Source organism: Chelon labrosus, assembly GCF_963514085.1.
Source record: "Chelon labrosus genome assembly, chromosome: 21".
Taxonomy (NCBI): domain Eukaryota; kingdom Metazoa; phylum Chordata; class Actinopteri; order Mugiliformes; family Mugilidae; genus Chelon; species Chelon labrosus.
Genome location: NC_140354.1, coordinates 14,198,679 through 14,258,867, shown reverse-complemented (window position 1 = coordinate 14,258,867; position 60,189 = coordinate 14,198,679). Strand labels below are relative to the sequence as shown.

General features: G+C 42.0%; 2 protein-coding genes across 3 annotated transcripts; both read right to left on the bottom strand.

Annotated features, from left to right (window-relative positions):
- Positions 1-1,103: 1,103 nt before the first annotated feature.
- Positions 1,104-15,257, bottom strand: glyr1 (glyoxylate reductase 1 homolog (Arabidopsis)). 2 transcript variants are annotated; one of them, XM_084570575.1, is made up of 16 exons: positions 14,955-15,255; positions 12,809-12,845; positions 12,639-12,718; positions 12,408-12,546; positions 11,451-11,561; positions 10,580-10,663; positions 8,768-8,821; positions 8,111-8,161; positions 7,942-8,015; positions 7,660-7,759; positions 7,164-7,274; positions 5,988-6,089; positions 5,724-5,886; positions 5,358-5,537; positions 5,125-5,249; positions 1,104-3,907 (listed from the first exon to the last, which is right to left on the bottom strand). In XM_084570575.1, exons 1-16 carry the CDS (start codon positions 14,990-14,992, stop codon positions 3,833-3,835), a joined length of 1,524 nt encoding a protein of 507 aa, XP_084426701.1. In that variant the 5' UTR covers positions 14,993-15,255; the 3' UTR covers positions 1,104-3,832. The 2 variants fall into 2 exon arrangements, with proteins under 2 accessions (XP_084426701.1, XP_084426702.1); XM_084570576.1 differs by lacking the exon at positions 10,580-10,663 and having other exon boundaries at positions 14,955-15,257.
- A 1,263-nt stretch (positions 15,258-16,520) lies between these two features.
- ppl (periplakin) lies at positions 16,521-33,031 on the bottom strand. The gene is made up of 22 exons (XM_084570726.1): positions 32,772-33,031; positions 27,838-27,937; positions 26,188-26,342; positions 25,756-25,876; positions 25,426-25,551; positions 25,200-25,241; positions 24,935-25,096; positions 24,724-24,831; positions 24,183-24,278; positions 23,970-24,092; positions 23,726-23,872; positions 22,443-22,594; positions 22,241-22,350; positions 21,629-21,786; positions 21,358-21,536; positions 21,098-21,236; positions 20,613-20,806; positions 20,372-20,522; positions 20,196-20,279; positions 19,998-20,114; positions 19,672-19,764; positions 16,521-19,583 (listed from the first exon to the last, which is right to left on the bottom strand). Exons 1-22 carry the CDS (start codon positions 32,816-32,818, stop codon positions 16,902-16,904), a joined length of 5,286 nt encoding a protein of 1,761 aa, XP_084426852.1. The 5' UTR covers positions 32,819-33,031; the 3' UTR covers positions 16,521-16,901.
- Positions 33,032-60,189: the final 27,158 nt, after the last annotated feature.

The following is a 60,189-nucleotide window of genomic DNA, read 5'->3' as shown; positions in this document are numbered from 1 at the left end:
CTTTTAAATTGGAAAAACATAATTATGTGCGATTTATGGCACAAAAATAAAATACCAAACAATCTGATTAACAAAAAAAAAATCAAAAAAAATCACAGCTTGTCATTGCTTTTGTTTATTTAGCCAGCAATACTCTAATAGTATAAGTATAATCTATCAGGGGCACACCCTGTGGTATTAAAGTACACAAGGAAGTCATTTTTTTGACATTTAATCATAGTAAACATTCACAACATTTAATAAAGAACGGCAGAATAATAGTAGACACACATTTCTTTCAACTCAGCCCACAAGTCTTTTATTGGATTGTGACGGCCACACTCCAGCACTTGAGCTTTATCACCCTTAAACCTTTATGCCACAGCTCTGGAAGCATGCCTGGGGTCATCAGAGGGCCCGTTCGTCTCCCAAGCTTTGACTGCTTTCTTCATGATCTCATCTATTTTCTCGTGTCCTGCATCAAAGCACCCTCACAACATGATGCTGCCACGCCCGTGCTTCCCCATGTATCCCCTCCTTTTCTCCCAGACCTAATGGCGGTCCATGTGGCCAGACAGTTAAAAGGCCAAAGGACATTTTTTCCAAACAGTAAGATCTTTGTCCCCATGTGCAGCTGCAAACCATAGCCCTCCTTTTTTTTTTTTTAGCAGTTTTGGAGCAGTGGCGTCTTCCTTGTTGAGTAGCCTTGGAGATTATGTCGGTGTAGGACTTGTTTTGTTGCATTATAAATATTTTGAAGGAAGGTCTTTAACTGTCCCTCTCTACAGCCCCCCTGGTTATGATCAACAATGTTTAAGCTGTTGTAGACTCTTTTTTTTTCAATGTCAACATGCACAGGAACATTTGTGGTTATTTCCTCCACTGTACCCACACTTGCTGACTGCACACTTTTGAAAAAGCACAATTACGCGTTTCGGCGTCAAGTCTACAGACCAGACCTGAAGGGCCATTGTTTGTCTAACCTAGCAACCGTGACATAGGAAGTCTGGACTTGACAAAGAGGAGAAGCCGACTGGTTGGTGGCCAAGAAATACATAAGAGGGAAGCAGCTGTATATTGAGAGACTGCTAATAAAGTAAGTCAAGACACTGAAGATGCATAAATGTCAGTAATCAGGAAAGGATTTATTAAACAGCACAAAAGTCTTGGTATTTCCACATGTACACAAAATCATAAATATCCCCCAAAACCAAGGTTCCACTCTTCTTCCATCAACGGGATCCAAGTCATTGTCATTTCAACGCAATAAGCCAGATTATATAAGCCACGTATGTATAAACCATTTACATGTGAACTGAACAACCTACAGTATTAATGACACGGATGTGAGACAGTCGCTCTTCTTTAAAGAGTCCAAACCAAAAGTAGTCGTTTTCGGCAATCCTCGTAGATACCGCAGATACAAAAGGAATCCTACCTACTCGGCCTAATGTGCTATTTACATCTGTCTTCTAAAAACAGGTCTTTACACTAGAATGTGTTTGGGGGAAATTAAAAACCTCAACTGATCGGAAAAATCTGGATACTGGTGTGGATTCTGTTTTAATGAGAAACTAATTTATGGTTTCAACTGATAAGAATAAGAAAAAAAACATCCCGACTCTATCCTGCAGTCATGAAGCGATTACAGTTTGGGGTTTTCAGATGGTCATCCTTAATGTTCTGGTTCCTTCTCGCCATACTGGTTGATTTACAGCTTTATGCTTCAGAGCGTCTGCACTCCTTCTTACGAAGTGGTTTCATTTGAAAAAACATGGGAGTTGCCATCTTAACAGACCAGTTTCTGCACTGTCTGCCACCATATAGGACAGATCAGAACCCCCAAAACACTTCCCACAACATTGGTTTTTACATTTCCACCATGAAAGCGAGGCTAAAATGGCCACATCTGGTAAAACGAACATGGCACAAAACCCTTGACTTTTGGAACAGCTAATGCGTTCTTAATTTAACTGTGTTAATATTTGCGCAGGGCAAGTTTTAGGCAGCGTAGTAGAGGTCGACACGGGTTCAAAAGCTTGGACCCGAGTCACAATGGGTTCAGAGAACTTGACATAAATAAACGGTTAAAGGGAAACAAAAACACCTGTTCAGACTCAGGATATGGTGATCAATCACTTTTAGAGCATTTTACTTTAAAAACAAACATGTTTTTCCATTCCACACGCATTGACACACAGACTTGAAGTAACAAAACACATCCCGACACGCATTTAATCGGGCATGTGACACTGAGAGGAGCCCCCTTAGCATCTGCCCCAAAAATTCAGTAGCCGGCACAAACAAAACGTCTGCTTCAGAATATATATATATATATAATTTTTTTAATAATAAACATCTATGAAATTAGTTTATTGAAGCCTTTGAGACCAAGAGTGGACATTTAAGGTGTACAATGATCTTGTCAGAGCTTTCTGGTGGACAATCTGCATAACCGAGTTATTTTACAATTCTTTGGTTCATCTCTGACATTTCTTCTTAATTAACCGCCAACGAGTTAAAAGAGTTAAAAATGTTGCTCAGACAATTTATCCGTCGGGCTCCAGGCTTCGGTCAAGTCTTGATCTATGAGGACCTCTACTACGCAGTCAAGATCAACCATTTATTAGACCCGAAATAATAAATAAATAGGGCTGTGTGTTAATATTTAGTCTAAGGGTTCAGACTGATTGATTATGGACAGGGTGACGTATGTGGGTTAAATGAAGTGAGTTGACTGATGTAACAGTTCGTCAGCGAAGCTCCAACTTTGGAAGTGAGGAGGTTGTTAAACAGCTTTGAGAGTCAGTGTTTAAAACCCACATAAAACTTTAATTAGTTAGATTTTTATAATATCTGTGTCCCCCGAGGGTCTTTTTTTTTTTTTTTTGCAACTACTGGACAATAAAAGGAAACAATGACAATCGTTGGGGTTCAATGATGAACTTTTCAGTTAAAATACAACTCAGAAAGAGGATTCATCTAGATTCAGAGTAATATATTAAAAAAGAAAGAACAGAAATGAGAACTCTTCCAAACAAAATAATAAAAAGGTTTCAAATTTGGAAAACTCTTGATGAGAAATGTCAATTATTACTGCATTTTTAAGGCCTCAACACGCTCCGTCCTTAACCTGTTCAAAGAGAGATCACCAACACAGAAGCATAAATCATCTCGTCAAACACAGAAAGAAGCCATGACCAAGCTGCACCAAGAAAGACCTAGAGAGAGAGAAACATAAATAAATACATCTATTACTGAAAGAGGGGTTGCAATATTAAGGCAATGCAGTGGCATGTTCTTGGTGTTTTCCTCTCATCGACATCTGGACATTTTAAAAGAAAAGCAAAAGAGAAAAATCACACTCAATTAAATTAACTCATCATTTGCACGAAAAGAAAGAGGAGAAAAGAAAAAAAAAAAAAATCTGTAGGGTGTCTGCTTCCACAAAACTTGACAGAAATTTCTCTGGCTCTACAGCGGCGCTTGCACATCACATACTTGCCAGACACCCTGCTTTACTTCTACCCCTCCTAACAAAACTGCAGCAGTCCAGTCCAGTAGTACAACCTCGTACGGAGCATTCTTACAGCTTATTCCCCCAGTACAGTCAGTGCAATGCTCAAGGTTGCCTCTTTTATTAAAAAAAAACAAAAAAAACAAACAAAAAGGAATTATAATCCCAGGAGGAGTTGTGGGCAGGTAACATGGCTGGCACTGGGGCAGAATGAAATTAAAACAAGATTTTTAAAAAAAAAAAAAAAAAACAAACAAAAAAACTCATTAGATGATGAGGGGGGAAATAAGAAGGGATTAAAGACTGAGTCGTCCTGAGGATAGATCACACCTCGCTCTAGTGAATGTAGGCTCTGTAGACTGCAGAGATATCGTTGTCCGACTGATCCAGTGCCTTAGCCCTCTTATAAACCTGCACGGGAAACAGGAAAGAAACAATACTCTGGTCAGTATTAATGCAGGAGCAGGTTAAAAACAAGAACAACAGTATATCCAGAAAAGGTTCAAAAAAAGGCAACTGGACTTGTAGAGTTTTTTGAGAAGACGTTTCACCACTCATCCGAGGTCCAGCTAATTTCCTGCACCGGTTTCTGGTTGTTAACATAACATGCAAGTTTCAGGAGGAGTTCCTATTTAAACCTCAGACTTCCCACCAGTCCCCTAGAACTGAAGAAGCTACTCGGATGAGTGGTGAAACGTCCTCTCAAGAAACTCTACAAGTCCAGTTGCTTTTTATGAACCTTTTTTGGATATACCATGACCTGGATGACTGAGAACCTTCACAGGCTTAAGAACAACAGTAAAGGAGTATTTGCACACACTCGCTAAAACACACCATGACCTGTATCCAGGCTGGTTTAGTCAAGTGCCAACCAGTCGAGGTTTAACTTTAGACTGAATTTTAGGACTGATGGAGAGCTTTGATCGATAGGCAACAATCACCTGGAGCTTACTATCAGCAAAACTAATGCGGTTGTGTTGCAGAGGAACATCTATGTGAAATTACGTCATAATTACTGTATGAATTCTTAAATTTGGCCAAAAACGTGAGGTCAAACTGACTCCAACCTTTGGCACAGACATGACTTTAAACCTGATAACCTAACAACATCAAGTCAAAGTCAATGTTTGGGCCAAATATGCGGAAATTCCCTCAAGTTGTTCCTGAGATATCACATCCATAGAATGGGACAAACTGTCAATACAAAAACTAAAAGCTTCCGGCCACAGCTGACAACTCCTTTAACATATTTAACTGAACATTCATTCATCTTCTGTAACTGCTTGTTCCTGTGAAGGGTCACGGGGTCTGCTGGAGCCTATCCCAGCTGTCATCGGGCGAGAGGCGGGGTACACCCTGGACAGGTCTCCAGTCTATCTCAGGGCTAACACAGAGAGACTCACACACTCAGACTCACACCTACGGCCAATTTAGAATCACCAATGAACCTAACGAGCATGTCTTTGGACGGTGGGAACCCACGCAGACACAGGGAGAACATGCAAACTCCACACAGAAAGGCCCAGTCGGCCCACAGATTCAAACCCGGGACCTTCTCGCTGTGAGGCATCATCCTAACTGAACACTAGTTTTCTTTTAAGAATCCACTGTAGCACAACAAACAATACCTCATTGGCAGCTGCGGCCATTGGGGTTGGATGGTTGGCCATGTCCCCCATGGAGATGGCTAGCCTCAGGTCCTTCTGAATATGTTTCAAATAGTAGTCTGGTTTAAAGTTGCCCTGTAAGATATCTGGAAGAGGCAGAAGGAGCTGTTATTATGAGCCTAACTCGTTATCAGCAGTTTTTAAGGTAGGAAATAAACAAACTGACATAATGCAAGGTGCATGTGTTGACCTACTTTGGCATTTCTGGTCCACAAAGGTGCTTGCCATCTGGCCCTGGCACAGGATGTCCAGGAAGGTTTGCTGTGATTGGCCGGTGGCCTGCGCAAGAGTTAGTCCCTCTGCAATAGTGGCCATGAAGCTGCCCTGGACCATATTCAGGATCAGCATCATTCTTGCTGCGTTGCCTGCTTCGCCTTGAAACACACACGCAGACGGGTTTAGACTAAGGTAAGTACATCCACACATGATTATTATTATTATTGGTGCACCCATGGCAAAATTTCACAATTAACCTACACAAAATACAATATCTGGCTAAAAATACGCAGAAACCAGAGGTGAGACTTGGATTAGACATCATATCATCATACCCTACATACCCAGGAAGAACGATGTCTTGCCCATGGCCTGGAAGCAGCTGCTGCAGTCCTCGTAGACCGTTCTGTCACCAGCCGCCAGGATGACCAGCATCCCGTCATTGGAGAGCTGCTGGCTTCCTGCCACCGGAGCCTCCAGGAAACGGCCGCCCCGCGACGTGATCACCTGGCGTTCAAACAATGAAGAACCGTTCATCGTCTACTGCTCCGGTAATGACACGTGCTCCCCGGTGTAAATATTCTCCTGTTGGTTGGTGTGCACCTTACCTGTGAGAGTTCTGTGATGGTCTCTGGATCTACAGTGGACATCTCCACGTAGCATTTGCCTGGCCTGATCCCCTGGAGCACTCCGCTGGGTCCCAACACCAACTACAGAGAAACAAACAAAAGAAAAGCAAGCTCTCGTCAGACTGGTAAACGTTCAGTCATACGGTGAGTCTTCAGATCCAGTTGCTGTCGTTTTTGTCTTTTAAAACCTTGCAGCCAACATCTATACTGCTGACATCCAGTGTGTGTCACATCCAGTGTGTGTCACAGAGGATCACATAGAGGTAAGAAAACAAATCTTGACGTTGATTTACAACATTCACCCTGGCCCAGTTTCCCATGTAGCCTTTAAGGTGCTTTTAGAGTCCTGTGGGACCAAGATGCTGCGATGGTGTGAATCATTTATACTTGTGTACTCGTCAGTCTGGCTCACTCTGCAACACCGCCACCCAAACACTAGTGGGTGCTGTGTCTTTGTTGCCAGTCGGGAAGAAGTTTTGTTTCTACTTCCTGCTTCACTTTCAACAACGGCGACTGAAACTTTTGCCGCAATTTCATCAAAGACTAGTCCTACAAATGTTTGTATCTCTGAACATCCTCAGTTAACATCTCCTCTATGTGTTCCATCTTTACTGATCCAAAACAATCAATGAGAAGATTGTGGAGATGGAGAAGCAGCCGGAAATACTAAAGCAGAAACACACTACTACCAAGCGGACCAATCACGGCTCTTACGGTCTGCATCGCTACAGTTTCTGGGGAGGTGCACGTCAGTTACGGCGCGAGGGATCTAAGCTGTCGCCGTAGCCTCGAAGTTTTAACCACCTTTAATTCTCCACTAGCTAGTTTTTTTCCCAGGCTTTGTAGTCTTCAGATGTGACAATACAGAAAATTGGTAGTTACATGAGACCCTTTGTTCCTGTTAAGCTTCTTGATTCTCTTGCCCTTGGAGGCTCTCTGATCTCAGCTTCTGACTGATTAAGAGCCACCTTTAAAACCATGTATTGCTGGCACCGTCTCAAAGTACGTCATGAGTTGTTGATCCATACACAGCTTCTGAAAGTTGTCTCTTTTTAAAGAATGGACAGCTTACTGAACGGGATTTGTGTCTGACCAGCTACTTGCTAGAGCCGGGGGATTCACGCTTCCATTTACTGTAGTCGAGGTCGTACTCACATCCCTGGCGGCCTTTGGATCGGACACGCAGGAGAAAGTTATGTCACACATGGAAGCCACTTCTGCAGGAGTCCGACCTAACCTGGCTCCCTCCTGGATGAACAGGTCACACTGAAACACAGCAGGGTCAGAGTCATTAGGTCCAAGCTCCCACACGTGTGTTTGATCAGTTTGTGACAACATTTACAATAATAAACCGCCTCGTGGAGGTTTTTCTTTTGTTTATTTAAACAAATGTAATTAGCTATACACTACTCTTCAAAAGACACGCCATGTGTCTCTGGGGCATAGCTTCATTATGTACATATACAATAACAATGAAAGTCTACAATAATTACATGGATGTTGACAGAAAGGTCAATGTGCTGTGAGCAGAAACCAAGATGTTTCAGATTTAACATGAAACGTTAATGAGGTTCAGACTCAATTATAGTAATAACTGCAATAATGTAATAAAGCGTGGAGAAGCAGTCACACCGCGCGTTTCCTACTCTACCTTTTCCGCTGTGCGATTCCACACCGTGACAACGTGACCCATTTTCAACAGGTTGGAAACTATGCCGCTACCCATCAGGCCCAGACCCAGGAAGCCTATCCTGCAGGGCAAGAAATCCACAAAGAACAAACGCATTAAGACACAAGACGAAAGCGTCCCTAAATAACCACAAAATAATCCTCCGTGTTAAACTTGTGATCTGCTTTCAGCTAAATTTAGAAAATCATTTTGGTAATGGGTGTTCAGTGATGCCACCCGCAGCAAGGATGCAAGGATTAGTACCTTTTGTCTGTGGGTGTGATGCTGCCATTGATGGCTGTGCTGTCTGCTGCTTGGATAGATGTCGACCCTGTGTCCTGCGCAACCAACCAACAAGCAACTCGGTCAATGTCACCAATCGAGGAAACAATAAAAGGCTCAAATTTAAAATGCGTAGACAAAGAAACTTCACCTCTTCGACGATCTTCAGGCGCTTGCTTATGGGTTCCATTGATGACGCTGGCTGTGGGCACATAATAGTAATAATCACACACCCACAATGTGACGACAATATACAGCCTAATAGCGAAATATTGTGTTTATGCTTGTAAGACAGTAACTATTCCATCATAAGGACTTCTTTATTTGAGAGATATAACTCTGTGAGAGGTTTAGACCATATAATACTCAGCTCTAGTCAGTTGTAGAGCCTAAATGCCATGATTAATGCCAGGATGCATGAATTAATTCATTTAAATTGACAAATCCTGGGAAATCTGACTGAAAAAAAAAAAGTATTACAAATATAGGCTTAAACTTAGGTTTGTGTTCAGGTACATTCAGTTTTGAATATATCAGTCAGCAAATCCCTGGCAGGTTGACAAAGACATAAGATTTATGAGTATAGCCACGGGGTAATTCAGTGTTAAAGGTACACATTAGAAGATTAGGAGGTGAAATATCGCCTCTGGATAACTCAGCTTGAATGGGTCAAGTTAAATAAAGTCAACACGAGGGTTATTTATATGCTAGTCAAGTCATAGACTAGTTGAAAAACTACTTGAATCATAAATTAGATATCAAATGAGACGTGACGTGACACGTTGTTGAGCAGCACGCTTCCTCTTACCTTCTCCGACTGGCTGAGGAGGAAGTGATGAAAGTGGGGGTCGTCCTTCACCGGCTGCAACAGAAGAAGCGTTAAATGGGGAAGTGTTTCATATGGATATGTGCCGAGCAGCACGGAGGAAGCCCTGAATCTACACCGTGCAGCGCCGACACGTCAGTGCTCTCGTGTTATCCTAAATATTAGTTTAAATCTACCCTGAAGTGCTACTGGTTCACAAATATTTTAAAATTCTCTCTTCAAACTCTTCATTATCCACTCCGTAACCAGCGTTACAGCTGCTTTTACAAATCCTTCACGGTAAACCAAGCACACAAACAAACCAGCCAAGAAGCCGACCGATAAATTTTACTTTCCGAACGACACAAGCGCTGTATGCTTCTTATTCTGTGTCGCAGAGTCCTGTGCAACTCTTGCAGCCAACCAGAGAGTTGAATTGTGTCCTCAGCGGTATTTAGACGACATTAGGATTTCATTAAGGGGTTTGTTTAACTGATACAGAGAAAAAATACCTGCAACCAATCACAGCGACAGATTAAGTGACATATGCCGAGTGACGAACGCCTCAATTGCTGTGAACAGTTCAGGTATTTCACCATGACTACATCTTCTCTCCATGCCCTCAGATCTCCAACAACATATCAACATTACGCCAACGTAATGACTTCCAAACTGAAATACGCCCCCCTCCACTAAACTTCTGTGGGCGGGGGAACTTGAGGCCGGCTTCCCAACTAATCGAACACCCCTCTCAAAATGAGTTCAGTCCAAAAAGAGAGCCAGCATCTGCTTCTCACTAGTGGAAACTTGGGTTTGTTTTTATGACTTCCAAGATATTAAACATAAATTGCATTAACCAGGTTGCCAAAGCAGTCAAATGTGACCACAATATAACAACTGAAACTAAGATTTGGTTAGCAGCCCAACGGGGGCCATGAGGAAAGCCGAAACCAGCGGTGTCTCGCAGCAACGCTATGGAAATGAGAGGGTTGGAAATGCACTGCTTCCTCTATGAAGAGCAGCGACTTTTTAGATTATGTAAATTCAAACGTTTGCAGCAAACTCACCAACTGCAATGGTATGGTGGTGGTTCCACTGACAGAAAAGACAAGCAGATACTGGCTCAACTTCTTTTTTTTTTTTTTTTGTGGACGTGCATCGTTTCATTACACACAGACACACACACACCAAACCAAACCCTGTGTCAAACCAGTTGAAGAGCATTTCATTCATAGTGGTCATCAACCCTGGTCCTGAGGAAAAAGGTTGGCTCACTCGAAAATAAAAACAAAGATAACCGGACTTTTTGGGTTTTCTTGAGGACGTTTTGCGACAAAATCCAAGTAGCTTCTTCGCTTCACACGAACGTCTCCGACAGATATGAAGAAGCAACTTTGATGAGTGGTAAAACGTCTTCTACAAAACCCAACAAGTCCACTTGCTTTTGTTTAAGCTCTGTTTTTGGATATACCAAGACCTGAACGACTGAGAAGCTTCACAGGTGAACAGGTTCTCTCTTATTAGCTCCACATACTCATAGGAAGCAGGAAGCTGATCGGCCAATTATATTTCCAGGTCAAAAGAACCAAACCTCAGCCTCCTCCTTTTTTTCTTTTTGTGCCTCTGCATACAGAGCTGCTGACCATCTCTAGAGCGCACACCAAACAAACAGTTCCAACAGACAAGAGTGAGCACCAAACAGGTCGGAAGGGGAAAGGTCTGCAGTTGTCGGTGTATTAAAGCCAAAGGTTAAAGGTCAGGTAGAAGAACAGCAAGGCAAGGCAGGCTTGGTGGGAAGGGGTGGGTTTCACCTACACTGCATTCCCATTTGAATCCTGAGCCAGGTCCGGCCCCCAGCCTCTCAAGAGTGGACGGCTCGGGGTCAGAGTCAGTTAAGTCCTTAAGGAGGAGAAAGACACATGTTCACCTTTAAATCAAAGGGTGAATTTGTAGAGTTCCCTGTCTGGTGTGGTGGTGGTGGAGGGTAAACACCGAACTGATCTGTGTAGATACTGTGGGTAAAACTAGTTCTACCAGTTTCCTGCAGGTATTATCAAAGTTGTCAAGCAACAATCTCGGTTGATTTTGAATGAAACTCAACAATAAAGTGTTTTCAAGTCCTTTTTCCACTGCAGGAACTTAGAAACTCATCATGTGGGTTCTTCTAAGACTCTGTGGGCCAAGGTCCACTTTGATTCTGACATATTTTAAGTGGTTTTCCTGCAGGATCATCAAGTACAGGGACAAATTGGCCTCCAATTATTATATTTTCAGTGAGTCCTAGGAGTAAAGATATGGCTTATTTAACGTGCCTTTATTTTTGTAAATTGAGTTTAATATTTTTTAATTAGTTGATGGATTCAAAGACCTGCACATGCGTCCTTATTTTTGCAAACTGGTCCAGTTCTTGGACTCAACAGGAAAAGAGGTTGTAACAATGGTGATGATTTTCTTGTGAACAAGTTTGAAAACCAAAAGGAAATTGAGGGCAGTGCTGGGATAAACATTTCAGATTCCTTGGGGGAAAGTGTTTTTAAATTGTCACGAAGCCCCAAATATGAAGTGAAAAGGGCTGCGATCGTTTCAGCTTTTGTAAACGGTCTTTTTGTCTGTTCTAGATTGCGTATTTTCTTTTAGTAAAACACAATGTTTTCACGGTTTTCAACTTGTCAAGTGTCCTACTGACCTTCTCAGAGGGGTCCTTCAGGGCACTGAGATCCTCGTCATCCTCCTCCAGTATTTTCAGTGGCTTGCTGGGTGTCTTCTTTCCTTTTGAGTCTCCTTTGCCATCTGAGTTCTGTCCAGAAACACAAGACTGTCAGCGTGTGGCACCAAAAACAAATTGTACTTCGGGTAAAGCAATGAGGGGGTCACTGAACTAATGTTGTAACTTTGCAGAAACTATGTTTTACTGTAATTTGTAATGCAATCGCAGGCTTTCAGGATCACGTCCATCAAACAACGCAAGAAGTTCTGCTGCTGATGGCACCAAAGCTAGTCCTGGTCAGAGCACCAGTGGATCTCGTACCGATAAAGACGCAGCTCGTGTTTCTTCCTTCCTTGTCCCTTTGTGTAGACAGCTTTGGCTCCAGAGCTGCATGTTTCTGCACCGCAGTTATTGTCCCACCGAAAACTGCACAATGGTTTTTGTTTGTTGTTTCTAAAATTCTCATGTTTTCTCCCCCTCCTCGCTATGATCACAGAAACCGGCCAAAGGTGAAGGCCAACCTCTCCGAGCCTGCTACTGTCAGATATTTCCTGTTCAAAGGGATGTTTACCCTTTCTCCACTCTGTTAGGGTTTACTTTACTATGCAACACGCTCTCAGATGATTCATGTTTTGATTTGGTGCTCTTTAAATAAAATTGAGCTGAATTTCAAATTGTTTAGAAGATCCTAATGTCAGTTTCTCTGCCAAAGTTACCTCTCCTCAGAGTGGGATGTGCAGAGTCTTCCAGGGGCTATTTTAGATGGTTCCCTTTTGTTAAAAATAATGCACTTCAACCTATTACTTCCTCTAGTCAGTATGCTTCTCAGCATCTCCCCTACCTAAAATCTGTGTCTTTGGTGAATATGAATCCAGACTTTCCGGAGAAGCCAGATCCATCCCAAACGCATGCATCCACGGAGAACAACCCCATCACCTGTTCTTTCCCCTTTGCTTTCTTCAGGAAGTCTTCCACCGCATCAACCGCCTGCTGAAACCGCTTTCCTTTGTTTATCTTGATCATCTCCTCTTTGTGGGCGTGGTAGGGCTTCAGTTGTTCTACTTTGATCCAGGCGCTGAAAGAAACACACAGGAACACAACTCTTACACATTCGTACAATTCAAGGGCGTTGTTGTTGTTGTCGTCGTGGTGGTGGTATAAACTTACTGGTCTTCAGTTCCAAAGAATTTCACAAAGTGGCATTTTTTGCCCCGGGGCTTTTTCAGGTCCTTGGGTGGGCTTACTATCTGGAATGTGGAGAAATGATTTGGAGTAGCATCAGAATGATATTTTCATACCTGAATTTATTTTAAACAATTAAGCAAGTCTCTCCTTACCTTTCCTGGCCATGGTGGGTAACGACCAAGCTTCCCCCTGTAATAATAGAGACACATTTAACCTCGGTACGCTTTCTAGCTCACAAGCTTTGAGACACTTCATTTTACTATTTCACAACATCTCTGCGTATTAAAAGTAATATGTAGAGAACACTGGCTTTTAGATTTGTTACCTCTCGCCACATTACACGATTTGGTGGTATAGCAGTCGAACCATGCATCACACAGTCAGTAGAAATGCGTCATCTACATTTAAAACCTGACAGCTTTATTAGAAAAATTACACTCACTTGCCAGTTCATTAAGTACGCTAGCGAAAAAACAAATGCATTGTAATACAGCAGCCCTGCAACGAAATCTGCCTTCGTGGCGGCTTTAGTTTATGATGCAAGAGCGTAGCAAAGCGCTGTATGATCATTTTGGAGGAAGTGTTTCTGTTATTTAGCCCAGCCCACTGACTGAAACGCGGTTGTGTGTCGGTACAACATTCGATTCGAGCGCCACAAACCTCCAGCTCTCTCAATTATTTTAAACTAATGCTGCATACTACAACTTCCATGTAGCTAAGATTTACTGCAGGACTGTTTGTTATTAGAATATGTTTGTTTTCACCAGTGTACCTAATGAACTGGCAAGTGGGTGTAATTATAACACCAATAGCAACCGACAGAAATGCTGGTATACCATCAAATAATCAGGTTTTAAGAAACAAACGCGTGTTGTAAATACACTCTACAGTTTATTATGTTGGGGCAACAAGGAAATGTGCACTCACTTGCCAGTTCATTAGGTACACTTAAATATGAATGCATACTAAATACAGTATTCTGCATTTTTTTATTTTTATTGCGTATTTTGGAGGCTGTGGTTTGTAGCACTGTGAAACTGCACTGTGTTGTTGTTGTTTACACAACCTCATATCAACATTTTTGTGTTTAATTCAGTCCAGTTTAACAAAACCACACAAAAGCATCTTCTAAAATGACCAAACAGCTGAATTATCACCTTTCTCTGGCTGTTTCAACTAAAACTGAAGGTTATAATAGTCAAAAAGGGGGGGAGAGGGTTTAGTTGTGGACTTTGTTTTAACCAGCGTACCTAATGAACTGGAAATAACAGCTGACAGGAATGTTGGTATAACGTCAGACAGAAAAAAAATTGCAAAACTAGTGCAACAACAAAAATGTACACTCACTTGCCAGTTTATTAGGTACACTTGAATATGAATGCATGCTAAATCTAAGCAGAGGAAGGTTATAGCATTCAGCAAATGTGCTTCTTATAATTTGGAAGGCTGTCGTTTGTAGTACTGTTGAATTGCATTGTGTTGTTGTTATTTTGACAACCTCCTTTTAGTGGGTTAGGCTAAAAAAACAGACAGACCACAAACGACATTCTCCAAAAAACGATCATACAGTTGAATAAACACCTTTCTCACACCGTTTTAACATAAATTGAACATTATAACAGTCATGGAGGAGGATTTAGCTCATGGCTGCTGTGTCGGAGTGCATTTGTTTTCACTAGTGTACCTAATGAAGTGGCAGGTAAGGCAGCTAAGGGAGACGATTTGACGTCGCCTGTGTGCTTTAAACGCAACCAAATTCACGATGTACGGATAACTTTCAGATTAATTCAGCAAAAAAAAAAAAAACTAAAGGAGTCGCTGCAGTTAACGAGGAAGCCGAGCAGATGCAAAGAGCTAGGTTACATATCCGCTTCAAGCTACGTCGCTAGCAAAGCTCCCCACTATAACCACAACAACTAGTCGAAGCTTTGCGAATGAGAATAATATATACAAAAAATAAAAATAAAAACATCACCGCGAGAAGTTTAATCTTCAAATGCAACTTTTAGCAACGAAAAAAGTCTCGTTTAGGTGTGAAGCTGTAGCTTGTCCGCTAGCTAGTAGCAGCTAAGCAACGGCTGTCGGCTGAGTCAGCTAGGTTAGCAATTTGTTTGGGTTGACCACCAACTAACGCAGCACGCGAATACCTCCGTTAATTATAACTAATTAACACCCAACAACTATTATTATCGTCAAACTAACTCGGGTACGGCTCTACTTTTTTTTATATATATATATATTTATTCCAGTGCAAGCTAGGAAACCGAGGCGTTAAACAGTGTTTAAAGGTTATCTCACCACACTAGGTCCCCGATCCTCAGATGCACAGTCGCCATCTTACAACTTTAATAAAAACGTCGCACTGAATGAGAGGAAAAGACAACACACACCCACTAATCACATGTGAGGGCAAACCCTTCCTCTCCCATGTAACTTCCGCCACACTGTTTGGTGTTACTTCAAGCGCAAATTAAAGCTAATGCAGAGCTTTAAAATGCATGTATATAAACTACTGGTAATTTTAAACATAGCAACAAAACACGGAAATGAGCGCAGCTAAATGAAAAAAAAAGTGCCTGTTGTGTTAAATCTGCAAGCTATAAAATAATATTTTATAGAAATATCTTTTATGTTGTATTTATATTCAATAATTAACAATATTTAATTTTAAAAAATCAATTTAAATCGTTAGCTATGCAAATTTAAATGGGGTTTACCGCCCCCTGTTGGTGGGAGTCCTGCACTACAACTACAGAATTGCCAAAACATTAGGTACATGTGATGGACATTTTTCACACAATCAATACACATGGTTTGGATGCTGCTTTAACATATAAGTCTGTTAAGATATATGTCAAGTGTTCTGTAGTTTTCTTGAGATCTTTCAGGGCCGGTGTCTGGTGAAAGGAGTGAACAATGTGACTGACCTTCAGTAGATAAGAAGTATAAAACAGATCTACACTGTATATTCTTTGCTCATTTGCCAGTCTCAGTCCTTGGTGCTTTGTCTGCGCCGTGAGCCTGGCATTTTCACCACTTATGCATTCAGATACAGCAGTCTGGCATTAAATGCCTCTTTGTGACCCAAATAATAGTGGTTAGTTAATGTTGAAGCTGCATAAGCAAGGTGGTAATTCAAGATCCTTCATTTTGCAGGATGTACTTTGCGGTGCTGTATAAACACCAACCAAAAAAAAGGCTCTTTGTAAGACTACAGCATAAAAAACACATTTTTATTGTGCTTTCAACAGTCCTCAAATTAAAAACAAGTGTAAAAAAACATGCAATGATGCACATGTTCATAATGTATTCATAATAATTCCAGTTTTATATTGCATTTGTAAATCGTCCTTATACACTACAATGAACATATTTCTAGTACTTGAATGCTGGTTTAAACCTCCACCACACCAGATTTCAGATATATACTTTACTCTATTGACAACTATAGTTCATTATTACTTTGCAAATTCATATTTTAAATATAAAAAAACTCTATTATGTTTTGTGCACGGTCATAGAATAAATACAATGCATTTAAAGACTGATTCACGACGGCATCTACAATACGATAATGCTGCTTAGACTTGGATGCATATATTATTTATGTAGTTTTATAAATATTGTATCATCTTCAGCTACAATCATATGACCGCTTCTAACCAGAGATATCTTATCCTAGATAGAGTATGAGCAGTATGTTGCATAAGTCATTATATTCTTTTAGGCCTATGACAATTAAAGGTCAGTACAATATATATTTTTTATTAAAGAAAGGAATTTATTTTGTGAACTTCAAAATATATGTTAATGATATATGTATATGTTTAACTGAAAATGAAACACATGAAACATACAGGTTTCTCCGCTTGATTTGATTTTTATTGAAGCTTGCAGAGCGCACATCTGTGAAAAGCCCATAAATACATGAAACATCAAGTACCCGCGTGTATTAAAATGACAATATGAAATCAAAGATATGTTCTCAACCCTAGCACCCGGTCTAAGACACTTGTCCTGTGACATCAAGCGTTGTGTAGTTGACTTTAACAATATCAGAATCCATGTATTTGTTCCAGTACCACAAATGCAGAAGCAAATAAATACAGAGTGCATTCAGAAATCAAGGATAAGGTATAAAACAAATGCCAAATCACCGCAGTATTAGAATCTGAACAGAGGTACAACAAAAAGCAAAGAGACTTTTACACAAACAGGTTAAATCTTTAAGAATCAAACCAAAAGTTAGAATGTCCCTTTGGTTTTGCCCGACACCATTACACCAAACTCCTGGATGGAGATTTCTTTATTTAGGTATTGATTAAGCTGGTGATTTGTGATGTGCCCAAGACGCAACGCATCGTCGATGGAGAACTTTTTCCCTGATTTTCTGTCGTGAAGCACGGAGGATTCTCCAGTGGGACCCTTCACTGTGATCTCCTCCCAATCACATTCCTGGCTTTGAAGGTTGACAAACATCTTCCAGTCGATCAGCCCCAGTTTGTAGGCTTCCTCTGGCCGCATTTCTTTGCCCGTATCAGGGTCAATGACCACGATCGACCTGCGGAGATGGCTCTCCCTCTGTTCCCTCTTTATTCTCACCGCCGCCAAGCTCTTCTGAAGCTTCTCAATCTCATCATCCTTCTGGGTTGTTACGGCCCTAAGATCTGCGAGTTCCCTGTGCAGCGAATCGAGCCTCAACTCCAAGTTCTTCCCCTCCTCCAGCGGTGTAGACTCTGTGATAAGCCGAGTCTCTTTGCTGGTGATGTCAATCTCTGAACGAAGCCTGCGAATCTCGTTCTGTAGCCTTTGGTTTTCTTGCTGCACGCGGTTGCTTTCGTCACGGATGTAGTCAAGTTCTTTGGAGGACTTGGTGTTCGAGAACTCCATGTCAGACAGCCTGGACGTGAGGACGGACAGCTCCTGGTCAAGTTCTCGCTTTCTTCTTTTCTCTTCTTCCAGAGTTCTCCTTAGGTTCTCAATCTCAATCTCAGCCTCCGGGTCCCTCTCAACTTGGACTTTCTCAGTGCGGACAACTCTTTCCTTCACATCCATCTTCTCCAGGGTGAGCTGCTGCTGGATGAGGGCATTCAGTTCTTTCTCAAGCAGGGTGCGCTTGTGCTTCTCCTCATCGAGCTGTAGTCTGAGGATGGAGTGTTCCTTCTCCTGTTGGGGATCCTGCTGCAGGACGACCTTCTGTTTGACGGTCACCTTTTCACGGTTCTCCTTGTCACGGATCTCCAGCTCATTAAGTCTGACCCGAAGTCTTTGTATCTCCAGCTCTGCATCACGTCTTGACCTGCGCTCACGCTCCAGTTCTTCCAGCTGCATATCCAGGTCAGCCTTCTGCCTCTGTAGGTGGTGGAGCTCTGTTTTAAGGTTCTCCTTTTGCTTTTGCTCCATGTTGATGTTCTGTGAGAAGGTGTCGCATTCTGACTTGAGCAGAGGGTCTTCTTCCATCTTGACCACTTCTTGCTGAACAAACTTCTCACGGACCTGAGACAGATCCATCTTCTTCAGCCTGATCTTCTCTTCTTGGGTGGACCGCTCTCTCTCAAGGTCAAGGCGTTTCTTTTGTTCGTCAGACAGTTTCCTCTTCAGACTCTCAATCTCCTCCTTAGTCTTGGGATCTTCTCTGTACTGCAGGACTTCATTGACCACCTCTTTAGTCTGCACCTGGGGTTTTGTGTCCTTCCATCTTTCAATTTCTCCATGAAGCTGGCGGATTTCCATCTCAGATTTCTCCGTCTGTTGGGTTTTATCTACGATTTCGTTGCGAAGTCTCTCCAGCTCTTGTTCGGTCTGTGGATCTGTCTTGTATTTGATTACTTCTTTGATGATCTCTTTGACTTCCACTTGAGGTCCTCTGTTCTTTAGCATGGTCAGCTCATCCTGCAGGGATCTAAGCTGGAGCTCTGCATCCTTATAGCGCCTCTGATGCTCCACAAGTTCAAGACGGAGATTGGCCACCTCATTCTCAGCCTTGGGGTCAGGACGTACAATCTCCCGCATTTTCTCCTGAACAACAACCTTGGACTTCTCCTCCTCCAGGCTGGCAATTTTCCTCTGGAGGTCAGCCTTTTCCCGCTGAGATGATCTTCGTTTGGACTTCTCGTCTTCGTATTGCCTCCTGAGGTTGTCAACCTCTCTCTCAAAGGCAGCATCTTTCTCTACTTTCAGCACCTCCTTGATGGAAATCTTCTCCTCTGCCATTGATTTTTCCTTCTCCAGTCTTCGGAGCTTGTCCTGAAGAAATTGCAGTTCATCCTCCAGCTGCTTCCTGCTATCCATTTCATTCTGTTTCCTGTCGAGGAGCACCCGGTACTCTGATTCAAGTTGGGGGTCATTCTGGACTTTGATCACCTCTTCTTCAGTGATCACCTCCTGTTCCTTGTTCTTCTCCTCAGCCAGGAGTGTCACCTGCTTTTGTATCTGAATCAGCTCGTTGTCTTTCATCAACTTCTGCCGTCTTATCTCATCCAGTTCCTCCCGAAGCTTGCGCACCTCCTCCTCTTGACCGCGGTCTCTTTCTATACGTAAGACTTCCTTTACTGTGTACTGCTGTGCACCCTCTTTGATCTCCGTCTCAAGACCACGCAGCTTCAACTTTAATACCTCAAGGTCGTTCTCAAGCACGTGGGTGGTGCGGCGCTCCTCTGACAGTTTCTGTTGGACTTTGTGGACCTCCTCATCCAGTTGGGGATCTGGAACCTTTTTAATCAGCTCCTTCTTCACAATTGTGTCCTGGGGCTTCTGTCCTTCAAGCACATAAATGTCAGTCTGAATTGACTCAATTTCCTTTTCCAGCTGTTCCCTTCTCTGGATCTCATCTTCCAGCTGCTTCCTGACTCTCCACGGCTCTTCTCCTGGAGCAGCAGACTGGACCGACTTGACATTTGTAGACTGGATCATAGGGATCTCAGGTTGCTACACAGAGAGAAAAATCGTCATTATTACCACAGTTGATTTTAATTTCAATGTTAATGTTGTTATTAGCATGTAAACTTAATTTTACCTGGTTGAGAAGGCTTTGGGCAAACTCAAGATTCTGCAGCCGTTGCTTGTTCACGGCATTCACTTCAGTAAACTTCGCCTCAATAGCGGCTTCCTGCAAACATTGAAATAATACGTCATGCAAAGCACATCAAGGTGATCTTAACGTTGTTGCAGTGGTTCACAACCTTTTTGACTAATGACATTTTAAAGATAATTTCTAGCTTGAGAGTTATGTATTGTTATGTATTGCCATACTTGACAATTTGGAGAGATAACGGACGGCATGGATGAAGCACACAGGAGTTGTGTACTTTCAAATACTTGACAATGACTGCTGCGCCTCACCTCTGCCTTGACCGCCAGCGCAGGTGATTCCAGTCTGCTCCTCTTGTATGTCTGAGGGACAAGTCCGTCCTCAATGTCAAGGATAGATCTGAACTTCTCAGTTTCCGTCTCATAGTCCTAGAAGAATCAGAACCATTATGAGACCTTTATTTTCTAATTAAAGATAGCGCCGGGTTGAAGTGATTTCGAATTTCTTACTTTGACAGCTTGCTGGTAAAGCTGGGCATTTTTGGAGACGCTGTTCAAGTCAGACTCCTTTCTTGCGATGTCAGAGAGCAGGTTCTGTAGAAAACATCAGGGGTCATTGTTATAAGAACCACATGCAGAATAGTAATCTACAGCTAGAAGTAGTCTAAATTGCTCATCACTCTCACCCTCTGACTCTTCAGCTTGGTCTCCACTTGTCTCAGGTCATCAGTTTCACGGGGCTCATAGTTTGGGACGCGGGACAGCCAGCTGTTCAGGTTGTCATAATCGTTGTGGTAGTTGTTGTACGCCATCTTGGCTCTCTGCAAGCTTTGCGCTCTGCAATATACGGCAAAGCAAAACATTTAACGTATGTGGCTTTGTGGAGCAGTATTTCTTTTAATAATTACAGATGTTAAACCATCTCACCTGGTGTCAATCTGCCTGTTGAGGTTGTTGAAGCGCTTGTTGAGTTTCTGGACATCGGCTTCCTGCCTTTCAATGTCGGGGCAGTGCTCCTGGAATTTGGTGGCCATGCTGTCACAGCTGATTTTGGCCTCGCGCAGGTTCTGCTCTGTCTCAGCAATGGCCGATCTGTTGGACCTCAGATCTGATCCAATATCCTGCCAAGGTGATAAACTGAATTACCAAGCTGAATAACTCAAGACTTCAAGAAAGTACAATATAAATAAGTCAAAGGTTTATATTTCTGGTGCGTTGCTCTTGCATTTGCAGAAGTAAGGTGTCCTGTGAAGCTAAAGACCAGTTTTTTGTAAGAGCTGACTTTTAGACCATTTTGTAAACCAGATGCTTTTAAGCTTTCTGCCTGTTGTTGCCCCATTGCTCCACTTCTTGTGCCAACAAATGTTGAAACCAGGAACGTGAGTGCCAGACAGTGCGAGAGCCAATCTTACCGCAAGCTCCCGCTGTGTTTTCTCCAGTGAGGAGATGTCGGCCGGGGCGACCTCCTCCCTGGCCAGCTTGTTCTCGTAGGTGGACAGCAGATTCTTTCCATTTTGAAGGGACGTCTCCAGCTTGTTGGAATTCTTCAGTCTAAAACAAGATAGAAGTTTAGTAGAAATTCAAAAGATCTGAGTTATTATCCAGCTCCCACTAAGATCACTGCTAGCCCAGATGGTACTGAGAAAGAAATGCTGAATGTGAGGTTCCGTACTTTTCCTGAGAGCACCGAAGGAGCTCCTCAACCTTGTTGTACTTCTTGTTGGTCTCATCCACCTTGCAGCTAAGCTGAGGGGCGCTGGCACATTTTGGGTTTGAGACCAAGAAGCTCTTGGCTTCCTGCACTTTGGAGGTCTTCTCTGGTTCAGTCCTACTGACGGCTACAGCAATGTCCTGGAGAGAAGAATCCGGTTTGGTGAGTCGCTGTACACCACATAAACACTCTCTCTCTACTTTCTAAGCTCTAAGTCAAACAGCAGAATTACCTTCATGTCCTGCAGGCGGTCGGCGCTGTCCTGCAGTGGCCGGTTCTGCTCCAGTGGTGGGCGCACTCGAGCATGAATGGCTTTCTCCTGTTTGTCCAGGTCACTGACGACCTTATCCAGACCGGCCATCAGCTGGCGGCACTGCTGTTCCTGCTTGTCTGAGGTCACACACAATCACACACAGCATGGTGAGCTTTGCTGTTTGGCTTCAGGGGCTGAGTGACAGCTTTAAAAGCTTGTGTCATAGGACGCATGGTCTCTTCTCAAATCTTTGACAGTAGCAAACATTGTTTTGATAGATGCTGTGAACCCCTTTGGCATTTTGTCAGCATTTTATTTTATATCTTAATGGATGGATGGTTCCATTTTTTCAGGCTGTTGTTTGGGTTGTGATAACACTGTAGTTGTAGTGCGCTATACATATGCCTCACTACGTTATAAATTATTGCTCATATTGAAAATAAATTAATGTATGAGCAATAACACGTCAACCTACTTTAAAATCCTCATCATATCCTCAGAAAACCTGCAGCTGGTTGCTAATCCACCACTGTCCAAGGTATGTTTTGTTGCTTACAGATTGAACCCATGACAAATGGATGTGTCCTTTACCTGTAGCTGTACCAGTCCCACTCTCCTTCTTCAGCTCATCAAAGCGCTGCAGCAGAGTCGTCTTGCTGCTTGACATCTTCTGTTTGATGCCTTTCTGCTGGCTGGCCAGGCTGCAAGCACACGAAACACACATACCGTTGCAAATTCACTGGGGTTCGTCCATCCAGTGAAAGATTTTAAATTTTTTTTTGTGCACACTCACTTGTCGGAGATGGCCACTGCCTCGGGGTCGGTGGGGGGGATCATGAAGCAGACGGCCGGGGCGGTGAGCTTGTGTCCAGCTGCGTCCTTCACGTCCCATCTGGAACCGTCATTCCGGAGCAGAGTGTACCTCTCCCCGCGCAAAATCTGCCCCTGCACAGGCCCAGCAAATACAAATCTGTCATCTGGTACTGGGTCACAAATATAGCTTAATCTAAGACGAGCAACTTCAATGAATCGCGGTGATTTAATTTGATAAACTGACAAATTGATTGATAAAATATTCCACGTATGGAGACACAAATGGTCCAACGTGAAATACTTCAATGAGACATTTTGAATTAAATAATAAAATAAATAACAATTGAAACTCAACCAGATTAATTTCTAACAATGTGCATTTTTTTCTGCTGCAAACCTGAAATCAGTGAGGTCAAGAGACGACCTAAACATGAAGATCTTTGCTGTGCCTAATCTGAAGAGCCCCATAGGCTGTTTAGTCTTCTTCAAATCCCCTGTGGTCTGATCCCCGGTGGTTTTAAATAAGATACTCAGAGTCTCAGTCTGGGCTCGCTTCAGAAGGGATTTGAATACATTATGCTTCAAAAGGTTTAAATTACAGGCCTAGTATTTAGAAAAAAAAAAGCAAAGCAAACGGAGAGTGCTTAGACGCGCAATCTGATAGCAGGAGGCGTTCTCGGATTAGCATCCTGACAGCCAAGATGAGATGGAAATGGGGTCATAGTAGCATTGAATGACAAATAAGTGATAAAAACTGACAGAAATACAACAGCTCTGAAAGTCTTTTGCAGTATTCGCTAATTTTTAATAAACAAACTCCAAATTTATCAGCTAGCCGTGATTCTTTCCTCTTTATCTTTATGATGTTAATTTAACTTAAGCGCAATGAATTGTTGTGTGTTGTGGTCAACTATTCTACGAAAAATTGTAGTTTAAAGTGGCAGCCCTGAATATTTTAGTTGCAATAAAATGAGGAAACAAAAGGGCGATTAAGCAGATGACCCACTGATGCAAGTACAGACAGTTCTTGCATTTGTGCCTGTGTTGACATGACGGTGTTTGGGTCACTGGGAAGTACGGTTCAATGCTACACCTGCAATCACCATTTAGTGTCACAGACAATTAAAACAGACCCTATGTTGGTGCAACACAGCATTAACGGTTTACCGTAAATATTCTTTCACAGGATTTCCCTTTTCTTTTATAACTTGCAGCTACAATCCATACGTATTGATATTAACGTTAAAAAGAAAAAGTACATACATCCTCTGTTTCATATTCACACAGGGCTTCAATGGGCAGCAGCTTTTGGGGCGTCTCTCTGCGGTACTTCAGGGGCAAAACCTGCAGGCTGCGCTTCTGAAGAGCCTTGACCCGTTCATCAAAGTGGTCCATGGCCTTAGCTTGGTCCTACATACACACACACACACACAGACGGGAATATTTTCACTGTTGCACAAAACAGTCAATGCTACTGTTATTTGTAATCCACAATAAAAATGCTCACATCCAGTTCTCTGATTAGACCTTCCATCTGATAGACATCTTTGAACTCCGGGTTGTACTTCTGGTTGACCTCTGTGTCCAGACGCTTCAGCAAGTCCTGAGTGTCCCTCGCCTCTTTGTGATACTGCACACACACATAGACACTCATTAGATTTACCAGTTTAACTGTGTCTCTGTTGTGTGATTCGAATATCATACGTGCTTTGTGTCTAACCTTGTGGTACTCCTCCATATTTTTGAGGTGGCTTTCCTCACAGATGAGCAGGTTCAGGTACTCCTTCCAGTCAGCTTGGACCGCTTCCATATGAGCCTGAAAACAACATAGACGACGAGTTAAACCAAAAATTTGTAATCCAATCTAGATCCATCCACCTTTCATTTTGGGTTTAAATCAAGGATGTTCAAAGTCTGAGGCCCAGACAGTTACAGCTTTCCCATCTTTCCCACTTTTCTCTGTAATTGTTTACATTTTGACCAAGTGGCAGGCAAAAAAACAACAACAACACAAACTTTGTCTTGCCTTCCTTGATGTGGCATACCAACCTTCACCTATTTGATCATTAAGAAGCATGTTTAAAGAAGGAACGCAACTAAGTCTAACCCAAGGAAGCATGTAATGGGACAAAAGAATCGGCTCCAAAATAGATCCTTGGGGAACACCAAAGGAGCCAAGATAGATGCCAAGATATATATGGAGGAATTAAGGACTAACATGGGGCATATCATCTAAATAGAGTAGACGGATGAGCTTGTACCTCAATAACATTCTTCCCCGGATGTTCAGAGTCAATGAGCCTGTCTCCGTCGTCACTCAGCTTGGTCACGGTGGCCTCCTTGGACTCCAAACATTTAGCGATGAAGTTCTGTCGAGGCGATGAAAATGTGCAGAGTAAGCATTGGATGATGTTTTACTGGTGTCTACGCTCATTGTCAATACGCTCATTGTCATTTAATGCGCCGATCTACCTCATACTGCCTCTTGCGGGCAGGGTAGTCCAGGTTGGCGTCGCTCCAATCATAGTTGATCCTCTCGTCAGCCTGCTGGTCCATCCAGTACAGCTCGTTGGTGCAGCGCTGCATGTAGTCCCGCAGGCTCAGCAGGTTACGCTGTCGAGCACTGGAGCTGGCCTATCACAGAGATTTATATTTACATATATGTATGATGTGTAAACATGCAAAATACACAGCTGTTAGTGGAGAAAGTGAATGTGTCTGTGTTTGGGTTTATTACCAGCAGTTTGTTGTACTTCATCTGGAGGCCACTGACGTAATCCTACAGAAACAAAGAAAAGAGAGCAAGATCAACACAACGAGGGTCATAATACATGTGTAACTACCAGATAGAAGACTTTTACATAATGCACAACACTGTTAAACCTTTTAATTATAAGACGTAGGTTCACAATTTGTTTTGCGGTTGTCATGCAGGTATATTTACTACTAAAACTGATATTTACCTTGTCTCCGCCGGTTGAGATGTGAGGAGCCAGAGCCTCCACCTCGCTGTGGAAGATGTTGTGTTCCTCCACCTCGGCCTCCACAGTTGGCAGGTCCTTACCAAAGCCCTTGTTGTTCAGGTTTTCCTGTGCGGGGAGTCGGAAGTTTGGAATAAACTTTGCACAGCTCAAATGGTGAAGCATTACATCTTCTCAAGGTTGTACACGTTGCAGTCTACACAAGTCGCACCTCTGTCCTCTAAACTGTTGCTGCTCCATATTAAACATTATTTTATGATGCCAATACATATGGACCTACATATGATGTGAGTGTACGGATTCGTTTCTTACCAGTTTCTCGTCCATCATGATGCCCCAGTTGATGCTGGGCTTCCCCTCGGTGCGGATTAGGTGGTAGATCCGGTCATGGTCCTCCCTCAGCTTATTCACTCTCTCACGTAGCTGCCTCATGCTGAACGTGGACACAAGGTGATACAGAAAGGCTTTGAAAACACCGTTTGTGCACACACAAACGATCCAGTTAGACTAATAAAACACGTTTTTGCATATTTGCCACAATAAAAGCCTACTAGACTAGGTAAGGATCATGCCTACTGAGTGACCATCTTTTAACGTTGTTGTATGGGTGGTATGATCATCATAAATTGAAAGAAGTGCATTATAGTGAATTAGTACACTTAATTAAGGCCTGTTTGATGAACTGTTGCAGTTTAAATATAGTTTAGATGTTTTGACGGTGTAGCCTTTCAGCGTTCGACTCACTCCTGTTCTATCATCTCAGCCTGTGGATGCTGGAGACGCTTGGCGTTGACGGCGTCCTCATCCAGGCCGGTCAGCAGGTCCAAAGAATTGAGGATTCTTTTGTTGCTGTCTTCCTCGTACAGCGGCTGCTTTCCTTCATTGATCTTACTGACGTCCTACAGCAAAAAAAACGAATGCAACAAGTTAGGGAAACATCACACAGGATAAGTAAATGGGAATGCATGCCGATGCAGTGTGCAACTGATGTACACTATGCTCCAACAATGTAATATAAAAAGACAATAAGGAATCATGTATATATATTGATTTCTTGTATACTAACTTTATGAAACTGTGCAAATATACTGTATAAAAACACTAGAATACATCAAACACTCATTACTATCGTACATTTAGTAAATGGAACAGGACTGGGACATCTAGGACTGCCTGTGTTTAGCCTGAGGTAACATCTGTGACGAAAAGTCCACAAAACACAGAAAGTCACACACTGGAGTTTCAATTATCCATTAAGTAAATAAAAGAAGGTAGTTGAAACTCTGGCTACCAGACAACAAGGCTCTACTGAAAATACAGTGTACACTTAAAGGAACTTAAAGGAAGCATTCAGTGCAATAATATACAAATGCTGCCAAGTCTTAACCTGGGCTCAGACAAGAGAGCTTTGTGATGACTTATGCCCAAATTCACAAAAATTGGAACCTGTTAAGCCCAGATTGTCTAGTAATGAAACTAGTTTAAAGATCTACTTTAAAACCTCCAGAACCTCAGACAAGCAAACACTTCAGCTGAGATGTTATGGGTCAGTTTTACTACCGGTAAACAGTGGTATAATAACAAACGTTAAACTTTACCGGCCAGAGCAGTCCTGATGAGTACGCAACCTTTTTTGGAGGTTTAAGAGTGAATCTGTAAACGCTCAGACTACAATCTAAACCTAAACTCTGTATTGAGTTAGGTCTTTATCGGGCCAACTGTCAGGAGGGGTGAATCTGAAGATCCGAATTAGTCTGAGATCAGCATTAGTTTAATCAAACTGTGGCTTTCTATGTCCGAGATTTTACTCCCTGAGGTTGTGGTAGGCCAAGTGTAAACACAACTAAAGGTATATTTAGTCTGCTTTAGGCTTATTGTTTAAAGGAGGATTTACTGTATTGACCCATATTTATGTGTTTCCTGTAAAAACAGAAAACAGAAAAGCCCAGTCTGTTCTGATCGGTCAGCTCCAATGACTTTTGCAGGCAACACCCATACAGTTAGAGCAGAGACACAAAAACTGTAATGCTGCTGCTGCTGCTGCAGGAGACACTCGAGGGGAGGGGATGGGCAGGCAAATTCAAGAAAGGTTTTCATTGGACACAAATGAGTATACGCCCCCTAGTGCAGATTGAGTCATCCTCATTTTTAAACCATTTTCCAGAAGTCCAAAGAAGAAGTTTTTTGCCATTGCTGATGTATAGGTGGCGTATAATGTAAGCCACATCATATAAAAACATCACATTTTATTTTATGGCCACATAAAGATATGATTTTATAGTTTATAGACACAGATTTAACACATTTAATTCTGGAAATAGAGCATGTTCTTATGTCAATTTATCGTTTCTCATAAATTGAATGTGTTTACAATTCTCTACATTATTTGTGTACCTTGTTGAGATTCTGCTCAACATCGTAGATGTTCTTCTCCACCTTATCAGCATTCTTCTGCAGCTTCTCAATCAGAGCGCTCAGTTCTGTGGAGGGCGCACTGGAAGGCAAAAAAAAAAATGGAGACACTTAGTGACGAGGTACACAACAACTTTTTTAAACACTGTAATTTTTTTTGCAAGAGCAGAGGTAATAGATGATCCAGACTATCAATATCTTTCTCCTCTGGTGGGTATGAATGTGCTTAGTAAGTTTCATGGTAACCTGGGTTTTCATATTTTTCTTTCAGGTGGAAAGTGTGACCCGCTAGTGCCGTGTATGCCGAGCAAAACCCTTAAAATTCATCCTCTGAGGTCCACGAATATCAACAGGATTCATGGCAATCTAGGCAGTCTAAGATGTTAGATAGACAAATTAAATTGCAGACATACAGTACAGTACAAGTTTATGACCTTGCTGCTAATGCTTCTAACCACACGGTATTATTTATTGTGCTACTAAACCTTCTGATCTTATTAAATAAATCAGTTTGACAGCTATTTATGAGACCATAAACCGACTGCACCTATTCAACACTTTATATCCGCATACCGAGCAGATGACTCATAGCATATTTCCTGAGACATCTAATACACACAGCAGTGCCAGAGATGGATGTGACTGTTTGGATGAAAATGAACATAACTCACAATTCTATTCGACAAATTAACAACTTCACAGTAGATAAGGACGAAGGGCTGTGTAGCCAATGGCTGACATCGGTGTTTAAAGCAAAGGAAACCGACCTGGCAGGTTTTTGGTTTGTGCCATTTAATGGACACACCTATCCAAATCACTGTGACACAAACCACAATGTGAACCGCAGTATGCCTATGTGCATTTTCAAATGTGAAGCTAACTGGAAGCTAACTAGCAGAGTGGATGTGTTTGGAACCAAACATCAGTTGGATCAGGATTAGCATATACTCCTTTTGACAGAACTAATTAAAGACACGTGCCGTTTGCTGTATTTTACCGTATGTGATAAGTAACAAGTCACTAGCCAGGCTCAATTCCAAAGAGAAAATGAGTCTGGGAACACACCACCGGGATTTCATCGCCTTGTGTATTTTAACCGTTAGAGAGTAAACACATGTCTGCACACTATTCAGAGTAATTTTGTCTTAACGAATTCAACCCAGATGACGCGTGCTCTTCCGTCAGTCACCTCATAAAGGCCCGCCGAAATAATTTGATTGGCCAAGAACATCTTTGCCAGATCATAATCAGTTCCCAGACTCCAGACCAATTTTCCATTGCAAATGTTTTGTGGGAACTGGAACAAGTCACTGCAAGTCGGTACAAAAGCTATGTGTTAATGAAATAATTAGGAATTAGTGTCTGCAGTACATCGGTTGTCCACTAGAGAGCACTGACAAGTTTACTTAGTCCCTTTAAACCTTAAAGATATACATTTAAAGTATAAAAATGAAGCTTGTTGGACTCATTTCTAATATTTTTACATGTATTTTGCCGACAGAGGGCAACCTAATCAAATTATACACTGCAATCTGATTAAAAAGTAAGAAATATCACAATTTTAGCACAGAATCTGATGTGATTTGAGTGAGTCAGTAGCTTTTTGTGCATCAGGAATGCACAAATGCAATGGCCCAAGGATTTGATTGGTTACACCTAAGGGGCAACTAAGACAGGTATTAGTGGCAGCAGTATGCATGCAGATTTATGACTTTGTAATCGGAGAACATTCAACATTCTTTACTTCAATGTTTCTCAGGATTAATACTTTCATCTCAAACATTCTGAATGGGTCACGATATAAATACACGCTCCACCTCTTTATTTCCATGGAATTAAAAACCAGCTTTGATACAGACTAGACATGTCAGTGCTCGGTTTTATGGTGTCATTGTTTTGAAACTGCTGCAGTCACTTACATCTGTGACAAGCTAATTCTGACCAGTACACAACCCAGCTGTTCTCTGCTGAGTTTACAAATATTGGCTCAGATACTGTTATCTACGTTATTTAACTGACAAATACTGGCATCAGCGTTAATTAATCAGTCACTTTTATTTGGCACTAGCTGTTAAGAGAGTTTATTGTTGCTTGTTCAGTCATACATGACTTATAACCTTTATATAGATTCAGGGGAATTTCTGTAAGTTTAACAGTCACTTTAACGTTGCAGATTTTTATGTGCATGTGTGTGGGCGTTTGCATGTCAGCGAGAAACCCAGAACAAAGAATCTGTCAATTAAGATCCACCAATCCATCTCCTCACACACACCCATGCACATCCAGCCATGCTCCACTTGTACACAAGTTACTCAACGCCTGCTGGATGCACACTGGACACTGAGTGTAATTTCAAATTTCAGAGCCAGAGCTGTTTTTGTTCCCCCCCTATAAAACAAATAAAAGGACAAGTTTGAACCGGTGTACACGTCCTACAGCAGAAGCCAGTGGTTTATCTGTTGAGGCCCATCCAAATGAAAAACAACCCGAGGGGGATTTCTGTCACTTTACAAGACGAGGTAACGCTAACAAATGTGCACTGTTAGTTTTTAAATAGAAGTCCTATGGGAACATTTCTAGTGTTTTCCCTCTAAAATCCAGAACAGATGTAAACTCACCCTGCCTTCGTCATTTGCAGTCCCAGAGAATAGCTTCATATTACTTCTCTGGAAGCTGTTACGGTTTGATTCTACATCTTCCAGCGGCAAAACACAAAGCTGCAGCAGTTCTACCTGATTTGCTGTGAATTTGTTGCCCCAGACATGTTGTCACTTGATTCCAGGGACGCTCGCTGGCTCCAAATCAACATTTCGACCGAGTTTGTGTCGGTTCTGGGAAGGAACTGGCACTGGAGCGCTAGCTTGAGAAACACATGTTTCCTCACGGAGAGGGTCAAATTAGAACCAGAGCTCTACAGCACTTAGTCATAGGGGGTGTGGTGGGCTGCTGTCACTGAGCATCACAGCAAACCCTGATCATCCTGTAAGTAGCATCGATACGAACGGATCCTGAGGCCTTTTAAAAACTACATGTGTTACTTTTAGTCATTTTGAGTCCCTTTGTGGTCACTTTATGGCTGTTTTGCAACATTTTGTGGTCATTTGAGGACATTTTACATGTCTTTGTGGTCATATTGCCGTCACTTTGCATCAGGACCACTTTGCAGAAGGCCCAGTGTAGTATTCCATCCATGTTTAGATAAGAAGCACTGCAAACAATGCATTGCCTCCTCGCGGCCTTGCCTTGCCCAGCTTTCTATTTGCAGTTTTAATCCTCGTAACCAACCTGTATGCCAACGTATTATAGTTGGAGTGTAAAGGTAAGGTGTGGACTACTGGTTACAGAAGTAGCGTTGGGAACCCCATTCGATGTCCCTTCTATGCCCAAGCACCTAAAGAAACAAACTGCTCCCAGGGCGCCTTGATGGCAACTCATTGCTCCTAACTTGGATGAGAGAATAAATTCCATCATACATGGCCAATAAAGCTGATTTGATTCTCGAGCTAGGCACTAACCCTCATCTCGGAGGCTCTGAATCTGGTGCTGCCATTAGCCTGACTCGCTCTAGCACCGGCTACACCACCACCACCTGCGACCTGAACTAGTAGGGCTGAATGAAGAGAATAAGGAGGGTGGAGCAGCATTTCTGAGATTCCAATGTGCGTCTGTTGGTGTTTATCAGGGTACAAGAGTTGTTCACCAGCGATTAATGACTTATCTGCATCGGCATCGTGAACAGTAGAACTCAGAAATTCAGTAAAATCGATAGATTTGCTTTAACTAAATTACTTTAAATAGATGAATGTACTGTTAAATAATAATGACACCTACAGGGAAAGACAAAATGTTCCTTTTCTCTTGTAGGCAGGTGTGGCAGTGGGAGGAACAAGTGTTTAGAATGGAGGATTACTACTTGAAAAGCAGATTCGTTTGTCTTTTGGCCGTTTTTGAGGCCCCTGATTGTCATAATACCCACGTACTGAGTGACAAGGAGCTTTATCTCTCCACTGTCTCTGAAGGTCTCAATCCCGACAGCTGTGTAAAGGCAGGACTCCGTGTTGAGATGAAAACATGCAGCTTTTAGTTGTAATGACTTGAATAAACTGGCTGTCACTTAACCATTTCATAGGGCAAGAAACTCAGAGGGCACGCAGACTGGACAAACACCGTAAAACCAGTAGAAGTAATAGAGTCTGGGCTTGGCTCTGCAATTGCAGAGGGAGAGGCTGCGAGCAATAGCTCATTTCTAAAGAGGACAGCAGAATACTTATCAAACCAGTTACTACAACTTTACAGCACTGCTTATCAGCCACACCCTTGCTCCAGTTTAAGCACACATTGTGCAATCTTATTTAAAGTTTTCTTTCATTACTTTCTGTACCATCACACAGACACGGTATATTCCTGTCCATTCATCAGCTGGATTGCACTTTCTTTAAACCATGCGCAGATATATACAGTTTTGCTTGGCAAACTGTCAACCTGTAAGAAGCGAGCTGACAGGCAACGCCTTGCTCTTCTTGTTGCACGCACCAGATTCCATTCAAAAATTTCTACTTTTAAAATTAAGCGTGAACATTAAAATAAAAATAAGAGAAACGTATGGAAAACTTGAGTTGCTTTTGAATATTTCTACAATGACGTTTCATTCGGCAAGCATATACTCCACCGAGCACTTAATCTGTCTTTAATTTAAAGATATTTATTCCGAATTAATGACAACAAGATGGTCATAAAGTGCTCACTGTCAAAAAACGACATGACTGAGGATTAAGTTACCACGGGGCAAGGTCACTTTAAATAGGACATTTTTTCAATGAAGTTTGGTTGGAGGTAACAGCAGAGCAGCTGAGTTGTAAAGGACGCAACCCACAGATAAACTGCTTCTGTTGAAGAGGAAATAATTTTCTACTTACGTTGTTTTTGGTTGCGTTATAGTGGATTTGCTCTTTTTCTTAAACATGGTGACAGGTCACCTGTCTGCGGCTTCCGACAACAAAATAGTCCCTGTGTGCTCTTGCCCGCTGCGCTGCTCCCGATGTAAATTCAGCTGTGTGTCAGATATGTCCACACGCCCCTTCTAAATGTCTTCGGCTTTCCCTCCCACGGACACCAAACCAGCGACACTGGACACTCGTCACCTGCAGCGTTCACTTTTTGTTTTCACACCCCAGCTGTACCTGTCAGCGCAGGACAGGTGGGACCACACGTTCAGGCCCCGCCCTTCACGCAAGCGCCCTCACTAACTTTCACAAAAGCGTGTATGGGACAGCGTCGAGTCGGACTGGTTCAGCCAGTGCACACACACACACCCTCACACACACACGCAGGAATAAGGGCGTTTTATTATACCGAACATGATTTGTGTTAAAGAGTTGAAACCATCACATCTAACTTTTTATTTTTCTGTTCTAATGCACCACATTAAAGTTTTTTTTTCTGCTCTTCTTTACTCAACCTGCAACTACACTTATTAGGCATAACATTATGACCACCTTCCTAATATTGTGTAGGACTCCCTTGTGCCTCCAAAGCTGTTCTGACTCATTACAGAATGGACACGGGCCTTCTGAGGGTGTCCTGTGGTGTCTGGCAATAGGATGTTGTTAGTGGGGGGCCTTTGGGTCCTATGGGTTGAAGGGAGGGGCCTCTGTGAATCATCCCACAGATACTTGATCAGTTTGGGATCTAGTAAATTTGGAGGCCAGGTCAACACCTTGTGCTGTTTTTCATGTTGTTTTGAGTTGTTCCTAAAGCGTTTTTGTGTGTGTCCCTGTGTCAGGCTGCATCCTGCTGCTGGGGATAGTTGCTGCCATCAAGGAGTGTCATTGCTATGGGGTGGGGTGCCTGGTCTGGTCTAGGTGTGTGGTACATTAAACGTTTCCGGTAACTGCTGACCAGACTTCTACAGCAGCTTGGAGGGATTTTAACCCACTACTCAGTGCCGAACCTCTTGACTTCTGAAATGTTGCTGGGTTTCTTCACATGAACTGCTTGCTTAACACCATTCCACAACAATTCTGCTGGATTAAGGTCAAGACTTTGACTAGGCCGTTCCACTACATTAGTTTTGTTCTTCTTTGTGCACCATTTGTGTGCTTTGCGACCCAGTTTTTCTTATGATTCAGCTCACAGACACACATGAGGTTTTCTTAATTCAGAATTCACTGGTCCATCAAAGACTGAAAACAATTTCTGCTTGCTAGTATAGAAGCAGCGTCTGTAGCAACAGTTTGCTAATCCACTAGCTAGCTAGTTAACTTTGGATGCCTTATCTAATGACGTTGTTGCTGCGGAGTGTCGTCACCATGGCAACGCGCATTGACGGCCGAGTTGAAGGATCGTCAAAGGAGGAGAGTGTTCAGCCATTGAGTTCATGTAAAGAGTCTATGCAAGGAGAGGCTTACCTCGCCTCTAAGGAGTCCGAACCTCAGCCAAGACAAACCTGATGACATCACCTCTCAAACCTTCATCAGTATTGTGAAAACAAACAAATGTCTCAGATCTACTATCCCAGCAGATCGTACTAGAACCTACAATCACCAAAGGAAGACTCCTCCCGAAAATCACATGGGAAATCATGGGAAACCAAGAAAACACAGGGGAAGGGAAGGGACCCTTCTTGGTCAAGACGTCACTATTACTTTGTTTTTACCTGACAGAGTTGTGATTCACCAGACACTTCCAATTCTGCAACAGGCAAAAAAAAAAAGTAATTTCTAAACTGTCTGACCCCGAGCCAACCTCAAACATCACATTTCCTGACAACCCTTGAGACGGAGTTCATTCCATAGTAGATGAAACATGGCCGGAGGCTTCTCATGTAAAATTTTTTCAGGCTCCTACTCCATTTTTCTTGATATTGGGCTCTGTGCAAGAACTTCTGATTGCGGATATTTCCCCTTTAAATGATCGTCTACACGTTAATAATACAGGAAAGTGTTTGGGGGCGGCACAGTGGCGAGGTGGTTAGCACTGATGCCTCACAGCGAGAAGGTCCCGGGTTTGAATCCATGGGCCGACTGAGCCTTTCTGTGTTGAGTTTGCATGTTCTCCCTGGAGTTTGCATCGGTTCTCTCTGGGTACTCCGGCTTCCTCCCACTGTCCAAAGAAATGCTTGTTAGGTTAATTGATGATTCTAAATTGGTTGTCAGTCTCTCTGTGTTAGCCCTGCGATAGACTGCCGACCTGTCAAGGGTGTACCCCGATGACAGCTGGGATAGGCTCCAGCAGACCCCCTTCACAGGAACAAGCGGTTACAGAAGATGAATGAACGAATGAATGTGTTTGGATTCAGTTAGTCTGTACCAGAATAGAATACTATCCCAGCTCACTGACAATGAGATATATAACGTTTACTTGAAGAAATTCATTGTCAGCTCTGTTAGAAATAAAAGTCTTCCTCTGCCATCTGAATTAGATGCTTTCTGTCCTCATGTACATGCATGCATTATGTCTTCGGCTGTATTGTTAATGAGTGATTTCTGTATTTTGTGCATACATCATACATCAACAGCTGAGATTAAAAAGTGCCACACCTACATCCTTTTGATGGTACCTGTGGTCTGGCCCTACCTTCGTCTCGTCTCCAACTTTCAGTTTCATGTTTAATCTTTTCCCCAGTACCTGTAGCAGCACGCCTGAACTTCTGCAGCCCCTTTTGTGTTATTTTACTGGAGGGGTATGCACGTTGTGGACACGGCGGTGCCTGGTGTGAAGTTTTGTAAAGATTTCAAAGAGTGCAGTGATCTTCAGATACACTAGAGTCATTGTTTCCATCCCTCTGCTGCAGTAATGCAGTGTCATTCAGCATCTGGCTGACGGCCATGACCTTTCAACCGTGGAAGTGAAGGCTGGGAGGAGGATGCGATCCCAAACAATGTTGTGTGTGTGCACGTTTCCATGCTCCCATATGTAGTTTAGCAAAGCAAAGTTATTGTTTTGAGTATGAGCTTTATTCCCCATGACGTTCCTTTCCTGCTCTGGCAAATAATCTGAAGGTGTCAAAAGGCACTGTGGGAAAGACAATGTGGCAAAGTTTTGAGGCCAAAAAACTGATCTGAGATGAAGTCATCCTCAGTGGAGTCTAGTGGGTTTGACGAGAGTGACATAGCAGCTTCAGTTTCTCGCTGTCTGGCAGCAAGGTAAAGATGTGATGGCATTTTAAATATAGCATACATTTAAACCGATGCTGAGTTTTTCGTGGGCCTAGCAAAAGGGCTTTGCAGCTGACTGCATCTAAATTAGTTCATTGCTTTAATGTGTTCCAAAATGGGGACGAGTCGATCACTGTCTACTGATTACACCTCAAACATCTCCACTTTAATGAAACCAAACTATCCCTTTCTAGTCACTGGGACACTGGCTCGGGAAGTGAATTTGTCTGCAACAATATGCTAGCACAACTGAGCAGGTGTTGATTTACAGCGTAGCAGATGTCCTTTCAGCACAGCCTGTGTGAACTTCTACCTCCAGCACAGAGATATGACTTGACTGGACACTTTCATCCGCTACCTGTGAGCTTGACATGCAGGTAAAAATGCATCACTGGATATGGTCGGTAATCTGATAATGAGGGGAAAAGTGCAGCCGTTTGGAAAAAGCTGACATGCTGCTACAACTCCGAGGCAGTTCAAAGGGTGAACGTATCAGATTTGACACAAACAGCAAGGATCGATCTGAGGGGGTTTCCTGAGTTGAAGGTCTGCATCCGACCAGGCTTTACTTATCTCGTGTCGGTCATCAGGAGCCAAAGGTGATACTGAGCTGGGGTGACAGCTCCTGCTCTAACCCCGTCATCCCGGCATTCCTCTACTGATACAGGCGCGAGAGTCAATGGATACGACAGATGGACGAAGGCCACAATCTGTCTCCTGCTTAAACATTAACAATATGACAAACCCTCCCTACAAAGATGCCTGCAACGCTGAACCTATACATGAAACTGTATTTGTTGGTGGACGGAAACACTGGCCGTTGATTTCTTTCAATATTTATACTCAATGAAGCAGAAGAACAGCAGAAAATACACATTCTTTAAACAAGAGGACTGAATCCTTTAAGTTTGAGCACAATTTTAGCACAAAGAGCTGAAGCCACTATAAAACGCTGTAGAATAAGTATGTGTAATGATTGTGCTAGGGATAATTTGAGGTAGTGGGATAAAATATGATAATGTATTATTCTTATATAAAGATGTTAGAGTCCTTCATTCATCAGGGCAAAGTCATGTGGCCTCATACATCATTATACATTTGATTTCCAGAGACTTAAAAGCCTCATTACAAAAACTTGATCACTGGGTATATTCCTGTCTTTGGAAATAACTTTTTAGGGCACGCTAATGTAGCCTTAGTGGTCCACGTTTGATATGAGAAGTTATGAATACCGGCAGGGTGTAGTTTAGGAGCTTTATTCAGCTACTGCAACAGGAATGTCTGGCTCGGCTGCTGAACCGGTACAGCGGCATTCTGGCAGGATTCGGGAGAGGCTGAATCACTGTCTCGGCTAATGAGAACACCGGGGAAGTGCAAAAAGACTTAGGGGCGAGTTCGCCACTCATTCATTCGCTTTGCTGCTACAACAGAGAGGCCCTGAATGAGATAACACTCACTCAGCTTCCTGGATTATTGACAGCTCTGAGGGTGCAGCTCTACACATAACACTGAACTATGTTGAGGGGATGAGACAAAGAAAAAGACAGCTTCTACAAATGTATTCTGGTGATGCTTATCTGATTAGCGGCAGAACAAGCACAGGAATCCTGCTAGTGTCTTCCACCCTAACAACCCCAGGCATACTCAAAGGTGGAGTTTTTCCTGTTCCTTCTCCTCGAAGGCAGACTGGGATATAGAGTGTGGTCCTCCCTTTGATTTCCCCTCAGTCAGATGAGCGTATATCAGTGAGATAAAGCTCCAAATGTTCCACACCTTGGCACAAGTTAGAGAAGCACTGAAGCACATATTGTTTTTGCTGTACTGAATTTAAGTACTGCGGAAGACTTTTAAGAAAGTACACTGAAACACCAGTGTGCTGCTCTTCTACCTTGTGTTTCTTTGAACTATACTTCAGAAAACAAACATGGGAGGAGATGGTTCCTCACCCCAACTCTCTAAGAAACAAGAACAGGCGTTTCAAATGGACAAGAACAGGCGTTTCAAAAACTTTTGAATGTCAACTGTTGGATTTGTCGATATATATCCATTATAAACTCAAAATCCAACATGATCTGATCAGTTTATCAGTCAGTCTGTGCTACCATGCAGACTAGTGGCAGTTGTATTTGTGTTTCCTCAATGTGTAGTTGAACACTTGTGGAGGTGCACTTCAGCCTGTCTAACCCTAAACCTAACCCCTCGACCTAACCCTAACCCTAACCTTTGCCCTAGTCCTAACATAGAAGACTAACCACTCCATAACCGATAGTTGGAACCCTATACCTGACCGTGACTGATTTAAAATAACCCTCTAATGGAGTGGTAAAAACTTACATTGAGTTTGCAGTTGTGGTTGACTTTAAAACCCCCGTTTTTTATTTATTTAGAGAAAAAGGAGCTAATTTAACAACCCTGCTCTAACTTATAGATGATACAACCTGTGCCTGCGCATAAGTAACTTTCTCTTCAGGAGTAAGGTTACTTCCTTGTCCCCAAACCTAACATAGAAGACTAAGTAGAATTTAGAGTAACACCACCCCAGTTCCTTTACATGTCGCTTCCAGATATGTATTTCTAGTCCCCTAACCCCTTCTACCCCAAACCCTGCAGTACGCTCAAAGAAAAAGTACAAGAAGCAGTAGAGGTACTGCAAAAGTTTAAGTAGAACTAGCAGTAGGTGTAGAAGTCTAAATACAAGAGAAAGCACCTTAGACATGGTATCTAAGCTCTGAAGAAGTACTGAGGAAGTAGAAGTGCACTGTTAAACTTATGACAACATTGCTCAAGTACTGTGGAGTAATTAGTAATGACTACTCTGTCATTACTAATTACTCGATTTGGTGTAGACTAACACCTATGACAGTTCCTTTACATGCCACTTCTTGATATGTTTTTCTAGCCCCGTAACCTCTTCTGACCCAAACCCTGCAGTACCCTAAAGAAAAAGTACAAGAAGCAGTAGAAGTAGAAGTCTAAATACAAGAGAAAGCAGCCAAAGACATGGCATCTAAGTTCTGAAGAAGAACCGAGGAAGAAGAAGTGCGCCGTCAAAGTTGTGATAGCATTGTTCAAGTACACTACAAGTACAACAGAGAGTATTAGTCATTTTCCTGGATTAAAATTAAACGACAGATCTTTTACATCTCACAAAAGACAGAAAAGGATAGGCCACCCTTATTTATAGCTGACAGAGTAACAAGCTGGACCAATTCCACGTATTGAACAAAAACTCATTGTCCCAGATGTAACGGTGTCACCTTGCTGGAATTCCCTCTGCGCAGCTGAGCACGTAGGAGGAGGCCTTAATTCATTTAAGCTATATGATTTCAGCATATGCTTGGTGAAGTGTCACATACATGTTTGACTGTGTCCAGGAATGTCAGGGAGGAAACATCCATGCCTTTGTTAAAGCCACAGTCCACATTCCCCGGGGAGGTGTGACACTACAAGGTGTGTCTGGCAGTCACCTGCAGAAGGCTGGCTCTCTGGAATGACAAAAATGACACCCACAAGAGCTTTAGGCACATTGTTGCCAGGGGTGGTGCATTACATCTGTGTTTAAGGTGATGATGATTTGTAGCGTTCTGTTTCATGGCTCATGACTCCTGGAATGCATGTAGTTATACTATTCTGTCATTTCTAACATTTTTGAACTTTCTCTTTAACCTGAAGTAAGTGACAGTTGAAACTTGAGGAAAAATAAAAACTTTACTAGTGTGGGGCCATGTAAATTTGAACAATTAACAATTAAGGTATAGCTGTGTAGCCGTCTGAGCCCAGGAAAAGCTTCCTCAATGGATAATGAGGTAGATATTGGTGATCTGGCAGGACTTTCCAAATAAAAGTCTGAATAATTGGTTAAGGGCCCCCTAGGCAAATATTTAATGTGCGCTCCTCCCATAATCCTGTGAATATATGCTCTTGGACACCATTAACACATGCAACCAGTCCTTTTGTGGAGAAACATTACTGATATTTGAACACATTCTGAACTGATCAAGTCATTAAAACCAGTGCAGATCAATGGACTTGTGGCTTTTGGGGGACACTGGAGTCTTGTGCCCCTTGTATTTTGCCACATTACCCCATTGCCCCCTTTCCCCATTGTCCCATTGCCCCATTGCTAATACAACTTAGCAACTAAGCAACCAAAATCAACAGTTGTGACTCATCGGAGAATGGACATGGGTCTTCTGAGGGTGTCCTGTGGTGTCTGGCAACAGAATGTTGTTAGTGGGGACCTTTGGGTCCTATGGGTTGAGGGGAGGGGCCTCTGTGGATCATCCCACAGATACTTGATCAGTTTGGGATTTAGTGAATTTGGAGGCCAGGTCATGGAGTGTCATTGCTATGGGGTGGGGATGCCTGGTCTGGTCTAGGTGGGTGGTACATGTCTAAGTAACATCCACACAAATGCCAGGTCCAAGCATTTCCCAGCAAAACACTACACTGTCACAATATGGTCAATGTTATTTATTTCTTTGTATGGGCGGAACCAAAGTCTGCCGATGAGAAGGTTGGCAGCAGCCCACACACAAAAAAACACACAGTGCCTCTCCTCCCATTGTGATGCCTAGCCAGTCAACAAGATACAAAAAAGCTGCAGTTGAGGAACTAACCTCAGTCCAAAAAAGACTCTTAATGTTTTATGGTTTTGTTTAGTTGTTTTAGAAGACAGAGAAGGCCACAAACGACAAAGTGATTGACCGAACCCTCGTCTGTCCCTTATATTAAAGCAGCGGTGTCGAAGCTCAAACCTCTTGCAAAAGTTTAATGTCTTGAGCACAAATGGGAGCCAAGTGTCATGAAGATAAAAATACCTGTGTTTCTCCATACCTCATACCTGAGATAAGAACTTGACTGAGACTCTCTGTGAAGTTTCTCTGCGCTACTCGCAGCAGCGTGGTTTCACCTCTATTGTAACAGGGTGAAGGGCGTGTGCAGCTTCAGCCTGTCAATGACAGGAGTGTCCCCACTCTACAGGTTTAAAACAAACACGCTTCTACCGAAAGCTATGCATTCTCTAAAGACACATCTATGCAGGCATTCCTACAAACACTCACCGGGTTGACACACATCAAAACTGCGCCCTGCCCATCGATGTTCAGCATTATTAAAATAGTCTGCCCAGGCGGATCCACCCTGCCCTCAAATATGTGATCTTCTCACTAAACACTCCTTCAGACTCCAGAGGAACTGCTTGATTGGAGTAATGTCACTCATTGATACCATAGACAACACAGTAATTCGCCTGCAGGTGTTGAGAAGCGTCACAATGGTAAAAGGCTGAATGAGGGATGAATGAATGAATGATCCATTTAAATTTCTTTTCTTTTTTATGGTCATCAAATCTGGTCTACAAAACATTATTAAATAGAAATGTTTCCTTTGAGAATGTATTGGAGCCATTGTAGGTTTTAATAGGTTTCATAACAGTTCCTACTAAAATGAATTAATGTGCAAAATTATAAAATTAAGCATTTAATAACTTCTAGCAATGAATGTCGACATGACAGTGCCTTCTACACATGTCTTCACTAAAAAGTTACAGTTATACCCCAAAAACTAGAGCCAACCGCCAACTAGCTAGTACTTTCTGTGCCCTCATGAGAGGAAGTAACCCTCCGTACCACCAGGTGGCAGTAGTCATGGTTAATCCTAACTGGAGAAGTTGCGATCCAGATGATCATGTTGTTTTAGAGAATATTGTAATGTTCAGAGGAGACAAGACCCAAAAAACACATAAGAGTGTCCTTCAGTGTTTGCCCTCTTAACTTGTGTGTGCTTATGTTTGTCAGCACGGCTCCTACGCATTTGTGTGTATTTAAGTGTGTGTGACAGTGTGTGGGTGTGTAAAGAAGCTCTGGATCCAGCAGAAGCTAAAACCCTCAAAACCCCAGCAAAGCCCTTTTGACAGAAAACTGCTGCTCTGTCTGTCGGGACTGCTAAGCCACTCAGAGCCCTCCCTGGTCAAAGCCTGTGGCCAAACCAGTGCCACACACACACACACACACACACACACTAGTATCACTATTCTAGTGGAGAGATCATATTGTTTTAACTCAGCATTAATCATAATGTTAAATGAGAGTGGTACCAATCATCTCATCAAATTTGGACCCTACACTCCCTTTTCTTTATGCAACCATAAGCTGTAAAACCAATGCACATTATTTATGGTGACTTGTAGGTACTTAGCCTTGTTATCCTGCCTGGCATGAAATGAGTTTGCTAACATACCATTTAGATTTAATCATAGGACATGTTTTTACCATTACAGAAAGAAAACCACACAATTGATTGTCCTACTAGTAATCAGAGCACCGGGTTATTGGACGTGGGATTCGCAGGCATTGATCGCTGTTAAGCATTTGTCCTCTGAAGTGATTCTGCTGTCATTATCTTTTACAGTAGACGTCATCGCAGATTTTAAACATCTCCGAAAGCAGCCATTTTGCTGTAAACAATATCAACTGAACTGCGCTCAAATGATGTGTATGACTATGCCCAACCAAGTCCGCCCAACCAATGATTTCCGAAAGAAACAACTCCAGACCGAAATGTCCCCACAACAATTTACTTGGTTGGGGGAACATGGGGCTGGCTTCCAGGCTAGATAGAACCCTCTTGGGTCCCAAGATCCCAATTTCCTTATACCGGTAGAAGGGCCTTCCTAGAAGTCTTTTTTTCATACATCAAGTTTAACCTTTTTAGCTGTTATTGCTACGTCCTCACATATGCATACAGGTAAACATGGACAGCATTGTTGACACGAAACATTGGACATTAAGGACCAGATCAGTGAAATAATTAGGTGCAAAAACCAGAATACTTTTCCGCTGCTACTAAAACCTGTGCAGTTACCTCCACTGTGTTAAAGGTGAGAATAACACACTTACATTAGCAGCAACAACTTAGCTTGTCAACTGCTTTCTTCTTCACAAATAAGCTGCAACGATGTATTTGAGTGAATTATAATGTAATAATAAGGCTTAAAGGCATTATAATATTACGTGGAAGTGACTCTCCAAACCGTTTTATCGTCTTATAGCTAATTGTTTTGGTTTCAGCAGTTGGGTCTCAACACAATTAACATGAAAATAGGTTTGTTATACTTTGATTTTAATTTATTCTTTATGTGTTCCTTAGTCAGAGTCACCATATGCACACTACTTCAGAGCAGCTGGAGTATTTAGCTCAAAGGCAGTAGCTACTTTGATCAAACAAGCCACTTTCCACTCTATTAACATCTCTTTACACCTGAAACTTGACAGCGTTGAAGAGACACACCTCGTGCTGGTATGTCATCTGAGCGGCGTTGTGTTTGTGTGTGTGAACCTGCTGGGCTGGATTTTGACTGTTTTTTTTTTTTTTTTTACCAGGTGATAACTTCATGTCTTATGTGTGTCAGAGTGCAGGGCGAAGCGGAGAGAAACGCCTCTATATCCCACTCTAGTAAACCTCAGCGGAGAAGAAACGCTGTATGCTTCTCCACATAGTCAGGTGCTGCTCTTCATTGGACTCAACAACATGGTTATAGAAAGAAAAGTGAAACAGGTTTAAGCTGAGGTTGAAAGGCCTCAATCTGGTGTAGATTGGATTTTCCAAACAGCTCTCCAACGTTGGGTACTGGGGTGCACCAAAGGTCCATCATGATTTCGATGGCGTGCGTAAAATAAAACAAGTATGTTACAAAAAAAAAAAAAAGTACAAGCACAGTCTGTTCAGATGAAACGTGAAAAACATCTTCCGGTGCAACTGGTGCCACTCACCAACACCCTGCAGGCTCAGTCTGAGTACGTCATTATATAACGACGACTCCAACACTCCTTAGATTGGTACCGCTTTCTCCTGATAATTGCAGATGGTGTTAACGCTTGGCCCCGCAAGGCTGAAACTACTTGTCGGAAAGCCATAAATTCTCCTCTGTGAGCAAGGGGCTATAAAAAAAAGAAAAAATATGTGACTTCATGACATTTCTTGCTGCACCATTGTGTGCGATCAGCTGTAAGAACAAATGAAAAAGCCAGTCACTACATTTACATACACAGAATTTCAAGTGTGCATCTATATGCTGTATACATAGGCCTTTTTATGCTTTTATTTTGATAGGGCCAGTTAATAGAGACAGGACATCATGGGATGAGCTATTGGGGAACAGCACACCGATACCTGTTTGCATTTCTCACTTTGTCAAAATAGACCTGTGAAAACTCCAATATGCATGCACTCCAATAAACTGCCCTTCATCACTGTTACAAAGTTCAGACTGTGTTGGATGCACAGTGTGAAAGTTAAATAGTAACTTTGTGATACAACAAACGAATAAACAGATAAAACCGTGGGTGTGTCATTTTTATAAGAGCACACAGTCTAAACAATAATCTAAATTAACTAGGACCTTCGAGGTCAGTACCTTCGAGGTTTGGATATTTCGGGACGTCCTGAAATCCCAAAAGTCAAAAATGAACTCTCTAAAACCCATTATTTATTTATTCTCTTCCTTCATTACTTACTCAATATAAACTTTGTTGACTTCATTACTTCATTACTTACTCAATATAAACTTTGTTGAATGCTTTTGCAAATTACTCATTAATGAGTACTCATGACGAGGAGTTTTGAGTGGTTTGTCATGACATCAGATGCAAAACATTGGCGAGGGAGGGGGGGCAGTAAGACTACACACTTATATTAATGTCCAGAGGAGGGTGCTACATCACCAGCTGCTAGTCTGCCACCAGCTTTTTATCATAGTACACCTATTATTGGTATCATCATCATCATTATTATTATTATAACATAAACATAAACAGAGGAGAGTGCAGATTCACTTCCTGAATTCATAGAGGATGTCTGACGTGTTCAATAAATTAACCTCAGGCATATCAGTATAAACCTGTAACACTGAGGAATGACTTTCATTTTCATCTTAGTAATTACTGTTAGAATGTATATGTAGAGAGCTGCTGATGTCAAACCCAAATTCCAAAGACAAGTTATATGGAGGGAAAGTGAAAGGTAATCACGAGGTTATTTCGGAAACACCTGAAATTACGGCTAAATATGGTGCTACACACTCAAATAAATGCTGGAGAAACTGTGGCCCACACACTGGCAATCAGATTCACATACTTTGGTTATGTGCCCGAAACTAAAAACGTCCTGGGAAGAAGTGTTTGAAGAAGTATTTGGTGGAATATTACAATGGGACCAATGGCTCTACTAGGTCTATTACCAAAAGGCATAGAAGGGCCTAAAAATATATTTTACAGATACTACTGGCAACAACAATTAAACACATTACAGTAAGGTGGCTGAAGCCTGACCCTCCAACATACAATATGTGGACTGAAAAAATAAAGGAAATATATCAAATGGAACAAATAACATACTCACTGTAAATGTATGTTCACTAGAAGGTGGAGGCCTACCATGGGTATATTGTTATAGTGAGGGATCCATACAGTATGAATCTGATTTATATTATTTATCTGATATTTGTTTATTTATACATACATACATACATCTTCTGTAACCGCTTATTCCTGTGAAGGGTCGCAGGGTCTGCTGGAGTCTATCCCAGCTGTCATCGGGCGAAAGGTGGGGTACACCCTGGACAGGTCTCCAGTCTATCACAGAGCCAACACAGAGAGACAGACAACCATTCACACTCACACCTACGGCCAATTTAGAATCACCAATTAACCTAACAAGTATGTCTTTGGACGGTGGGAGGAAGCCGAAGTACCCGGAGAGAACCCCGCAGACACAGGGAGAACATGCAAACTCCACACAGAAAGGACCCGGTCGGCCCATGGATTAGAACCAGGGACCTTCTCGCTGTTGTTTATTTATTTTTATTCTATTTTCTTGTTGAATATAATTTTGTATGTATGATTTTGAATGAAACTGTAATAAAAACTAAGTTAAAAAAAAACAAAAACCACAAGTAATGTCACTCACTCCACTCCTGAACAACCTCTCCCAGTACAATACTGCCACCTGTGGCCACAATAGAACAGATACAGTATGTGTAGTATATATAGAATGACTCTTTTAAAGTGAGTGGATCCACTTTAACAATAGACAACAATGTTTTGACAGCTTTCAGAAAGACTAAACAACACCTGGTAGGGACTGCAGACTATAAACTGATGTTATTGCATTCTCTAGTAATTCCTAAAATTGGGCCACGTGGTTTTATATGAAAGCTACCGACTGTAAAGGGACATCTGTGGTCAGCCAGATCAGTCCCAGGCCCAGATCCTTTACGCTTTGTCTATGAAAGATTAAAACACTGGAAATTAGGGTGTTTAGGGGGTAATGCCTCCAATGTGGAAGAGCTAAAAACTCACGGTCATCATTAAATTAGCTGTAGGCGTGAATGATTGGACAAGCAGTAATAGATGATGGATGGATGGAAGATAACGGATGCCTTGGCGTATAAACCAGTTCATTACTGAGTAGAGATGCCTTTCCACCAACGCTGCATTTCTGGTCACCACCAAATGGAAAGAAGAATCATTGAGATTCTACGTTTCATATCTTAAATTGCAACGATGATAAAAGGACTTCATCAGATGTCATAAAGTGAGGAAGCAACTTTTTGAACCCTTGACTGGATTAGCTGGTCTCGGGCTCTTGTAATAGCAGATAAAAGATCTCGGCTCTCTGTCCCCAATCCGATCTGCAGTCATATTAAGTCGGAGTCTGAGCACTGAAGCTCGGTCTGAAGCTTGTTAACCCCAATGCACCTCCGTGGGATTAAGGTAACAGGAGGATTGGAGTGCAGACAACCTGATCAGAGGCATATGGGAGACAGATGTAACTCGCAACATAGTGAGACCGTCGTAATGGATGTCACTGCACAAAGCTTGCTGAATGTTAGTCGAAATATTTGTATTATTAGTTCTTTAGACAAGATTGAGAGAGAGATTGGTGGTAAATGTCAAGGAAATAGGTTCAAAACATCTTTTAACATTTTGAGTTGTCGTGGAGGTAAAACAGTCACTAACGGCTTGCATCATGGCTCATCAACTTCCAGTGCCCCGGTGTTGGCGTTAATTCTTCACATGGCTAAGCTGATTGGGCTACCTAAACTGAACTCAGCCCACCTTAATTTGAGATTCAGTTTAAATAATATTATGCAACGCATGATTGTATAACAAAATGACGTATTTCACCTTATTAATCTCCCAAAAATAAAAGCCATAAAGGTAATGAATTAGCTTTCTTTATCACGGTGGAGATGGTGTGCGACGACTGTGACAGGTTGTCTGTGATTAACCGAAATCCCCCAAAACTGTTCAGTGTATGAATGTTAATCAGTTCCCTCTGTATTTCTTCTACTTTTTAAAGTTAAGCTTTGATAAAAGACTGTCATAAAAGGATAAACTGGCAGCTGTAACGACAACAACATGATGTCTTCCCACCATGACCACCTCCTGAGTTAAAATGAGCGTACCAACTGTTTCCTAATGCGCTGATGCTCTTTTCAAAAGCAGTGGGGTGGTAAATGATCCACTGCCGGGATCAACAGTTTAATTGACGGTGTCCTTAGAGGACACAGCAGGCGTCCTGCTGAAAGAACCTGCTGTTCTTCCTGCACAAACACTCCCGTGGCGTTGGTTCCATTGACTCTGACACTTAGGGCAGCAATAACACCAACTAAACATTTACGGTAACTGCTGATCTGTCGTCTCTCAAAACAGAACCACTCAAATTCTGAGATGCTGTTGGGTTTCCTCACATAAACTGTTCGCTTCAAGTCCTTCCATAACACTTCTGCTGGATTAAGTTCATTCATGTTGTTCTTCTTTAACCATTCTTTGTAGAACGACTTGTGCTCTTGCATGACCCAGTTTCTCTTAAGATTCAGCTCACAGACAGAAGTCTTGACATTTTCTTTTAGAATTTGCTGGTGTAGTTCAGAATTCATTGGTCCGTCAATGGTGACAAGCCGTCCTGGTCAAGGACAATGACATTAGCACGCCCACGTTTCAGGGACAGGATGCGGTTCTGAAGCTGGAATACGGTGTTGTTTCCTCTCCAACTGTGAGCCTCTCATTTAAACCAAACAACTGAACTTTGGTCTTCTCCATCTACAAAACATTTTCCACATAGTCTTCTGGTTTGTCCTCATGATGTTCAGCAAACTGCAGATGGGCAGAAATGTTCTTTTCTGCTATGTGCACCATAGTTGTTTAGTGTTCTCCTGATGGTGGATTCATGAACATCAGCATTAATCAATGTGAGAGAGGCCTTTTGTTGCTTAAACGTTACTCTGGGTTCCTTTGTGACCTCTTAGACTATTATGCGTCTTGCTTTTGGAGAGATCTTTGTTGATGGACCACGCCTGTGGAGGGTAACAGTCGTCTTTAATCTCCTCTATTTGTTCACAAGAGTCTCATTACATTGACTGGAAACACTTCTGATCAGATGGACTCTAATTTGGCCTTCAAATCAGATATGTAGTATTGGCTCACTGAATTTCCTGAATAAACAAATACACAAGTACAACATTTCTGTTTCATTTGTTTGATGGGGTTTCTGTTTGTCTACTTCCAGGACTTGTGTGAAAAAACAACAGATGTTTTGAAACATTTTTATGCAGAAATAAAGAATATCCTGAACGGCAGATGAACTTTTCAGCTGCACCACATATATAGCTGTGGATCAGTAGTGTGTATGAGTGCGGCATTGTGACTGAAAATGTAATTTTAAGAGATTTTGACCAAGTAAATCTAGTCACCCAGGTCACTGGATTATGGAAAGTTCAGTTTTATTTGGAAGATGGATGCAGTAAGTCAGTATTTGTGTTTTAACAGGAATAGTAAACTGAACTCAACCTTTTGCCTCACTATTAGTATTTAAAGTTAATAGTGATGTGTCATACGCAAAAGAGCCAGCTCTAAGACTCAATGCTTGGTAGTGAATCAGAAGAGCCGATTGTTTTTTTTGCCTTTTGCTCGTTCATCTCTGCTCGGGTGAGGACGGAGGTGGAACTTTGTTTTGATGTTATGGCCATGTGGCCAATAACATGTGAGGACTTAGGATCATATTATTATGTGAAATCAGCAAGAAGCAGCATCTGGCTGAAATTTAAAGACATTGTGAATGGCAGAGCAGAGTGTCTTCATTGCAAAATGAAAATATATTAAGAGAGGGTTCCACCACAAACCCGCACAAGGACATTTGTACCGTTTGTTTTCTGAGTTTGGTTCTGTTTTTGCTTGTGTGGATTTGATTGCAGTGTTTTGTTCATTTGAAACATTGAATGCAATATGTATTTGCTGTGTTGGGCTAAAATATTAGGCTATAAACGATACTAAATAAAGAGCAGAAGGAGTCGACTCTTCTCCGGGAGCAGTGGCAAAAGAGCCGGCTCTCAGAAAAGAGCCATCCCATCACTAAAAGTTAAGTCTCACCAGATTTTTTATAAAATCTATCATTTTTTTCTTATCTTGTGAATATAGACTGTATGTCAACGTTAAATCAAAACGTTAAATATTAAATTTAAATGTGTTTTAGTACAACTCTACCTGTGGAGGGCAGGGCATTCGGCTTACCTAATAGGACCTTGAATGCAGCATCACTAAGTTGACTTGTGTCCGTACCACACGCTGTGACTGTGCGTGCTGCCAGTCCCACGGCAGGAGGGCGGGGACGCACTGAAATATTGTCAGACAGTCGGGTTAAGGTCAGTCAGCAAATAAAAAAATATATAAAAAAAGAAAAACAACCCACGTGTCGCTCTGACTCAAATCGGGACGACCGGAGAGCAGTCATTGATTTTGAAGGGGAATGAGTGCTGACACATCCACGCGGTCAGTCAGCAGCAGCGCAGGCACGCGGCTCTCGTCAGCCTCACAGCGCGCGAGGCCAGCTGAGGAGCGCGCGGAGTGATGCGTCTCTCGCGGGGCGCTTGGTTTCCGCTCTGAGAACCTGACCGGCAGCAGCGCGTGGGGCTCCACACCTGGAACCGGGATACTACAGTATGTCTCTGCTGAAACAGCGGGGGAGAGAGCTCGAGCGCTTCGACGGACTGTCGCTCATTTACTGGTACGTGGAAAATAACAACGAGTCAACAAGTTTGCGTTGAGGAGAGAGAGAGAGAGAGAATGCCATTCAAAACTCCATTACAAATATGGCAAATTTAAGGCCTACTTTTCATTGAATATTACAATAGATTCGACAAACATTATCTCTTCTTTTCTTACATATCCAATCCTGTAAAACATTTAATTATTCGCTTATATGCATGTAAATGTGGTTGATAATACATATCTTTACTTACTTTATGTTTGTAGTCTTACTTTTGAAAACATCTTACTCCTTTTCACCTGGGAAGGAGTGTATGTTTATTTAAAATTTCTATTATATATCTTTTTTCATTCCATTTCTTTCTTTCTTTTTTGTTTTTTACCTTTTACTACCCTAAAAACCATAAATAGTTTTAATTATTTAAGAATGAAAGGAAATCAGTTAAAACTAAATTTAAACAATAACTAACCAGAGATTAAATTCATAATTAACAGTATAGCATATGTAGCTGAAGATTTTTAGCTTTATAAGGTTAGATATTTGAATTACATCGACAAAATTAAGAATAAGAAAAACCTTTATTAGTCCCGCATTGGCGAAATAAGCAATTTTTGGATTATCAATGGTGGATTTATTATTAATATTATTTTCTATTTCTTTTTTTTTTTCGACGACATTGAAATGACACAATGTTCAGACTCAATAAGAAGTAGCCGACACTAAAATACGATTTACATCTGCATATAACGCAAGAACTAACATCGCAGGCAAACAATATATCCAAAATAAAAAGAGATAAATGGGACGATATGTGATGGATGGGTGGGCGTAGGGAAGTTCGAGTTCATTTTGTGCTTGTGTTGTGTCCTGAGGGGAGTGAGTCAGTCAGCGAAATGTATGTGCTGAGTGGACTGTTGAGGCAGGGTCACCCGGGAGCGTTTAAAGGCGAGCTGAAGGGAGGTGATATAACACTGCTGGGTCCCCCTCCTCTCTGGACGACACCCATCTTTTTCCCCCCGACCGCCTCTTTCCCCGCAACCAGAGCCGCTCCCAAAGTTTCCCTCATGATTCTCTCCTCCCAGAAGTTACCCGAGCTCTGGGACTACTTTCTGATATACGTCTCAGGGGCTCTAGAGTTTAACCCTGACTGCAAAGACATAGACCTGGGACTGTTTCCTCTCAGGATGAACCCGACCATTAAGACCAGGTAGGTGTGAACGCAGGGAGAGCTGCTCTTTGGACTTGCTAATAAAAAGAAAAATTTTGCAGATTGTAAGAATGTAAGATAAAAGATGTTTTATTTGTGTCTGAGAAGATGATGAACTTATTTCATAATACCTGAAATCATAATGTGACCTGGGTAAGTTTGGGGTTTGCAGAAGGAGATTAACAAAGCGATGGAGTGGAATTGAAATTATTTAAGGTCGTCTTTGCTGATGCATTGCATTAAAAAAAAAATGCGCTGGCTGTCATGTAGTTGCTTGTCCGTCACTCAAACTGAAAGCCAGGCTGTGATAGCGGTTATTTACGGTATGAAACCATTAATCGCTCAAACTAAAGCAACAGAAAAACAACGACACGATGATGAAGAGACCATTCAGTCGATTGATTCTGCGCCTCATCCCATCTGTCTGCAGTGTCTGTCCTGTACTCAATACTTCGAGTTAACGGCGAATATTGAGGCGGATCTATGGAAGCCCAGAGAAGCTGTTTTTGAGAATCTTTGGTTGGTTTCTGTTATGTCGATGCTGAAATGAATATTGTCTTAGCGTGATCGTGGATTATTTCATCGCGAAAAGTTGCGTCTGTTTCCTCAAGATCGTGCGATTGTAGCGGTGACTTCAAAATCTGATCAGTTCGGTTTACACCTGGTTTTAGCTTTCGACCTGATCTGAAAACACTTGGTACTCGTTTCATCTGTGACGCAAACTTCCGTGTCCAGCATGAACGACCTGTGTTATACCGATTCAAACCATCACCTTTTGTTCTGTTGAGATAACAGCATTAATTAACTGACCTCAAGATAACGGCGTTAAATAATCTAATCCCGGGTTCCGTGCGTGCCCTCATGTTCGTGGTCTCATTTAGCGTCAGTCTTTTGGGCTAACCTGCCTTTGTTGCTCTGGTTTCTTGGCACTTACATCGCTAATCAGCAGGGAGCTGGAAACAGGGAGCGACGGGGCAGTTTTGCTGATGCTATTAAGTGTCATCGGTGCAACGTGCATGTAACATATTCCTGCAACTGACGGCTGCTCGTGCTGCGCTGAACCCGATCATCGCCTTCTCATGAACAAATAGTAAATCTTTACAACTAGATCTAGGAACACATAGAAAGGGACACAAAGACAATACATCTTGGTCTGAACTCCTTTTCACTGTCTCATGCACCAGGAAGATCTCCGCGCTCACGTGTTGCCTCTTGTATGAATTTTTCCGCAGCTTCCAAATGATCCTGCATAATCATACCTATTATGTTTGGATTAAGTTGCTCATCATCTTTAAGACCACTTAAGATGTGGTGCAAACGTTCCAACATAAGCCGTGTTGAACTACAGTGAATGGGTTTGGTGTAGTGTAGTTAGATGCTAAGATGGATATGAATTCATAGAGTTTCATGTTGCCTGCTGCAGCTGGTTGCATTTCCACGATGTCTGGTGCTACGTTGAACTCGTATAGGGACATACTAGAAAGGCAGCTAATGGCTAGTGTACACAGACATGCAGAGACCATGCCTGTGCAGCTTAAGCAAATTACTTCTCACTTCGGTGGGTAAGGCGGGTCTTCTGTGTCACGCGAGAAACACGTGAAGCACGAATCAACAAATGCAGCTGCTGAAAAAAACAGGACGCTAAGACGACAAGACAGACGGTTCACAGCGCTGCTTTTTTTCCCCCTCTTCTTTTTCCGTCTCTGTCGTTTTCATTTCTCTTTCACATTTTCGCTTTTGGCACTTGATGCTCGGGCTTGACAGGACGATTTCGGCCCGTTTGTTTCATCAAATACCAGGCTGTCATGTCTTAAGTTCACATCCGATTCTGATGAAAGGAGGCTTCCTGCTAGTGACTACAGTGCGTTTGTCGTATTTGTAGTGGGATGATTTTTATTCAGCAGTTGATAAAAAAAAAAAGCTGACTGCTATTTGAAATGCCTCTTCAGATTGGAAATGTTCTCTGGGTCACAACCAAATACAGGGCAGGGACAAGATAGGGTGTTGAGGGGTTGGTCCAAAGGGGCTAAATAGTCACTGGAGGCACTGACTACGACGGCCTTTAATGTCAAATATGAAAAGGAAGAATAAAAGGTTCACTACAGGGGGAAACATTTAGATCACACCCATGCAGAATAATAATGCAAAATTGAAACATATGAATGGAGTAAATAAGTCTTTGATAAATAAAGGAAATACATGTGTGCCAGTCGTGTTAAAGGCCCCGGTGACAGAAGATGTAGTCAGATGCCAGGGCAGAGCTGTGCATATAATCCTTTAAATCCTTTAAAACACTCACAAACCTCAGGGTTGATAGTGACTTGGTGACTTATGTAATGCAGATTAACCCATATATTAAAAATATATTGTTTGTAACTTGCAGCATGAAAAGAAATAACCAGTCAATTATAGATATTTTAAGAATAAAACTATGTCTGGTTTCCTCTTTTTAATGACTAATACAGAGTACTACGATGGGATGTTTTTCTCCTATTTTATCGACTACGGGATTTTCGTAGTACTCAAGATATGAGGTTTGGGTTGAAGAATGACGTGAATCACAGAAGACTTTGGTTTCTGCAAGTTGCTTTTCAAAGGAACTAATGGATTGGTAAAGGAAACATATGATTAAGTAGCCTGCAGTGAAGACATAGATAAGATAACGGACTTTTTTGTGTTTTGTGACAAAACTTCTAAATCTCTAATGTATAAAATGCGTTGAGAACACACTTTGCTCACATTTATTTACTGTTTGAGACACAAATATAAATAGTTAAAGAGGGCAGAGAGAGAAAATGAACAGATGTAATGATGGGAGACCAATAAGACGCTCTTGTTATCTGAATTTTTCCTCCACAAACGTCTTAAATACGCATACTGTACGTAGATCACGCAAGATAAAAAACAAAATCTTGAGTACCTTTCTCTGAAACGCTTGTCAAAACTCCTCTCAGTGCCCTTGACACAGTTTTTATTTAGGATTTGACCACAGGCTGTGGCAGGTGGGACCTGATGCACCTTGACAGGTTCTTTACTCGACTCTTGTCACTGTGGAGCTCAGGCCTCTGGTGGCAGCAGACATCACAGTGGTTCTGCTGTGACAGAGGAAACAACATGCTCTCATTAAGTCACCTGGTCTTTGTGTCTTTCCCCTCTTCATCTGGAACCCTATATTAAGACCGTTCCTTTCTTATTAATTCAAGGTCGTTATTGAATGATGCAATCACAGTGAGCAGCCTGGCGGTCCAAGGAAGTGTAATATACATCTGGTTTTAATAGCTCTCTCATCTTTAATGTAATAGTCCCAAATGAGACTTTCTCCTTTTAATTTAAATTGCGAAGAGGCTGTTAAAAAGTAATATTGTGACGCATAGGAAATCACTGAAAGAATAGAAAACACACTCTAAGGGAACTCATTTAAATAACCTATAGTTATGAAGAGAAACATCATGTCTTTAAATGAATCAAATATGAATTCTTCAGTCTCTGGTGTGTTTCTACCAGTTGTGCGCACCTGCAAACACACAGTCCCGCCATTTCCGATCCCCTTATCAGACCGGATTAGGATCATTGGTGAACAGGTCTCCAAATTCTCATTTGAGGCCTGGACTTCGGCCAGGGCCAATTGAGGACTTTCAAAGGCCGCTCTTAAAGCCTCTTGGCTGGCTGCTCTGGGTCATTGTGCTTAAAAGGTGTATGTCCTAGCTTTAAGTGGTGTGCTTGAGTTAATTCACTGTTCCCATTCAGACACAGTACATTGATTTGTGTGGAATATTGTGAAGCTAAAAATGAGACTTTACCCAAAAAGGCTTGAACCAAATTGTCAAACGTGTGGGTATTCTTTTAGCGTGGACGTTACAAAATAGATGTTTTGTATGATGGAATGGCCTACCACAGCAAACACACACTATGCACAAGCAAGCACCTCAACATCACAAGACAACATTGTAAGTATTGGGACTATTGCAGTAAGTTTTGCTAGCAACTGTCGAGTTGGCGCCTTGTTGTGACTCTCTACAGTCGATTTATAGCACATTAACACGTTGCAAGTTGCCTCTCTATGTGAATATATAGACCTAAAGCTGATTGTTGGCGAAGACCAATACTGATTACCAGCAGTTGGCTTGGGAACCAGCTCTTAAGTGGTTTTAGTTTCACACTGTGATGGATTACAAAGTTGAAATCCATGAGTTTCATATGGTTTCACTTACCCCCGCTGTTACCTGATGCGGTTTGGTCAATGTATCACCATCTCCACTACATACTGTTTCTTTCTGGAAATCAATGTTGATGACCTTACATTGAAGGTCTATGCATCACAATCAGTTATTGATTTTGACAGACTGACTTCACCAGAACAATAACAAAATTTGTCGTTTATGGAGGTTAACCAAAACCTTTACCTTTTTCTTAATCTCCTCAAGCAGTTTAGTTGCCCAACCCTACCCCAATAGCTGCTTAAAATGGGAATGTTGGTCATTGAGAACACATGCTCAGAAAATGGTGATCCAACATGGGACAAAAAGGTCCAGTTTCATGGGTGAAAATCACCACCATGACATCCTCTTCCTCCAAATGCATGCTGTGTCGCTCACATGAAGACTATATTGGGGAGTCATTGGCAGTCAGTCTGTTCTGAGTGTTGAACCATGGGTTGTTTTTAGGCTTAATTTTCCTATGTTAAGTTTTCTGTATATTCACGCATCTTGCAGATAGAAAATAAAGAATGGTATGATTGAAGTAATATTTGTTATGAAGTTTTATGATGACTTCCTCTTGTCATGTCAAGTCATGAACATTGCAAATGAAAATGATCCAAGTATTTTTTGGTGTTTCAGTATGAAACAGGGATTCACTGGAAAGACGTGTTCAACCACATGAACCTACTAAAGTGAAATTGAACATGGCTGACTTTTGCAGCCAGATGTGTTTTAAAATCCCAGACTGCTGCATGGAAACAGCTTACGATGCTTCTCGACTCTGCATCCCCCTGTAGCTGTCTGTTGCTTTTTCGCGGACTCTTAACAGACACCGTAAGAATCCCCTCCATTCTTCCTTGTCAGGCGAAATCAATGTGCAGTAATGGAATTCCAATTCCCCCTTCATCGATTACGCTCGTCACCGTTCCCTGTGGTAACGACTGATTTGTAGGAAACAACCTCATTGGGTTTGATTTTCTCTCCACGCAAGATGGAGACCCTGAAGCAGAGTGCTGACTGGTTTGGCCTCCAGGGAAGTTTGCTTGTTGTTGACTTTTCGTTCTCCCTATCAACCTATTGATGATTCCTTACTGAGCTGACTGGTCCGTTGGGTCTTTGTACGAATTTCAGAAGTGTCAGTCAACTATCCGTTTCTTCGCTCCCAATGAAAAAGTATATGTGGGCTGCTGGTTTGTGCCCTAACAGTTGTTAATTAGCTGAGACGAGGTCAATGACTTTCATTCTACTGAAGGCTAATTAAAGTAATTAAAGAAGCTCTTACTAATGCATTTATGTCCATTTTTTTTATCCAGGGTGGGAGGTTTTTACACCAAAAATGTGAATTAGAAGCGACTTTATCTAGTTTCATCGCATGCTGTGTATGTTGGATGCTCTGTAAGCGTCTCACAATGTTCCCGATAAAATTAGCCTGTTAAATTCCACAATGTGTATATAAATTACTCTTCAGGATTACTCTTCAGCACACAACTGGCAGTTCATTAAGTCCTTGCGATCTGTTTATCCTGTCCCTACATGTTATAATATGAATCTAATGAAACGTACATGCGAATTTACAACCTGGACCTTATTTCTGGCAGAAAAAATACGAATGTTTACTCATCCATATAACTTTGGTGTCATTTGGAGTCCTTCTGAAGATGTTTAGATCCGCATATATCCATATAATGGGAGTGATTGGGGCACCAAAACGCAGCTTCTAAATAACGCATTATCTGCCACGAAACTCGTTCATTTCATCAATATTTTGTTATCGTACGCTAGTGCTATTCCCCGTTGAGTCCGAAGTTAGCTGTTATCATCATCTGGGGTCTGTAGATTGACCTACTAACCTCTGACCTGGATGATGTCATCTCTGAGCTTGTTTACCTGTAATTTGCTACGGCTAGTTTTTTGCAACATGGCTGAATATTTTTCCGATTCTGAGGTTGTAGACAACGGCTTTGTTTATGATGGACGTTCTTACCGTTTTGAGCCAGAGTATACGGATGAGGAGCTTGTTGAAAGGAGGATGCGGAGGCAGAGAGAGGAACAGCTGGCCAAAGAACAACAAACCGCTGCACGTCCTCGAATAGATAACAGGTAACTCCAGACTCAACAGGGAATAGCACTAGCGTATCATAACAAAATATTGGTGAAATGAACAAATTTCGCAGCACATAATGCGTTATTTAGAGGCTGCGTTTCGGTGCCCCAGTCACTCCCACTATATGAATATACGCGGATCTAAATACCTCCCGAAAGACTGCATATTACAAAAAAGTTTTATGGGTGAGTGAATGATCATATTTTATGCCAGAAATAAGGTCCAGGTTGTAAAAAACGGTAGTTCCCCTTTAACTTGTGCAAACATACACTAGACACCTATAGGTTGATCTGTGCGTACTGACCTGAAGAAGAAATTTAATCGCGACTCTTCAGAAGGGGCAGTTGGTCTCATTGTGCCTCCCTCTGATCCGCTTATGTGGCGGTCTCGGAAAAAAAATGCACAGGTACTCACATGAAATTAAATAGAGCAGGCATAGCCTGCAACGCATGTTCTCTTCTAATCCTGTAGCTGCATTCAGCTCGATTTAGATTTGTTTGTTTTAGTGTAACTTATCTATTGTCCGCTGAATCAGGGTTTTTGCATGAGACATGTGTTTAGAAGTATAGTTTGGCCCTGTTTAATGCTAGAACGGCCAAGAGTATAGTGTAGCATTAATACTATGTCCTCATCTTTCCTGACCTTAAAGTTTTGTTTTTTTTTTCTACTTTAAAAGCCAGCCTGTTCGCAGCTTAGAACAAAAATAAATCTACTTACAAAACAAATACAAGCAGAGAAGAGCATTGGTAAAATAATCCCTGGCATACCTCTGCTAATCAGCTGTATAGCCACACAGCAGAAATCCTTGAAATATGCAAAAGCTAAAAGAGACTTGTTAATATTGTTGAATTAATATTCCAGAAAAGCCTTTGATCATTTTTATTTTTTATTTTTTTTTTATCTTGTTTTTCCACACAAGGTCAAAGAGGCCACACGTTAAGTTATTCTTGTTTCCTCAAGATGACTGAATAATTATTTTGGGACGTCGGCATTCTTGACCCACAAATAATGTATTGTAATAATAACCATAATAACAATATAATAGGAAGTTGTTGTGCATATCGACTGACGTGGTAAAGATTATGCAAATAAAGCAAAATGTGCCCTCAACCACCTTCATGAGACCGTCACCTGGATCTTTTCCAATAGTCTTGAAGGAGTTCCTACATATGCTGGAGACTCGTTGGCTGACTCTCATTCACTCTGTGAGGCATCCCAAACCATCTCAGCTGGGTTTAGATCTGGTGATTGTGGAGGCCAGGTCGTCATTCTGCTTCTCGCTCCAATACGTCACAGAGCCTGGAGGTGTGCTCTGGTTCCTCATCTTGCTGAAGAGCTAATCCTGCTCCCACTGAGATCAAACCACATGTGTGATGGTGTGCAGGATGTGTTGCAATGCTGGTAAAGGGTTCCCCTTAAATCTGAATAAATGCTCAGTAGTATCGCAACCAGATTCACACACAAACTAATGACGGACTGTTGTTATGTTTAACTTAGTAGAGCTTCTTGTCGTATTTGAATATTTTTTTTAGCACAAAAATACATTATTAAGTTAAATATACAGTATATATAGAGAATTTGTGTTTGTTTAAAACCATTCAGGGTTGTTCTTACTCTGCAAAAAAGTTTATAAGGAATCTCCATTGATTGCCTACTGTATAAGAATAACATGAAACCCTTCAAGATGTCACCACAAATCCTGAAGACTGGAGAGGATGGCACTGGCCACTTTACCCAAAAATGGTAAAATAGGTGAAGCTAGGTGAGCCCCTGAAGCCTAGAGGTCATGCACCTGTCAGGCACAGAGACCATGTCCTTAATTATGCTTAACTTTGAAGATATATACACTGATCAGGCATAACATTATAACATTATTATAGGTCTCCCTTGTGCCTCCAAAACAGTTGTGACTCATCAGAGACTGGACATGGACCTTCTGAGGGTGTCCTGTGGTGTCTGGAAACAGGATGTTGTTAGTGGGGGGTCTTTGGGTCCTATGGGTTGAGGAGAAGGGTCTTTGCTCCTTTGGTATTTTGAATGCAGCATTAAGACTTATCTTGTTTCGTTTTGATTCATTTACACTATATGCAATTATTATTATTTACTCATTGCTTTGTGCAGTGTCAAAGGTGTCTTGTTACTGCTGATGCAATCCTAGCATTTTTTCATACTCGCTGATCCACAACAATTCTCAAAACTTCTATATAAGAACGAGTTTGCGTCAAGTCTCACACAATCAGAATAATTGTATGTTGTTTGGTGGTATTAAATATTAAATGGAGGAATAGTACAAACAGACCACCACAGAGAGCTAGCGGATAACTAGAGAGCCTTTGATCTGAATGTCTGCTGTTCACTGAAGCTGCAGCTTCTCTTCTATAGAGGGCAGCATGTAACTAGAAACACTTGACGAGGATCACCCATCGCTTTAGTTTTTGTCTTCCCTTTGTATCACTCGCTGCCTCCCGCACACACACACACCCACACACGGCATCACGATAACACAAGATTTAGAAGTTAGCGCTCTTGTGTGCGTCGGGTGCGTGTGTCTCTCTGCTATTGGGTCCGGGCCTGTTTGATTTCTCAGCGTGGATTGGATAATCCCATAATCTGATAACGACC

What these genes read in the sequence shown, in the direction of transcription:
- glyr1 (XM_084570575.1), bottom strand. Translation starts at nt 14,992, where the DNA reads ATGGCGACTGTGCATCTGAGGATCGGGGACCTAGTGTG. An exon ending in GATTCAAATGGGAATGCAGT is followed by an intron (nt 8,822 to 10,579) that starts GTAGGTGAAACC and finishes CTTCTGTTGCAG; the next exon opens with CCGGTGAAGGACGACCCCCA. An exon ending in ATCACACCCACAGACAAAAG is followed by an intron (nt 7,760 to 7,941) that starts GTACTAATCCTT and finishes CTTGCCCTGCAG; the next exon opens with GATAGGCTTCCTGGGTCTGG.
- ppl (XM_084570726.1), bottom strand. Translation starts at nt 32,818, where the DNA reads ATGTTTAAGAAAAAGAGCAAATCCACTATAACGCAACCAAAAACAAC. An exon ending in TCTCAACCGGCGGAGACAAG is followed by an intron (nt 25,242 to 25,425) that starts GTAAATATCAGT and finishes TTGTTTCTGTAG; the next exon opens with GATTACGTCAGTGGCCTCCA. An exon ending in GCAGTGGCCATCTCCGACAA is followed by an intron (nt 22,351 to 22,442) that starts GTGAGTGTGCAC and finishes GTGTGCTTGCAG; the next exon opens with CCTGGCCAGCCAGCAGAAAG.